Source organism: Acomys russatus, chromosome 11 (genome assembly GCF_903995435.1).
Source record: "Acomys russatus chromosome 11, mAcoRus1.1, whole genome shotgun sequence".
Taxonomy (NCBI): domain Eukaryota; kingdom Metazoa; phylum Chordata; class Mammalia; order Rodentia; family Muridae; genus Acomys; species Acomys russatus.
The window spans coordinates 59757290-59819377 of NC_067147.1; the positions used below are offsets into that span (position 1 = coordinate 59757290).

At 56.0% G+C, this 62088-nt stretch overlaps 1 protein-coding gene across 1 annotated transcript; it reads left to right on the forward strand.

The window, feature by feature from the left end:
• Positions 1 to 15916: 15916 nt before the first annotated feature.
• Grm4 (glutamate metabotropic receptor 4) lies at positions 15917 to 60611 on the forward strand. Its single transcript, XM_051153479.1, has 9 exons — positions 15917 to 16155; positions 31886 to 32021; positions 34313 to 34467; positions 36153 to 36293; positions 48255 to 48455; positions 48658 to 48794; positions 51255 to 52190; positions 55192 to 55438; positions 60080 to 60611. Exons 1-9 carry the CDS (start codon positions 16044 to 16046, stop codon positions 60127 to 60129), a joined length of 2115 nt encoding a protein of 704 aa, XP_051009436.1. The 5' UTR covers positions 15917 to 16043; the 3' UTR covers positions 60130 to 60611.
• The last annotated feature ends 1477 nt before the right edge of the window (positions 60612 to 62088 follow it).

Genomic DNA, 62088 nt, shown 5'->3' on the forward strand with positions numbered 1-62088 from the left:
CCACTACGGCAGGCCACCATGCCTGCAGGGTTCTGGGGATCCCATGTCAAGTTGCTTTTCCAGCATGTACTTTAACCACTGGGTCATCTTGCTAGCCCATGCTGTTGTTATTTTCTGAGATAGTCTTACACTGTAGCCCAGGCTAGCCCAGAACTCACTTTGTAGCCCAGACACTCCTCCTACCCCAGTGTCTGATATTATGGGCAGGAGCTCACATGCCTACTTCAGGTTTATACTTTTAAATTTTTATTTATTTATTTATTTATTTATTTATTTAGTACAGTGTTCTGCCTGCATGTACACCTGCAGGCCAGAAGAGGGCACCAGATCTCATTATAGATGGTTGTGAGCCACCATGTGGTTGCTGGGAATTGAACTCAGGACCTTTGAAAAGAACAGCCAATGCTCTTAACCTCTGAGCCATCTCTCCAGGCCTAAGTTTATGCTTTCATTTGGTTGCTTTTTTGTTTTTTGTTTTTTTGAGACTGACCTGTTATGTAGCCCAGACTGGCCTTGAACCCCTGCACAGAGGGGAGGTTTGAGAGGTCAAAGGTCAGCTGGAGGAGATGGGGGTAGGATGTGTGTGTGCCTGAGGCCTACAGGGTGATACTCTGGGGACTGGGTACTCTGAGGAGGGAAGACAAGGCAGGGGGTGGATTCTGGTTTGCATGGGCGTCTCCCTCAGCTGTGCCCCAGCAGCTTCCCACCATGAGGCTGGGGCCCAAGGTGGTGATTCGGGCATATCTTCCTCACTGGGACCCTGCTGAGCCCCAGACTCCATCTGGTATCTTTTTTTTTTTTTTTTTTTTTTTTGGTTTTTCGAGACAGGGTTTCTCTGTGTAGCCTTGGCCATCCTCGAACTCACACCGATCCGCCTGCTTCTGCCTCCTGAGTGCTGGGATTATAGGCGTGCGCCACCACGCCCGGCTTCCATCTGATATCTTTTTATTTTTATTTTTGGCTAAGCTGTAGAGATGAACACAGGGCTTTGTGCGTTAGAGGTCGTCCTCTGCCTGCTGTCACCATCCACCGGAGCTGCCAGCCTGCACATTATAGAGCTGTAGAAGGGGCCACTGCCTCCCTGGGGCGGGGACAGGAGGGGACAGGAGGGAACGGAGAGCCTGTTTAATTTAATTCCCTGTTTTATTGCTCGTCGGATAAATAACCTTCATTAAGACGGAAAACGCAGGGCGGGGGACAGGGACAGGGACAGGGAGAAGTTTGATTAATTTTGAGCTGGTTCCTCATTTGTTAATTTTCTTCCAGTTCAGCAGCATTATTTAAACAAATTGCAGGCATTGCTGTCCTTTCTTCCCCTGCAGGGCCGTGGCCTTTGGGGGAGGGGGTGTCCTGGCTCCCTCGTCACCCAGGGTTCTTGGGACATAAAAGGAGGCTCCCCCATCTTATTGGTTGGTGAGGGTCCCCTAGTCTCCGTGGAGTGTTTGGGCTTGGATGTAGGAGAGGCTGGCGAGGCAGGGCACAGGCACACAGTCTAGGGGCTGCCCCAGGGCCCACACTTCCTTCTCTCTCAACCTGCTGCCTCCCTTTTAAGGCCTCTCATCTACCCACCAGCTCGAAGCTGAGGCTTCTGCTCTGGGTTCCTCTGCTGTCACCTGCTGGGGTGCTCACAGGACGGAGCAGGCTGGCAAATGAGACTGGGGAAATTGGGAGATCTCTCTCTCTCTCTCTCTCTCCTCCCCACCCCAGGAATTGAACCCAGGGCCTTGCTCACGCTAGGTGAGTGCTCTTCCACTGAGCTACATCCCCAGTCCCCTTTCTACCCTGTCTTGAGACAAGCTCTCACTGATTTGCACAGACTGGCCTTGAACTCCATCTGTCGCTCACACCGCACTTGATCTTGCAGTCCTTCTGCCTCAGCCTCCTGAGCACTTGGGATGACAGGGCCTGTGGCACCTCAGATGGATTGCCCAGCTGCCTTGCTACCCCGCGTCCCTGTTTGTGCGTGCACGGAGCAGAGGCCTGAGTATGTGCGCAGATTGTGTTGGCACGACACAGGTGCACCTCTGCACAAGCCCCATGCACCGCGACGAGGGTAGCATGTGTGGGACTAAGTGCTGTGTGTGTGCACGACTGTATTCTTACATGTATGGGGGCGGTGTCTTGGGTGCCACTGTGCCCTCAGCATGCTCTTGTGTCAGACATTCAGGCCTGGTTCACAGGGCAGTAGACAGGCAGGTACTGGCCAGACTGGAGGCCGAGAGGAATGTGAGGCAGAGCCTGGAGGACATGCCTGTCAGTGCCAGGCACAGCAATGCCAACGTCAGATCTAGAGCGTCATATGTAAGGTGATTCAGCTCTGAGAGGCTGGGTCTGCAGTGGGCTGTCATGACACAAGCCACCTGCTTGGAAAAATCCTTGTCAGAGACACAGCTGTCGGGAGGAAGTCCATGGCCAAGGGTCTGTCTGGGGTGAGACGGCCTTTTCAGGACACGGATGGGTCTGACACCAGGATAGGAATTTCAGCAGGTGCTGGGAAGAGCAGAGGGGCCAGGTAGGGCCGTGGGCACCACTGATTTTGCTGTGCTGAGGATGAACACAGGGCCCTGCGCATGCAGAGCAGGCACTTACCACTGAGCTACAGGGCTCTTGTGTTTTTGAGGAGCTGGCTTTGTAGCTCAGGCTGGCCTCAAACATATGAGGCCCCTACCTCAGCCTGAGTGCTGGCATTCCAGTCCCTGCACTCAGGTCTTGGCCCTTTGATTACTCTGTGAAGGTGTTTGCTGCCTGCTGTCACTGGGAGGCCGTGTCCTGCCTGCTGTGGGTGCATGTGGAGCCTGTGGGCACCTCTTGCCCACTCCCACATGGTTTGGACAAGAGTCAGATGTGTTGGGGGCCTCACAGACATGGAGGAAGGCCAGACGGCAGGGACTGTGCATCTGCATTGGTGCCTGTGGGTCCAGATCGCAGCAGTAGCAGCAGCAGCAGCAGCAGTCTTGGAGTCTGAGTCCTGCCTTCAGATTATCAAGTTAAGGAGGGGAGGTAAGAGCGGTAAGAGCAGGGCGAGCCTCTAGGGCAGGCCTGGGATGGAGCTGTGTTGCTGTATGTGGGCAGTGGCCTCTGCATCCTGGTGGAGAACAACAGTGTCACAGAAAAGGATGCCCAGGGTCTCAATAAGTTAAGTTCCTTTGTGGCCCCAGCTCCAGAGTGGGGCTCTCCTGCACTCTAGTGTGTCCCAGTCTCTGGGGCATGGTGGGCACATAGAATGTGGTGGCAGAATTTAGTGGCACCTATGGAAGTTTCTGCAGCAAGGGGCTGGGGCTGTCCACTCTCGATGGCACCTGCTGTCCAGAAGTAGAAGAAGCCTCCCTGGCATTTCTGGGCCAAGGACCTTTGGAGGCTGCCTCTCTCCAGGTCCCAGGGGTTCAGAGCTGACAGAGATTCAAGCTTGTCCCTGCGGAGGTGGCAGATTTTGCTGGCATGTAGAGTAGAAGTGCAGTTGGCTCAGCCATTCACCACCTGGGTGACATTAAACATGATCCTGTACCCTAGAGGGAGGAGCACCTGTCCCCATGGAGGATTGGGGAGCATCTGTCCCCATGGAGGGTTGGGGAGCACCTGTCCCCCTGAGGGTTGGGGAGCACCTGTCCCCCTGAGGGTTGGGGAGCACCTGTCCCCCTGAGGGTTGGGGAGCACCTGTCCCCATGGAGGGTTAGAGAATACCTGTCCCCGGGGAGCACCTGTCCCCCTGAGGGTTGGGGAGCACCTGTCCCCATGGAGAGTTGGGGAGCACCTGTCCCCCTGAGGGTTGGGGAGCACCTGTCCCCATGGAGGGTTAGAGAACACCTGTCCCCGGGGAGCACCTGTCCCCATGGAGGGTTAGAGAACACCTGTCCCCGGGGAGCACCTGTCCCCCTGAGGGTTAGCAGCAGTAAGATTTGGTTATTAAAGGAACATGGACAAGGAAGGCTAAAGGCATGGATGCCCTGAGGGCACATGATGAGCAAAAGATTCCAGTTCTTTGGAGAGTGGAGGTCGAAGAACACCCAAGGATGTGGGTTTTGCTTTCTCAGGGATCAACCTCAGGCCGGCAGCCTTCGCAGCAGGCGCCTTTACCCACCAAACCATCTGTGGCCCCTGCATAAACTCTGCTCTCACAGAGTCTTGATGGGACCTGCTTAGGAGAGCCCTGCTCTTACCACTCTTACCTCTTACCTGTGGGGTGAGTGTGGGGTTCATGAGGAGACAGGGATCCATTTTATTAGAGGAGCTGGGGTGGTAGCGGCTGCATGATAGAATTGGTGAATGGCGGGTGTTCTGGATGTTTCCAGAAAAGTCTTGAAGATGCTTTGGCCTGAGCAGCAGAATGGACATAGCGGCTGCTCTGAGGCGGCTCCTGCCCTGGACCTGCAGAGTCTGACGCATCCACTCATTGGTGTCCCCAAGGGTGGTCGGCTGGGTGGGATCCTGGCCTTCAAGGTTCATCACAGGGTGAGAATAGAGGTAGGCAGCTTTGGGGCAGGATGCTCTGGGCCTTGGGGTGCATGGCTGAGGCAGGAGAAAGAGGCTGATGGGGGCACTTGGGCGCAGGGACCACACATCAGATGCCATGGGAGGGACAAGCATCACAAAGGATGCCAATTTGGGGAAGGCTGCTGGGGGCTCCAGCTGGGGCTGCCATGGCCTGGGAACCCTCTGGCTGCGCCTGTTGTGCTTGTCCCTGGTTCTGACCCCCCCCCCGCCCACTCCACTCCCCACAGCTCCTTCTCCAGACAAACTCCAGAGCCCTAGTGGAGCTTCCTCCTGGCTGCCTGGCCCGTCGGACTCTGGCCTGGCGGGGGATATAAATCACGGGGAGTGCTTGCGGTGTGACTTTTATCGTCTCGTGTGTTCAATGATGTTAATACACCCCATTATATCATATATTAATATGGCGCAGTCCATCACACACACATACACAGCGCATCGGCCTGATGGAAGGAGGACAGAGGCTCATTGCCTTGAAGGCCAGCCACGCCCCATCACTTGCATCCTGCAGCTAAGAGGACCTCAGGGCACCAGCGAAATGGCAACCCCTCTGGGCATTGAAGCAAGAGGCCCAGCTGGCCCTGCCCCCACTCCCGTAGCCCATGGACGGTCCCCAGGTTCAGGAAGGTTTTTGTGAGTCCCTGCATACTGTAGAGGTCCCTCCCTTCGTTCTGGTTGAGAGCCGGGCACATCATTAAATTCTCACTAAACAGGGCAGGTGCAACTGCATGGAGCGGACTGCTCAGAGGCACAGGGGAAGCAGCAGGAGCAACCCGCACCCTAACCCCAGCTGCCTCCCAGGCCTGGAGACAGTGTGCACGAGGGGCTAGAAGCTGCAAACAAATAGTGCCAGGTGGGCTCAGCTGAGGACGCTCGGGTGAAGCCAGCCGACCTGAGTTCAAATCCTGCCTTACAGTTTGCTGCTTGAACTCCAGACATATTTTTCTCATCCCAAAAACGAAGGTAACAAACAGTGGTCCTATTGTGTGAGGAAGAAACAAGACAGTCTCTGTGTGTGTGTGTGTGTGCGCGCGCGCGCAACGCACATGCCAAGACAGAGTTGACTCTTAGTGTATTTCAAACTCTCCGACCCCAACACATTCTCCAATGCTCACCTGTTGACCGGGCTGCCGGCCAGGTGTAGCCAACACCATCCTGTTGTCTCTTCCTCCTGCTCTTTCCACTCAACCCCCCTCCCAGCTGAGCCCCGGAGTCCTGAGGCCACCTGGGCTGGTCTGGTAAAGCCTGGTGACCCAAGTGAGGCCTTCCATGTCTCCAATCTGGGCAAGCTGGCTTTCCTCAGTCTGAGGATTAGAGCAGGAGAGCAGAGGGGCCCTGGGTTCTATCATCCACACCCCGGACAGGATACCGGCTTCCGATATCTAGGACCCCTTGCTCTCCCCAGCTTCCTTCCTACCCACTGTCTTGTATGCCCCTCACTGTGACCTCCACAAAGGCCTGCTTCTTGTCATGATGCCCACGTCTCAGACAAGGAGACTGAGGCTCCGTTACCTAGCAACCTGCATCTCACCTCTGGGAGCACAGAGCACAGGAGCTGCGGTCCTTGGGGAGCTGAGCTTGGCTCCGGCCCTCCCCACCCAGGCCTTAGCTGCCACCCACCTCCCCCAAGATTGACACTGACGAGGCGGCACAGTCAGCAAGCAAACCTGCTGCTGTGAGGGTAATTTATTGATCTGCATTTTGCTTATGAAGTAGGACAAGTGCTGATTTGAGGATCTTGCTTGCTCTCGGCCCAGGGCCCCGCTCCCTGCCTGAACACTCTTATCTGTCTCCAGGCCCAGCCTCCGACGCACCAGTGCGGCTCCTTTGTCAGCCTATGCCAGGAGAGCCGGGCGCCCTCCTCCCGCCACACCCCATTCTTCTCCAGCCCCCAGCCTCACGGTGGGGGTGTGTGCTGGGCTCCTATGAAAACATGTACTGCTTAAAAGGGCAGGCAGGCACTGAGCACGGTCTTCCAGGGATGTGTCTATCCAGGGCCGGTTGCCTGTGCTGCCTGCTTCCCTCCAGGAAAACAATCCATTGCAGGAAATTAATCCAAGTGCCGGTTTCCTGTCCTCGTGGGCTACCAGCTGGTTAGAGTGGAGGCAGGGGTGTGGGGCAGGGTGTCGGGCAGGGTGTCGGGCAGGGGTGTGGGGCAGGGTGTCGGGCAGGGTGTCGGGCAAGGGTGTCACAGTGGAATCAGAGGAAGAAAGTCTAGCAGGGCTTGGAGACTAGAGACACCCTGGGAGGTGGGGGAGTCAGCATTGCCCTTGTGTGGGTGCTACGACAGGCAGCCCACTTACCACCGACATGTTGGCTGGCCCTGGCTGGGCATCAGGCAGTGTGAGGCCTCTCTTGCAGACTGACTGTCATAACTGAGGGTGCACAAGGCAGGTCACATGCCCTGCTCTGGGACGGGTACCCTGCAGCGGAGATGACCAGTGCAAAGGCCCTGGGGCATAGTTTACCTACAGGGCTCAAGGTATAGTGGGAGGCTGACATGGCAGGAGCTGATGGGAGGCCAAGGTCGATGTGAGAAGAGATGGGGTCAGAGGTCATGCATGTGAAAAGACTCCAAATTAGTTATTCTGATAGACTTCCTTGCACTGAGCTGGGAGGGCACTTCAGGGGCACCTGGCATGGCTAACAGAGCAAGGTCAGGGGGCATTCGTTGGAATATGGGGCTTGAGGCCCCTGGGTCAAATTTTTTTTTCCTGACACAGGGTGTCTCTGTGTAGCCCTGGCTGTCTTGGAATTCACTGTGTAGACCAGGCTGGCCTCACAGAAATCCACCTGTCTCTGCCTCTCAAGTGCTAGGATCAAAGGTGTGCCAATGGTGCCAACGCCTGCCCAGCCGTTTCCTTAGCACGTGCTGTGCTGGTTTGCGTGTGAATAGTTCCCATAGGCACATCTATTTGAAGACTTGGTGAAATTGTTTGAGAAGGATTAGGAGGTGTGGCCAAACCGTAAACCAGGCGTGGTGGCGCACGCCTTTAATTCCAGCACTCAGGAGGCAGAGACAGGTGGATATCTCTGAGTTCAAGGCCAGCCTGGTCTACAGAATGAGTCCAGGACAGCCAGGGCTACATAGAGAAACCTGTAATGGGAGTTTTGGTTTCTTTGTAAACTCGGTTATGTTATATAAATATTTTTTTTTTTTAATCCCAAGTGTGGGATTTTAGATTGGGCTTTAGTTTGTCCACAGTGTTGATAACCGTCTCGTGCGAGCCGTGGTCTTAAAGTGTCAGCTGGTAACGGCCTGCCTTGTGCAGCACAGAGAGGGGCGTGGTCTGGGGCTCTGAGGAAGATAAACGGGAGAGAAAAGGCATGGCATACAGTGGCATGTAGCAGTTTGGAGAGACCAGAGGCAGACAGTGTGGAGGCTGGCAAGAAACATTTCAACACAGCAGCTCGGAGGAAACTGCTGCTGTGTTTGCTGTTGATGGAGATTGGTATTGCCCCAGGAGAACAGCCGAAGTAAAGGGGTCTACGCCCCCTCTCCCCACTAATGCTTTCTCATACCCAGGGTTAAGGGGTTGGTGGGAGGGAGGTAGAGACAGTAAATACCCCAAATAAAATAGAGTTTAAAAAAAGAGTGTCAACAAAACCCCGTCTTAAGAAGCCTAAAGAGTGAAACAAAAAACCCCCAAGGCATTCCCAGTTAGCTCTCTCTGCCTCATGGTTGCGGAGGAAGATGTGAGCTCTCAGCGGCTGCTCCATCGTCCTGCCTGCCTGGCCCCCTGCTGCCTGCTTGTGCCTCTGGAACTCTAAGCCCCCAGCGAACTCTTCTATAAGTTACCTTGGCTGTGGTGTCTCGTCATAGCCAAAGAAAAGTAACTAAGACAGTTGCTGAGAGAAGAGAGAGACCCCACCCATGGCTTGTGCTATGCTGTGAGGACTGGAAAGGGTCCTGGTGACAGGTGCTGTCCTGGCCTGTGGGACACCAGCAGCTGCAGAGGGACCCACACATGGCAGCCAGGCCTGTGTCCCCTCTTGGCAGCCTGGGGGTGGGCGCTGCTGTGATCCTAATTAAAAGCTCCGATCCAAATGGCTTGATGATAGAATTTCTAATTAAATCAATTTCATCTCGTCTGGGAGGCAGAGGTTTTGCATACGATAAGCATGAAATTAATAATTACGTTTAGAAATTAGCTGTTGCTCAAAGCAGGCCATTTGCACAGCCCTCTGGGGCCCAGGGCCAGCCTTGCCCTGTCCTTCGTGTTAGAGACAGATGGGCCACTTCAGCCCACAGAACGATGGGCAGGAGAGGCGAGACTGAGCTCGAGGGACGCAGCTTCTCCCTGCTGCTGTCCACTCTCTGTGCCTTGGGAGACTCAGACGGCCACTTGTCACTGGAGGTGATGGGCATCACCCTCAATTTCTGTTTAGTTTTATCAATTTTTATTTTTATTTTTGGTTTTTCAAGATAGGGCTTCTCTGTGTAGCCTTGGCTGTCCTGGACTCATTCTGTAGACCAGGCTGGCCTCGAACTCACAGCGATCCACCTGCCTCTGCCTCCCAAGTGCTGGGATTAAAGGTGTGCACTACCATGTCTAGCTCATTTTTAAAATTTTTATTTTCGGTTTATTGAGGCAAAGCGTCACCAGCTCTGTGGACCAGGCTGGCCTTAAACTCACAGAGATCGTCTGCCTCTGTCTCTGAAGAGCTAAGACTAAAGGCGTGTGCCACCAAGGTCAGCACTATTTTATTTACTTACTTTTCACTTATGTGTATGAGTGTGTTTGCCTGCATGTGTGTCTGTGTGCCACATGCACACAGTGCCATGCAGCAGAAGAGAGTGTCTGATCCTCTGGAACTGGGGTTAACAGATGGCTGTGAGCTGCCGCATGGGTGCTGGGAACTGAGTCTGGGTCCTCTGGAAGGGCAGCCAGTGCTCTTGACTGCTGAGCCATTTCTCCAGGCCCCGCCTCAGATTCTACATGTGTGTGCATGCTCTGTGTATGGGGATGTGTGTGTGTGTGTGTGTGTGTTTCGGCACACTGTGTACAGAGGCAACTGAGAATTCACATAGCAATTACTGGTGTGGATTCTAGAGCAAGCTTCCTTGGGTTCAAATCCTGCCTCAGCCAGTCAAGAGCTGTGTGACCTTGGATAAGTAACTTAACCTTTCTGTATTAGTTTTAGACAGATGAAGATTAACCAGGTCCTTTGTATGGTGTACGATTGAAAGTGTTAAGCCTACAAACCCGTCTAGGACAGTGAGGCACGTAGGCGGCATCTAATCAGTGTCGGCTCTGACAGTGCTCATGGGCTGTGTGTACCTGAAGAATCTAGTTCAATCCAGTTCATCCCCCGCTAGCCTGAGAAGTGTGGCAGGAGTGAATCTGACACGTCCAGGTTCTGAGTGGAGGTAAATGAGAGCCATTATCAGTGTCAGCGCTGCAGAGGCAGCACAAGCGAGGCGGTGCTCCAGTAACAACCAGCTACCCGGTTCAGTCAGTTTAAGTGAGGCAGTGTTATGGTTAAAAAACAAAACAAAGCAGTGCTCTGCCCTGTCATCTATGTCAGTCAGCACAAGTGAGGTGAAGCCGTAGTCACAACTGGTCTGCGAACCTCTGGCTCAGTCATTGCTAAGCCACACACGTCCTGTCTCGTGAACTCACATCACGCTGGGGCCTTGCTCGTGACAAGTAGCAGGGGTTGCACACATCGTGTGGTGTCTCCCAGCTGCAGTAACATGCTCCAGCCCAGAGGCAGCGCGCATCCCCTGCACCTGATGCCTCGAGCGAGGCATGTCACGTGACCTGGCCAAGCACAGGCTCAGGAGTTGTGAAGGTGGCGTGCGCCACACCCGGCGAGTGGCTTGTGAACAGCGCCTGGCAGCAGGCACACCAGCGTTTGTGGCTGAAGTGACCGTCCCTGTCTCCTGTGCTGGCATCAGCTTCACCGAGGTCTGCCTGTCTCCATGAACCCTTGGGAGGTAAAGCACACTGCAGGGGCCCACGAAGCTGTTACTGACTGAGTGAGCTAATGAAGAGGCCGCCAGGGTGTGCGAGAGGATGGAAGACAGTGCAGAGTGTGGGAGCTGGTGGCCATGGCAGCCACAGAGGCAAAGGAGCCTTGTGGACAAAATTTACTTTCTGTGGCACTGTAGCAGTTTGAAAGTTCTCATGTGAGCTCCTAGTTATAGTGGGGATACTCTGTGGGCCCCAGGAGAGGGGTGCCTGTGTGCTACAGATTCTGGTCCCAGGGGCAGAGGAGGGCCAGGATACTGTGGAGTTTGCTAAGAGCTGAGCAGGGACCAGGGGGTGGGTATTGGAGGGTGGGGAGCTGAGTGGGGGGCGGCACTGCAGTCTGGGCCTGACACCTAGAGCTCCTTGGCTAGAGGCCACACAGAGCAGCCTGCCAGACTAATGCAAGGCCAGGCAGGGTGTGTAACCAGGCCCAGAATGACCAGATGCCGGGCCTTTGTCTGTGGAGGTTCAAAAAAAAAAAAAAAAAAAAAAAAAAAAAACCTCCCCGTGGCCTGGTTAGCCAGAGCCAAGTGACCAAGATCCTCACAGGCCCTTCAAGGGCCACCCAGCAGGAATGGTGGTTTTCTGTCCCTGTTCTTCAGGCCCCACATTTGCTCTTGCACACAAGTCAGTCCCCTGTGGCCTTGGGTGAAGATTTCACCCTAACTGCTCTGACCGGTCCCAGAGGTGATGGGGACTTAGCGGGGCTCTGAGGAGGCAGATCCTGACTCAGTGGCCCTCTGGACACTGAAGGCCGCTTCCCTGGGCCTCAGATTCTGATCCTTTGGAGCCTTTTTCTTGGGCCTGAACTGTGGTGTGCTGAGCCCCGCTGTGTGCTTGTCAGGGTCGGCTTGCGTAGACTGTTGGGCTGAGAGTCTGATGGCATCCCGCTATAGGCTTAGGGACACACAAGCATCCCAGCGCAGGAGTGTGTGGTGTGCACATGCGCCATCTTAGGTCCTGTTAGGCAGGCCACCCTCCCTCACGAGGGTGCTTAGATGCTGTGCTCCTCACACTGTCTTCTCCTCTCCCCTTTGCCTGACTGACTGACTGACTTTCTTTCTTTTTTCTTTTCTTTTCTTTTTTTTTCTTTTCTTTTTCTGAGACAGGGTTTCTGTGTGTAGCCTTGGCTGTCCTGGACTCACTTTATAGACCAGGTTGGCCTTGAACTCACAGTGATCCTCCTGCCTCTGCCTCCCAAGTGCTGGGATTTCAGGATTTCCTCCCCACCTGGCTCCTTGAGCTCTAAGATGTCTGTCACTCCCCAGGCTATGCAGGAGACCCGGGCCGGATGCCCACTGACCTAGCAGCACTCTGCAGGCTGCGGTGCGGTGGCTACAGGGGAAGGTGTGAAGGAGTGTGTCATTCCCATGTGCTCAGGTGACTCAGCACGTGCTCTGGAACACATTTGCACCCACAGATGCACTGGGATTCCTGCTTGATGGTGGCTGAAGCCCAGAGCGGCTTTTAGTCTCGTGGGAAGGACCTGCTAGTATCCTAAGAGTGCAGGGGGGCCGAGGGGAGAGTGTTCACACTTCCTTCTCAGGCTTCTGAATAAGGCAGTGCTCTCCTGGGGCCAGAGGCAGACACGCTGTGTAGTGCTTTTTTTTTTTTTTTTTTTTTTTTAATTTTAACTCTACTTTATTTGGGGTGTTTAGGCCTCAACCTCCCTTCCCACCTCCCAACCCTATGTAGGAGAGAGAAAGTTAGTGGGTAGAGGGGACCCCTTTACTACTTCAGGCTGTTTAGGGTCAGTTGAGTTCTTTGGGGCTATACACATCTGTCAACAGCAGACGCAGCCAGCGGTCTCCTCCAAGCCGCTCTGCCCTGAAGTGTTTCTCTCCATCCGTCTGCTCCAAAACCACGACACTGTCCTGGTCTCTTCAAACTGCTGCAAGCTACAGGCCAACACCGCGTGACTCCCACCCCCACCCCACTGGCCCTGTGCCCTTATTTATATCCTCAGAGGCCTAGACTTACGACCTGACCCTCTCCGTGCTGCCTGAGGAAGGTCTTTACCAGTGAACACAAGCCACGCCCCTCATGAGACAGTGAACAGGTGTACAGAAGCTAAAACTCAAACTACAACCTCACACTTGGGATTAGAACAAACACACATTTACCTAACACACCTGAGTTTACAAAGAACCCAAAACTTGCATTACACATTATGTGTCTCTCTAGCGTCAATCCTTTCAAGGCCCAGCTACATAAGCAGCTCGTGGCCACGAGCCCTTCTGCCTTCTCCCTATCTCCCAGGGAGCCGGGGTGCTCACCAGTGCGCAGGGCTGGGTGGCCATCCATCCATCTTTTCATCTTCCTGGTGGTACTGCGTGACAGGTGACCCAAACAGGGGACACTCGGTGCTGTGGACAGCTGACGGGAGCCTGGAGGAGCCAGGAGGACTAGCTGGAAGAGGTGAAGTCAGACTGTGGCGCAGTGGTGGAGAGGGAAGGCTTGGGCGCGCGAGGCAGCCCATGGACCACAGTGTCTGTCAGAGCCATGCGTGTTGAGCCTGGTGGCTGTGGTGCTTGTTCCCACCCCAGAGTGTGCCATGGGCAGTGTCCCTTGCACCCAGACCAAGGCAAGGCTCACATCCAGTGGGTGTTCTGTATGAGGCCAGGCCGGGGGGAGGCTGAGGGAAGTGGCTGTGAGAAGTTTCTGAGGAGAATGCTAACCGGGTGTCCTCTCCAGCTGAGACAGAGTGAGCTAGGGATGAAGTCACGCAGCCCCATGAATCAGCATGTCTGTCCAAATCACCTAAGACGGGACCCTTTGCCCTGCAGTGCCCTCGCCCCTCCCCCACTGCAGGCTGGGGCCGTGGGAGGGAGGAGGGAGGCATCCTCAGACAGGGTAAGCTCTCAAGACGTCTGCCTGACAGTGGTGGGCCAGTGGTGGGAGGGAGCTGGGGTGAGTATTGGTTAAGAGGGCAGCTCTGGGAAGTTAAACGAAGGCAGAGTGAACTTGGGGGGCAGGGCAGGGGAGGGGTCACACTGCAGAGAGCCATAGGCCTGCCTTCAGGGGTTCCCCATATTACCAACAGCTTTTTTTTTTTTTAAGATTTATTTATTATGAATACAATGCTCTGCCTGCATGTACACCTGCAGGCCAGAAGAGGGCATCAGATCACATTACAGATGGTTGTAGCCACCATGTGGTGGCTGGGAATTGAACTCAGGACCTCTGGAAGAGCAGGTGGCGCCCTTAACCACTGAGCCATCTCTCCAGCCCCTGCCAGCAGCTCTTAATTGTCCATCTGTGAGAGGCTGAGGCCTGGGGCAGCAAAGGAACTGCGCTCACCTCTATGAGCTAGAGAGCAACAGGGCTGGATTTGAACCCCAGATCTCAGTCTGAAACCGTTCTTAGTGGGAACTTCAGAACCTGTGAGTGGTCTGCTGTCCCATATGCTGGCCTGGTCACAGGTTGGTGTCTGTCCCAGGGGTACGGAGACTGTTGGGGCAGTACAGTGCCTGGCTTTCCTACTGTACACCATGCAGGAGCCCAGCCCCATGAAGATCCCCCACCTTTGTGGGAATGGGGTGCATGCAGGTGGTACAGGCCACATGCCTGGACCAATGCTGTGAAGCTGCTGATTACTGGGGGCCTTACTGTGTGTGTGTGGGGGGCTCCCAGCCTGACAGCAGGAACTTGGAGATCTGTCACTCATGGTCTGTCACTCGTGACCTGTCACTTGTGACCTGTCTCTCATGATCTGTCACTCGTGGCCTGTCACTTACGACCTGTCACTCATGGCCTGTCACTCGTGACCTGTCACTCATGACCTGTCACCTGTGATCTGTCACTTGTCATCTGTCACTTATGGCCTGTCACTCATGGTCGGTCACTTGTGGCCTGGGAGGGAGGGAACAATAGGTATGCAGGAGCTACAGCCTAGCCGGGGCAGGCATGAGGAGAGAGTGGGGACCCAGCTTTTGGTGCTCACCTGGAAGAAGCATGGATGGATGGGTCCCATCCCGCCTGTCTGCACCTGGCTCTAGCCCCACATTCATGGTGTTTTGTTGGATTGGTGATGAGTGGCAGGGGTTTGGTTTTATTCTGTATAGCAATCTTTTTAGGAAAATGGATGCTTTAGACATGTAAAAGCAAAGAGACTAGTGAATCAAGGCCCCACATACCTGTCACTGCCTTTCCGTGAGAGATTGTTAGCTCTCTCTGATTACTTTATTCTTCCTGTCCCTTAAGGTTTCTGTGAGGCAGGCCCTAGATGTTACCTTGTCATCTCCTCTCTAGCACCCCCCAAGACAGGGTTCTCTTTGTAGCCCCGGCTCGCCTTGAACTCTCTGCCTCCCAAGTGCTAAGATCAAAGGTGTGCACCACTGCACCTGGCTTCCCCTCTGTCATTTCAACACAAATCTCTAAAACTTGGTTCTCACCTGGCCACTTCTCTGGGACCTGTGAACATGTCTGGAGATATACCACTGGTCACCATGGGTGGAGATGCTTCCTGTCCACAAGGCACAGGCCAGGTGTGCAGGACACCCATGGGGCACAGAGTAGCCCTGTGTAGGAGCTTTTCCTCTTAGTCTGTGTGGTGGTTGAAAGTCCCTAGGAGCAGGGGCTGTGCTGTGGTGTTGGAGAGGAGGGGACTGTGAGGAGGGTCACATGGCTCTTTTCTCATTCTTTGGGATGCCTTTAAGTGGCTACAGGATGCCACTTAATGGCCAGGAGGGTAGGGCAGGGACAGAGGCCTAGGGTGCCCTGAGGCTGTGAGGAGGTTTTGTACCTAAGAGTGTAGAGAAAGCCCTGTAGTGACAATTCTGGAATTTTGGTTTCTTTAAAAAACACAGAAATATTATAAGAACGTGTTTTCGTTTTAATCCCAGGTGTAGGACATGGGGCCGCTGCAGACTGTCCGCCACAGCTGACTGTGACTTGCCTCCTGCTCTAGCAGAAGTGTGGGTTTGCCAGCTGCAGATAGTTTCTGCAATTGTGTGATGTTTGGAATTCTGGCAGCTTTCAGAGGATATATAAATGCTAGCGCCCCCCCCCCCCCGCCCCTTCCCTGGCCCCAAGAAGCTGGGTTGGTGGTTGGTCCTTCAGGGGCGTTGGTTGTGGTTTGTCATGCTCAAAAAGGAAAGAAAGGGAAAAAAAATTTGCGTCTGGGAATTGTCAGAGACCTTTAGTCACAGACCCCCATGAACGTCTGGGAATTGTCAGAGACCTTTAGTCACAGACCCCCATGAAGCCAACTGGGAGTCCTCCTGGGGTCGCAGGCAAGCTGTGTCCATCTTGCTGGCCAGGCCTTGCCGCTACCATGGAGACAGGTAGAGCTGGAGGTAGGGGTGGCACCATCAGACCTGCCTCTCAGTGTCTGGGGCCCGTCCTGCCATTTCTCAGGGTCTTCCCTGGGTGAGGGGAGGCAGTGTCCATGGGAGCGATGGCTCTGGGTTTCGGGGTCCCGAAGTCATGAGTGGGGAACAGCCGCCCCATTTGTGCATCTGTCCCTCTTGTCTCTAGATCCCCCAGATCAGCTACGCGTCCACAGCTCCTGACTTGAGCGACAACAGCCGCTACGACTTCTTCTCCCGCGTGGTACCCTCCGACACATACCAGGCCCAGGCCATGGTGGATATCGTCCGGGCCCTCAAGTGGAACTACGTGTCCACACTGGCCTCAGAGGGCAGCTACGGTGAGAGTGGCGTGGAGGCCTTTATCCAGAAGTCACGAGAGAACGGTGAGTAGCACCTGGGCGCAGGCGGATGCCGTGTGCTCCTGTCACAGGTGAAGGCCACGAGGGATCCTGTTGCATGGGTGACCAGCAGTAGGCTCTTGAAGCAGGGAGTCTTCAGGACTGGGACACCCTTTGTGGTGGGTGGGCTGTGTGCCCATGCTGCCTTACCCACTGGGCAGATATGGCTGTTCTCACTTGTCCTGGTGACAGGTGTACAGGAGGCTCCAGTGGTAGGCTGCCGGCGCAGCAAGGGTTAACATCTGCATGGGGACTGCAGCGGTCAGTGGGGTCCTGAAGGGGTGGTAGTGATGTAAGCAGGGTTGGGAGGGGCCAGGTAGTCCCCTGGGATGTGGTTTCCTAGGGTCCCTCTGAACGTGGGCGTGCAGGGGAGGCCCTGGTGCCCTGCAGCCTCATCCTGTGGGCCCTAAGTAGCTCACCGCTGTTCTCGACCTTGGCCAGTATATATTTATACCCGCAGGGCCCAGATCTCTAATTGCTTTTCCTAAAACTGGAGAGCGGCTGGAGGTTGGTGGTGGCGATGCCCTCCAGGCATAATCCTGCTACAATTCTCTGATAAGTTCTTTAATTGTACTGGGAAAACTGCCTGGGTGCTACAGTCCAGCGCAGAGGTGGCCGGAAGTGGAGTCTCCAACTTTGTATCAAATAAAGGAGGGGGTGGGGCACCCACTGTCCTCCGCAGACCTCAGGGGAGGTGCTGCTCAGGGAAGATGAGTCTTAGAGGCATGGTGTTTACTCCCCCGCTGTGGGGGACCTGGAGGGGCCAGGTCATGTGCTGCACCTGCTGTCTAGGTGGGCCTTGCTTTACACAGAGAGCATCACCATTCATATGAGGGGGCAGAGCCTCAGGGTCCTCAGGGAACTCATACCCTGTCACACAGTGCAGAAAGGCAAGTATGGGGTCTGACCCCAAGGTCCAGGGCAAACAGCTTCAGCTAGTGTCCTGTCCTCACCTACTTTGTTTTGTGCCCACGGTGGCCCCTTGCTGGGGTTCATGGCCAGCCAGGGTGTGACAGGGACACCTGTAAGAATGCGTGAATGGCCTGCAGGGACAGAGAAGCTGTTGTGTGGCGCGCTCAGCTGAAGGCAGGCCTGGCAGTTGTTTGCGGAAGCTCCTAATTAGGTGTAGGGAATCGGGAAGAAGAGTCAACAAGAAATGCTTAGAAAGACCCCAAAGTCTAGGAAAGCAAGAAAACTGGTTCCTTGTGGGAGACGCTGGCTCCTCCGCCCTCTTGTCTGGCAGGGAGCTCCCACATGGCCACCTCTCCATACTGTCCTGTGTCTCTGAGGTCGAGCTGTCCACACGGCCTTCAAGTCTCCTAGTTACCCGAGACCACCTCGGCCCTGGGCCCCTCACCCAGCCCTGTTGCTAAATGGGACTTGATTTGGAAGGCATCCTTGGTAGGTGAAGAGAGAGAAAGATGCTGTGGAGGAAGGAGAGGGAGGGAGGGAGAAGGGAGAGGGAGGGAGGGAGGGAGGGAGGGAGGAGGGAGGGAGGGAGAGGGAGAACTGCTCCAGCAGGCCAAATTGAAATCAGAATTGAACATTGGGAGAAAGAGGCCACAGCACCTTATAGCCTAATCCTCAAGAAAGATTAAAGATGTTTTTGGCCGTATATCGTATTGATTTGTCCTCTGAAGTAGAAGCCACGGGTGGGACGGGTGGCTCTGTGGGGAGGGTGATGGAGACAGGAGGGAAGGTGCTGCTTTTGGTCAGCCGCTGGGAAGTGTACCATGGTGGTGAGTGTATCAGGCCTCTACCCTGGACACAGCTCTGGGTTCATCAGAGAGTGAGAGAGAGAGAGAGAGAGAGAGAGAGACAGACAGACAGACAGACAGACAGACAGACAGACAGACAGACACAGACAGACAGACAGACAGACAGAGAGGCAGAGACAGAGACAGAGACAGAGAGACAGACAGAGACCAGGGAGGGCAGGTGGCCTTCCCTAGGCCACACAGCCAGACTGGAGGACCTAGGACCGGAACTGTGTCCTGTAGTGGAGTCCTATCAGCCCATGACACCCTCAGAGCCATGAGCTCATGCTGAGTGAGTCCATGGTTGACGGAGCCCAGGCTGTGCCAGTCACCCCCACCCCCATGTGCACGCCAACCATTACACATTGTTTAAGTGTACTTAGACACTGGCTGAAGAGCACTTAGGCTCATCCCCCTCAAAGGAGGACTGAGAAGGATGGAAGGCTGCAGGGCCAGGCACCTGGATGAGGACCAGGAGCAGGCTCCCAGAAGTGCATAGGAACGGGCTCCCAGAGGGACAAGGGAGCAGGCACCCAGGGGGACATGGGAGTGGGCACCCGGAGGGGCACTGTAGGGCTTCATCTTTGGGTTTAGGAAGGCTATGCCAGGTTCTAGGGAGCAATCCCTGGCTGCCATGTTGAGAAGGTCAGTCACGGATGGGTAGGGGAGACCAGAGGGAGTACTGTGGCCTCAGCTTGGGGTGTCTACCTACTCAAGGCTTCAGCAGCATTTCGACCTCCCCCCCCACTGACTGCCTATTCTTTGGGGAGGTATCCTGAGGCCTAGCCTGCTATGCCCTTCTTGGAGAATTCAGGAGGAGAGGGGACCCTGCCACATGGCCTGTCCCCTGCAAACCCATGGGCTGCCCTGAGCCTCAGACCCAGCATGTCTTCCATTCTGTCTGGGGCCTGACACTGCCAGGGGACCACTACAAGTGGCCCTGCTGAGCGGTGAGGCCCAGCTGGTGTCTTCGCCAGGCTAGGGATTGGCAAGGTGTTGGCATTAATGTGATTGCTAGTGATGGCCAGGTCAATCCTGCGTGACGGAGATGAACCCCCATGCTTGCATGGCCCGCCTCAGGGACTTTGCCTGTCTGCTCTGATTTCTCCGATGCTCTGGCCTGTGGCAGGGTGTTGACACCTCTCAGGTTAGTGAGTTCCTGGGGCTAGAAGTTGTCAGGCCCTGGTGCGTGCGTGCGTGTGTGTGTCTGTGTGTGTGAGAGTGTGTGTGCTGCCACTTTCCCTGTTTCTCCGTGCTGGTCTCTGATGAGTGTACCTTGACAGCAAGCAAGAGGAAGCTGTCATTTGTTGGCCTGTCTGTCCTCTTCTGACTTGCTGGCTGTGCCCTTCACAGGAAGCCAAGCACACATCCCGAGGGACATACCTGAAGATGTCTTGGGGTGTAAAGAATCCCACTACAGCCCCTTTGGGGCTTTGGCCTTTGAAATCCAGAGGCCACGTGATACAGCAGGAGGCTGGGCACTAATCGATGGGTATGCTATCTTGAACTTGAGGCCTCAGCTCCCTCTTAGTCTAACAGGAGTGTGAATAGGGAAGGCATGCCCCGCCCTTCCCAGGAGCGCTGTGAGGTTGGATGGCTCGAAGTCAGGCTGAGTTCTAGACCTGGCTACAGGGAGCTGGTGTGACCCTGAGCTTGTAGCAGTCCCTGTTTGAGCCTTAGCTTTTTCACTGATGTGAGGGTGCTGGGGGCCAGGGGACCTCTGGGTGCCCACGGTTGAGTTCTTTCTGTTCCTTGGCTGTCCTCTTCTCTCACTGTTTGGAGGCCAGATCCCATGGTGATCCTTGGCCCCAAAGGCAAGGTCACAAGTACTCATGCAGTTAAGAGTTCCCTCAGCACCCCCTATTGTTTTCACAGGCCTTTGAACCCCCAAATCTGTAAGTTCATCTTCTCCACCCCAAGTATATTGTGGTATCTTCCGGGCACCTATGGAACCTGGAGTGTCCCTTCCACCTGTTTCTGGTTGAGCTGACAAGAGCTTCAGGCCAGTCTGATATAGGCCTTCCCTGTGTGTTGCCTGTCTATGCTGGCTGCTTCCTCCTGTGGCCCTGTTCTGGAGTTGTGGCTCAGCACAGCCATCGCCTGTGTCCCTGGGGAGGAGCCTGCAGCCAGAGTTTCTTTGCCAGGCTTCCCTGGGGCCCTGCTCTGGGCCTGGCGCTGTGCAGCATGCCAGCAGCTTGTCCTGCGCTGTGTACATCTGTGGGACCCTAGTCAAGCCCCTTCCCAGGTCTTGCAGTTCTTCGTGTGCAGAACGAGCAAGAGGCCGTGTGCCTTCCTCCTCGTTCATGTGTGCACACCCAAGTCTGCCTTGTTGTACTGCTGCCCCTTCCAAGACTTCCCCTTCAGAGCACATGAGCATGAGCAGACTACCTGTTCTAGACTTCTGAGACGCGAGCCCCATCTCCTCACACAGGGATCCCACACAGGAATCATTGACAATCTTAAGCCAGGTGTGGTGGCGCATGCCTTTAATCCTAGCACTTGGGAGGCAGAGGCAGGAGGATCGTTGTGAGTTCGAGGCCAGGCTGGTCTACAAAGTGAGTCCAGGTCAGTCAAGGCTGTACAGAGGAAAAAAAAAAAAACCAAACCAAAACAAAAAACACAAAACAACCCCCCCAAAAAAGATAATCTTAGTGGAAGCCCCTAGATGCCAGGCTTAGCCTTACTTAGTCTGTTACAAGCCCTGTGAAACCGTGTGTGTGTGTGTGTGTGTGTGTGTGTGTGTGTGTGTGTGTGTGTGTGTAGGGAGGGATGGGGAGAGGGACGGGGGCTTGGGCAGTATCCCTGGTGTCCCTTATGCTCTTGGACCTCCTGGGGCTCAGAGGTTGGAGCTCACACAGCACCTGCTCCCGGGGACATAGGTGACCAGGAGGGCAGTGGGAAGCCTTTCCTTCTCACCTCCAGCCCTTCCTTCTTGGCCTAATCCGTTCATCTGTGGAATGCATATTACTGAGTACTTATTGGGTACCAGTCATCAAGTTGGGGTGTTGAGGAGACCCACTGACTAAGAAGACCAGACCCCAGGGCTCAGGCAGTTCACATTAGCAAGGACAGGGCCACTCACAGCATGTTTCCAGGCCCAAGCTGGCACACAGTGCTATAAGAAGCTCTCCAGCGTGCGTCGGTGCCATGTGGAGGGTGGACTGTCACACATCAGAGTCAGGGCTGGCCACAGCTCTCTGAGTCAAGCGGGGCTTTGTGAGGAAAGCCAGAGGAACCTGCAAATGCAAAGGCCCTATAGTCATCCAGACGGGCATTTGGGGGACAGCCATGATGGGGAGCAGGATTAGTGAGGAGAAAGAAGAGGATGATCTCTTGGGGCTTCTTGGGCTGCCTGGAGGGGAGTGTGACAGGGACTATTGAGAGCTGGGAGCAGAGGAGATGTGAGGGTGTCAGGGGTAAGGGGCTCACACTGACTGTCGTGTAGGTGTGAGCAGAGGGGATGTGAGGGTGTCAGGGGTAAGGGGCTCACACTGACTGTCGTGTAGGTGTGAGCAGAAGGTAGGTGAGGGTGTCAGGGGTAAGGGGCTCACACTGACTGTCGTGTAGGTGTGAGCAGAGGGGATGTGGGGGTGTCAGGGGTAACAGGCTCACTGACTGTCGTGTAGGTGTGAGCAGAGGGGATGTGAGGGTGTCAGGGGTAAGGGGCTCACGGTGATTCTTGTGTAGGTAGGTGACTAGGAGCTTGAGAGACCTCAGTATGTGCGAAGGAACAACCATAAAGTTGAGCATGGTAGCATGAGCCTCTAACTCACACACTATACACACTTATACACACTTATACACACACCATACATTCACACACACTCACTTCCATACACATACTCTCATACACACACAACACACACACACACACTCAAACACATACATAGCACACACATACACTCACACACACACATTCACACACACACACAATTCATGCACGCACACACTCACATACATACACCAATATATTTGTCTAAGAGTTGAGTGTTTGGAGCAGGTGGTGAGAAGAAAAGCTTGGGTTGTATTCCACTCAGGAGCTCCAGAGCGCGCTGAGTTCCTGCACACGCTTCAGCACCACGGACAGCGGCACGCAGGCCAGGCCAGGCACTCCTGGGCAGCTGTGGGCAGCAGGGTTGGCTCCAGCCTGACGCCAACTGCCTGCTCCTAGCCAGCCTGCAGACACTGAGCTAGCCAAGCATCTATGAGACACAGGCCCTTCCCTCTGCTTTGTCACCAATTTCTTTCTTATCCAAACACATTTATTCCTGGACACTGCTGTGACCAGGCAGGTCAGGCGGCAGCTAGGACGCTGAGATGAAAGAGCTCATGTCCTTGTCTTCAGCAAGATATGAACTTGTCTGCTGGGGCTGTGGGCACAGGGTGGAGAGGCTGGGGCTGTGGGCACAGGGTGGAGAGGCTGGGGCTGTGGGCACAGGGTGGAGAGGCTGGGGCTGTGGGCACAGGGTGAGGAGGCTGGGGCTGTGGGCACAGGGTGAGGAGGCTGGGGCTGTGGGCACAGGGTGGAGAGGCTGGGGCTGTGGGCACAGGATGGGTAGGCTAGGGAAGGAAAGAGCTTCCTTTAGGAGACTCAGGCTTTGGCCTGGTCCAGAGCTTGTCCTGAACTCTAGTTGCCTTCAGGAGGTCATGTCCCTACCAGCAGCCAGCCCGATGGAGCAAGCACTTAGGCAAAGTGTGTGTCTAGGCCTGCCAGGTGACTTCCTGCATGAGTGGGCCACTGGTACTTTGGGGCTCTTTGTTTCTCTGAAGTGGAGGTAATTTTAGTTTTCACTGGTTGTTGGAAAAATGATAAAAATCAGGTAAAGTAGATTCAATGAGGTCCAGAGAGGTTTAGAAGGGTACAGGGCCACTGCTGGGCACACCCACCCAGGGGGCCACTTGACCTCCTGGGCACACCCACCCAGGGGGCCACTTGACCTCCTGGGCACACCCACGGTGGGGGGGCACTTGGCCTTCTAGACTTGGAGTCTCCTCTCCTTGACTGACATGTGCTGCATCTGTCTCTATTTTGCTAAACACAGAATGATCATGTGACTATTCTATGCAAATTCTATGCAAATTATTAAGGGACCAGAAGGAAGCTCAATGCCTTGGGACCCTTGGGAAGCCTGGGGTGTAGGAAGCAGTGGGGTAAGGTGACAGCAGGGGAGAGGAAAGAGGGCACGGGTGGGGTGCACGAGGGCTAGAGAAGGCTTCAGAGAACTTCCTGTCTGGCCTTTGTCACCAATTTAGGGATGTGGGAGAGGGGCAGGATGACTTACTAGTCACCTAGAAGGCGGGAAATGGAGGAAACAGAGGAGGAGGGAGAGGAGAAAGGGGAGGAGGGAGAGGAGGAGGAGGAGGAGGAGGAAGGGGAGGACTTCAGACAGAGACAGTGTAGGCAGAGCAGCCAGGGTCTAGCTCAAAGGCGGGCTCAGTTTTTTTTACCTGTGAAATAGTCATGGTACCCAGGATGTGAGCTGATTGGGAGGGGCCGCGAGGCAGCTGAGTGCTTGTGAAGGGCTAATGGGGTGAGAGGGAGGTGGAGGGAGGCGGAGGACAGACAGCGAGTGAGTAAGGAACACTGGAAGAGCTGGGGAAGGCCTGGAGGCAGGGAAAGGGTTTCTGGACCGCTGTCCAGCTACAGCCCAGTTGTCAGCCTGTGATCTGAGCTTGCTCTGTCTTCAGGGTCTACCCACACGTCAAGGGTGACTGTGAGGTAGTGGCAGGGCTCTTGGCCAGCCGTTCTCTTTGTGGGTGGGGATCAGTAAGTGGGAGCCTGGGTGTCCTGCCAATCTCCTAGATGAGACGTTGGAGTCTCCACCTGGGGAGGGGAGTGACCACGCGACCTGAAGAGTAGGAGCAGGCGGCTGGCCGGCTGAGGGTTGTGTCGCTTGTGAGAAGGGTGCACTGTAGTTGGGGCTTGAGTGGCCAGTCAGCTGGGTCCGCCTGGGGTGTCATCTGAGCTCCAGAGGCAGCCTGGTAAAGGCCTTGGGCACTGGGTGTGTCTCGTGGCTCATGCTGGTCAGCCTGGGGCAAACTGAAGTCCTTCTGTGGACTCTAGATCAGAAAGGAGCTCTGAAGGCTGGGAGGTCCTGTCCTGCTGCGCCTGATGCTTTCAAAGACTCGAGCAATGGTTATTATGACTTGGATCTCTCAACTAATAGTGTAGACCCAGAGAAAGTCCCACGTTAAACCAACTCACGCTGCCCAGCAGGGTAGGCGTTTAGGAGGGACCCCCACTCCTCTAGGACTGAGGCTTGAAGCCCTCTCCCTTTCTTCCCACCATGTCTCCCCTCCCCCAGGGCTAGTGGCTAGGTTTGGGACTCCAAGCCTTCTTCCAATAGCTGCAGGGTCTCGGACAGTTCTGATGGATCAGTTCCTGACCTGGTCCATCAGCTTTTATTAAGCAGGGCCCCAGGCAGTGGGCTCCCCTGACTCAGGCTGGCTTCCGCTTTGGGCTGGTGTCACCTTCACTGCCACCCACCAAGGCTAGCCGATAATGGTTTCCTTTGTGAGGCATGGGTCAACAACTTCATTTTCTGCCAGGAAGCTGACACAGAACGGGGTCAGGGTCTGCCCCAGGCCCCTGGTTCTATCGGTCAACAGTCACTGGCCTCTCCTGGCCTGGTTTGTGGAGAGGGTGGGCCTGCCTGGGAGGGCCCTGGAGGACTTCCTTACCAGTGGCTGGTGTGAGAGGCACAGCGGCCCGAGCCGCCTGCAGCGAGACATGCTTGGGCTGCCTGCGTAATTACATCTCAACATTTCATTTTGCTTGTCAGTTTCCACTTCCCGGGGATGTGGGCTTCTAAATATTTCATCCCTGGTCTGCAGCGGCCCTCCCCACTCTGGCCAAACCGCAGGCTCACTGCTGCCAGCCCCCAGCCCCCGCTGCTCTCTCCTGCCTGAATGTTTCTCCTGTGGGCAGTGGAGCTGACCAGGGGCCCCCTGAGTCTCCTTACCCAGGAATCTCCAACACTACTGGTTTCCCAGCAGCTGGAAAGTAAGACCTGTTGAACCAGTGTTAGCTTGGCTCCCATGTCTGCTGGGAAGGGAGGAAGCTACACCTCCCATGGAGGAAAGCCAACCTCAGGAAGACACAAGGGGCCAGTTTTGCTGTTTGCACATCAGCCTCACCTAATGCCCCTCACTTATGTTTGCATGCTCAGTTTTGTTTTTGTTTTTATTGTTTTGAGTTTTACCATGCAGGCCTGGTTGGCTTTGAATCAGTATCATCTATAGGCCCGGCTAGCAATGAATCAAGACACAGACACTTGTTACGTTTTAAGATAACCTTAGTTAACCTGGGGCAGGGCAGATATCAATTCTCTAAATTGCCTCCCATAGTGGGGCAGTCATGGGATCCCAAATACTTGCTCATGTTCTTATAAACCAAGCAATCAGGAGGCTGAGACAGGAGGAAATGGAGACCCACACTCACCTATATGCCCCACCTGAAGTGAAGAGAGGAAGGCTGCCATGGGTTAACTGTGATGGGCAGAATCCAGAGAGAGGATTCAGTATCCTGTCAAAGATACACAGCTAGGAAGTGACAGCTGGGACCTGAACCCCAGCTCCCAGGCGGCACAGCCCTCTTCCCTGAGGCACACAACTACACAGCACAAGGCAGGGGCGGCCAGTGTTGTCAGAGCACACAGGCAGGGCAGAGCCGCTGCCAAGATCTGGGAAGAGGTGGTGGGATCAGACTGGGAGGCTTCGTGGGCTAGACAGGGCCTGCTGTTGCCTGCTTCAGGACCTTAAGGACAGAGACTTGGGGTGGCAGCAACTTGGGGTGGCAGCGGTTGTGCGGCTTGGAGGGAGGGAGTGGCCCTGCATAACAAGTTGGAGTGAGGAGGGTGCTGAAGAGCCTATGCAGCTTGCCCCTTGTCTGCCTGGCTCTGGGGGCAGAAGCGGGCACGAGGGGTCGTGTTCTGTGTGTGGCACCCTTGGGTGTGGCTGGTGGGGACAGAGTCTTGTCCACAGGGGCCCCTCTTCTTCCAGTAGACTTGGAACTGCACTCTGCGGCTGTGTGTGTGTGTGGTCTTGGGGGAACCCTGGTCCTCTGTGCAGTGAATCTGGGGCAACAGGTGGATTTCTTCCGTCACTAGACAGCCATGCTGCTGAGGGAGGATATGGGTGGAGGGTTGGACAGGGTCCTCACTAATTTTTTGCCTCTATCCTGTCCTCTTAGCACCACCCACTGCTTCCAGCACTTTCCTCTTCTACACTTTTCTGACTTCCTTGTTCTGAAGGTGTTTGGCCTAAACGCATCTGTGTTGAGATGTTAGGGCAGGCACTCAGTGGATTTCCTCCCAGGAACCCAGCACCATGAACAGTGAAACTGCGAGCCCTGCTGCAGGCTAGCCAGGGCCAGCAGAGCTCGCTCCGAGGTCTGTGTGTCCTCCTCCACCCTAGGCACTTGCCTGGGTGACTTGGCTCTTGGTAGGAAGCAGTAGGTGGCCGAGATGGGATCAGGTCCACCAGTGGCCTCCTGACCTCTGGGGTCCCACTGCCAAACTGCTCTCCTTTCTGCCTCTCTGTGTGCCTAACCCCACAGGGACAGGGCTCAGGGCCAAGAGAGGGGACAGTGAAGATGAGGCCTTTGCTCTTTCAGTCCCTGGGGGCACTGTGCAGCAGCCCAGCTTTGCTCCCAGCTAAGTGCAGAAGCCCTCAGCAAAGGGAAGGCTGAGGCCTGTATGTGTGCAGCTGCCACGAGCCCTGGGTTCCTGCAGACCCTGGAGTGTGTGGGGTCACATAGCACCTGATGTGTGAGATGGGTGGTCCACGAGGGTCGCTCAGTGGGAGAAGCTTCCCCATGAGGAAAGGCACAGGCCTACGGGAGCATGCATAGAGGTGAGCATGCATGGAAGTGAGTACACATGGAAGTGAGCGTGTATGGAGGTGAGCGTGCATGGAGGTGAGCGTGCATGGAGGTGAGCATGGGAGACCTGGGGACCTGGGGGAGCTGTGGGGAGGCGGGCTGTGAGCCTAGTGATGGGCAGGGCATAGCCAGGGTTGGCAGGCTTATTGCCTGCCTGGGTAGAGACGCGTCTCTGTGTGGTATATATGTGTGTGACAAATTTGGTGTCTGGGTCTGTATGTGTGTTGTCTGTTGTATGAGAACAGGGCTCCGTGCTAGGGTACCCATTTAAGCTTATTATAGGCACAACCGTGTGGCCTGGAAGTGTGTGTCTCACGCGGTGTGCACAGCCGTGTGGTGTGGAGGCTGTGACAGTAACAGTGGCTGTGCTGCCCGCACTTGTGCCGTACAGTTCCTGCGTGAGCTCGCCTAGTTGAGGACTGGCCAAGCTGTGGCTGCTCAGGGTGTGCGGCCCTGCATAGGTCCCTGAGGTGATGGCTTTCCTGTCGGGTGGAGGGCTGTGGGTATGTCTCTGGGAGGTCCTAGAGTGCAGGACTGTTGGCAGCATGTTGAATGCATGCATGTAATGGTTGCTGGCGCTGCCATCACCTCGGACAGCTCCTGTGCTTCCGCGCTGTGGCCCGGCGACCACCCAGCACCATGTTTCAGGGATACCTTTCACTGAGTCCAAACTCTGGCTTCCAGAGCTGAGGACCCAAGAAACTCAGGGTCCTAATGCAGTCGCACGATAAGTCCTATCTCAGCTGCTGCCCAAGCAGCCCGACCATGCTAGGTTTTGCCTGCTCCTCAGGGTGGTGTCCTGGGGTGGAGGAACCCAATGGGGGAAGGGCTGGTGGGCAGTGGAGACTCCTTGACCAGTTGGTACAGGACTCTCTCAGCCAGGGGGGTGGCGGGAGCAACCTGCCCAAAGGCTTGTTGTAGGGCAGGGGTCGGGCAGATCCCAGGAGGCCTGTAGTGACATCACACGTGTTGGTGTGTGTACACATGTACAGTGTGGCTAAGGAGGGCGTGGACTATGCCTGGTGGAGAGGAAGTTCAGGGCAGGAACAGGCAGAGTGATGAAGGGCGCCAGGCCTGAGTGAGCCACTGCCTGACCAGACTTGGAGCTCTGTGTCGTGCTGGGCCCAGGGGGAGCCAAGCCCATCTCTCTCTACCCCTACCTCATCTTGGAGCAGCCTCAGGGGAAGATGAGATGGTACTGGGTCCAGCTGTGCTACCTATACCCCACTTAATCATTTAGGCGTCGCCTTGCTCCTGGGCAGACCCCTGTCAGCCTCCCACCCACTATGGGGCTAGTTCCCATCCCTTTTCCTGGAAGCAGGTTTGAGGCTGGGGATGCTGATGCCTGGCTTAGGAAAGGAGAAGAGAAAGTGGAGTCGTGTGTGTGCCATGTGTGTGTGTGTGTGTGTGTGTGTGTGAGCGCGCGCGCGCGCGTGTGTGCGTGCGAGTCGTGTGTGTGCCGTGTGTGTGTGTGTGTGTGTGTGTGTGCGTGCGTGTGCACGCACGCACGTGTGTGTGACTCTCCACTGCCTCCTGCCTGCCCTGCTTCCTGCAGGGAGTCTAGCATGGGTGGGAGGACTCCTCCTGTGCTTTCCCTCTGCAATCCGGCATATTCTGCAGCAATATAGGTTTTTCCACTTGACTTCCTAGGGTTTGTCTTTTCATTATTTTTCTCTCTGTTTTTACATTTAAAAGCATTTTTCAGAAAAGGAAAAAGAGAGGAGGAGCCCACAGGCTGCTACTTGGGCTGTGAAAAATTGAGGTGGAGCCTATGAGGTTGGGGAGGAGCCTGAGCAGGTGGGCAGAGCCTAAGCAGATGGGGAGGAGCCTGAGAAAGTGGGAAGGAGCCTGAGCAGATGTGGGAGGTGGGACCTCAGCCCTAGGCTTTCAGAGGACACCAGGCAGTGGTCAGCACAGCACTGTGAAGGAGGCTTACCCCTGCTGCTGTGTGTCCCTAAGTACGGCAAAGACCCGTCTGGCCTCACCCTCTGTTCTGCTGGAGTATCAGGGGCCCCATGGGACATAGGTTATCAGAGGTATTTCTGCCTGTGGTGTCTGCCTTTGGCCAGTACACTGGGCCCTGGCTTGTCTAAGACAGAGGCCTGCAGCTGGCGCATGGTAACAGGGTTCTGAATAGGAATCTGGCAGCCAGTTCCTGGTAGGAGGTTGAGTAGGGTGTGTGAAATGACCTGAGGGATTTCTAAAGGGGACCCAGGAGGGCTTTGGAGAGAGAGCCTTGGAACCTCAGATTCCTCCAACCTTCCTAGTCCTGTTTGCGTGGAGCCTGGGGGTTGGTTGTCTCTTGTCTGTCTGCCAGCTTCCATTGCTCTATACCGAAGTGTGGGCAAGTCCACCGAGAGCCTGAGGGTGTGGGGAGGGAGGACAGTGCTTCCAGGGAGTGTGAGAGTGTGCCACGGTGACGGGGGCAGGGGCTGGACACGGGAACCCACATTGGCAGTGGGGACTCTGCCTCTCATCCCCGGGGTCTGCTGTGGATTAGGATGGTTCCAGGAGAGGACCTTGGCCTGACGGAGGCTCTGGGCACTCAGTAGGAATGGCTCCTCGCTTTCTGTGAACTCTGCTAGGCTGCGTGCCAGCTCTGAGCCTCAGTTTCCACGCCTGCCCGGGTAGTATTTGCCCAGGGGTCGGGTATGTGGACTCATGGAGGCTAGGCCTAGTCAGTGCCAAGCACAGGGTGTGTAATCAGTCAGTGCTGGGCCTCAGGGGCTGCTGTAGGTCTCTCTGGCTGTGACAGGGAACCATGGCACTCCCAGGAGCCATGTCCAGGGAGAGAGACCCTGTGGGGCAGCTCTCTGTCCCCACTCCCCCAACTACCATGTTGACTGTGGGCAGTGAAGTCATAACACTGTGGGTACTTGCTGTCTTGTGATGCAGTGACACAGTGAACATTCACCCAAGTCCACACCTAGGCATGCCCACACCTCTGTGCTCAGACACCTCATCTCCACAGCCAGCTTCCCCGCTACACACACACACACACACACACACACACACACACACACACACACACACACACACACACGGTGGGCTAACAGGTGGCGCTATAGCCTGACAGTCTGGGTTTAAACCTCATTTAATCATTTTCTCCACCTCCAAGTGCCTCAGTTTCCCCATCTATCTACTGGGAAAGTGGTTAACTGCATGTGCCCTCTGTTAGGTCACAACCAGCTTGTTTGGGACATACCCTAAACATCACACCTCCCAGGCCACAGGCCCCAGTTCCTGCGACCGGACAGACACTACCCCTCACTGTGCCGCTGGCACCTAAGCCTCTTCTCAGCAAAGGAAGTGTGCAGTACACAGCAGGACTGCATGCGCTGCCCAGGCGCGTGACTTAACCTAACACTCTCTCCCTGCTGGAGAGCGATAAACTCCTCACTCCTTCCTTGAGCCAGGTGGCCCGTCCCCACTGCCTGGGCCAGCCTCTTCCTCTTGTCCATCTGCCTTCCCAGATGGGGAAGAAGACATGTCGCCATTGGCCCGTTTTCTCACTGGAGAGACCATATGGCAGGTTGGCAGAAGCGGAGTATCGCTACCGCCATCCTTAGAATACAGCCAGGCAGTGAGGGCAGCACTCCATTTCCCGGCTCGCTCTGTGGCCAACTCCTGCAAGGGGTGGAGGCCCTGACCAGAGACCCTGAGCCTGGTTCCTGTGTCCGTGAGTTCTCAGAGGCCTTGCTGTGTCTCCTGTTTGGGACTTGCTATGTGTCTAGGAGTGACCTAAAGATCTCCCCCAGTGTGTGTGTGTGTGTTTACACATGTGTGTCTTGGATGAAACACCACCCTCAGTGAGTGTCTTTGCCCATGGGATGTTTCACCATCTGACTAGCCACCTCCTGCTGTCTCTCTGCTCTGTGTCCCGTCATGAGGTGGCCCCTGGAGCTGCTACCACGTGGGCCTCCAGTGTCGTTCCTGTCCACCACAGGCTGTGAGTACCACACAGAGGTGGCTAGTACCCGGAGACATCGCATCCGTGTAGAGGGACCAGGTGGCAGTCCAGAGGACACACAATAGCAGGAATGGATTTAAGAGGCCTGGACCCAGGGAAGATGCTGCTTTCAGTGGCACCTATAGGAGGGCAGAGGTCCCACCACAGGGCTTGCTCCCTGGGGCTGAACCCGTGTGCTTGTTATTGGCGGTTTCCGTGCTTCATGGGGGGGGGCCAAGGTCTTGTTGGTTATGGTCCCACGCCTCCTGGCAGGGTAGGGCTGGCCCAGGCAGACTATCTGGGCCTCCAGTTTCCTCATCTGCCCTGTCCAGGGCTGGTCATGTCGCCTCCTGCCTGTGCTCATCTGAGAGGCCGCTGGCAAGAACAACTGGGCACCGTGGACTTCAAAATGCTCCTGGTGTCGCCACTGGCCGCAGAGCTAGGGCGCATTGTGGGACACTGTTCACCCTGGCTCACCCCAGCAGCCACACGTGCAGACCTCCCTCTGGACCTTTGGGGTGCTGGGTCTTTGGGACAGTAGCCCTGGGAGGTGTGTGGACATGGATATGGAGACACTAGTTACCAGGAGAACCATTCTCAGGTTTAATCCTTCACAGAACCTTCTGAGGTGATACTGATAAAAATAGCGAGTGCTCCCAGGTACTTGCTGTGCCCCAGACAGTGGTCCCCCCCCCCCCACTGACTCACAGATTCCACAAGAAGCCAGTGAACTAGGTCGCCTTGCTATCTCCACCTTATAAAATGCAATTTTTGAAACACAGAAAGGTTGAGTGACTGCTTTGAGGTTACAAGCAATAACCGGTAAAACCAAGATTTCCAACAGGCAGTCTGGCTCTTGCCTGCCTCAATTAGAGAAACTGAGGCACAGAGTGCTAAAGTGTCACAACCAGGGTGTTTGTGATCATGATTGAGGTTCTGGGGGGGGGGTCACAGCCTACTGGGGTGTGTTGGAGAAGTGGGGATCTCATCACTTAGTCTGCCGGGCGATGGACGGGCCTCTCCACAGGAGGAGTGGGGCAGGGGAGCGGTCACAGCCTTCTGGGGTGTGTTGGAGACTTGGGGAGCTCATTGCTCAGGCTGACGGGCGATGGACGGGCCTCTCCACAGGAGGAGTGTGTATTGCCCAGTCAGTGAAGATTCCCCGGGAACCCAAGTCTGGGGAGTTTGACAAGATCATCAAACGACTGCTGGAGACATCCAATGCCAGAGCCATCATCATCTTTGCCAATGAGGATGACATCAGGTAGGGTGGCCATGACAGAGTGTCCCAGGCGTGCTCCACTGGAGGCCTTCCCTCCAGGAAGATGAGGATGGACAAGGCATGCATCAGAGTGGTGGGGCTCCCAGGCTAGAGCCGGCTACTATCATGGGGCTCCCCTTACCCTGTTTCCTACATTCATTCAGCCAGCCAAGGACAGCAAGCAGGACACTTGAGGGCAAAGGCTGCTACCTCGTGGACTTGAGGCTGTGCCACACAGTTCTGATCCAGCTGAAGGGGTGGCCTCAGCCAAGCTTTTTTTTTTTTTTAAATCTCTCAGAGCCTCTTTGCTGTTTAACAAAACAAGGCAATTCCTTGATCAGTAGTGTTTGAGGACCAAACGTAGAATGGTGCTGAGAGCCACAGAGCAGGGCCTGACATGAGGTGGACGCTCAGTGAAAGCAGGGCACAGCTCAGCTCTTCGCTCTGTGAGCTCAGGGCATAGGGCTTGGCCATGCTGTCACTTTGGTAGGCCAGTTTCATCCTGGATCCCAGACTCTTGTGGCTCCTGCGTGCAAGGACTGTGGAGACCCTGCCCGCCCCTTTACGGGCCAGCCCTGCAGACCAGCCCCAGCTCCTTCCTTCCCTCTCCGTTCTTACTTTGACTCACCTTCCAGAAACCCAAGTGTCAGGTCCCTGAGGTTTCCCTTTTAGAAAGAACCCTACCTCTGAGCAGAAGTAGGGTGGTGGGACTGCTTTCACAGAGGAAAGCCAGCCCCAGGCTCAGTGACCCCTCACTGGCACACTCTAACCCAGTGCTGGCCCCACTTGTCCCTTTCAAGCCTTTCCCACACTGTAGCCTGGAGCCCTGTGTTAAAGCAACACAGAGGAGCGCGGGGCACTCAGGCAGGGGTTCCGAGCAGATAGCCTCACGTGGGTGCGCTCCAGGATGCTCAGAGCAGCATGGACCTCCCCTCAGGGTTCACAGGTCCCCACATGTTGGTGCCAGAGCTCTTTGTGCCCTCAAGGAGATGGCTGCTAGTGGCTAGGCCTCCCTGAGCCATCGCCTTTGACCCTCTGATTCCCCTCACGCCCCTAGAGCCAGGCCCATGTTCACTTTGGGGCCACTGCTTCTGAGGGTACCCCAGTTCAAATAATCCTCCCTTTGGGAGGGAGGGGGGAAGGTCTGGGTCCTTGTCCCTAGGGAGGGGCTTGGTGGGACTCTCTTCAGCCACTTGGGCAGCCTGGCAGGAGTGGGGCTGTTTCTGGAAATGCACTGTGTTTTCAGAAGCGGCCTGTGGTAAAAATAAATGCAGGTGACTGGCTGCCTGTGGGATCAGATCCCCGCTCCTCTTGGCTTCTCAGATGCAGGAAGCATTAATAGGACCGAGGCTGTGGTTCCGCCAGCCGCCCCAGCTACCATTAGTGGGGGCCCAGGGTGAGCTGTGGCCTGCTAAGGGGCCAGGAGTTGGCAAAGAGACGAGATCAGGGGCCCAGGGTGACCGCAGGCTGGCGTGGAGGCAGGTTCTGGGCCTTGTGGACAATAATTTCTCTCTAGAAGCTTAGTCCCTGCCCATCCCTAGGCTGTTGCCAGCCTAGGCCAAGCACCCAGGGGTTCCTGGACCTATACCCTGGTCCTCACCAGGGAAGGACAGGGACAGTTTTGGGGGACCCTGTCTCCCACATGCTAGTTTCCGACTCCTCTCAGCCCTCGTTCCAAGGGATCAGGGTCAAGGGACTCCTGGACCTCCTTCTTCTTTCCTCATAAGAGCTGGGCTTGAGGGCCATCTAGTTCAAGGCAGTGGAGAGCCATGTGGTCCCCTCAGCCCTGTGTTGGGCTTGGCCTGTGCCCTGCAAAGGTTCCCCCCCTGCCCCTGCGCACCTGGAAGAGAGGCGAGCATTGGAGGCCCCCTCTATTCCGGAACAGCTGAGGAAGGACTTGGTTTCTGGCACAGGAGGGGGGTGGATGGGCCCCTATGGACACCCATGTGATGATGGCCTTGGTGTGGGGTGGCCTGGTGCCCAGAGAGGGGCCTCTGAGAGGTCAGGGGTTGGCAGATATCACCTGGAGCCCAAATGACGCAGATACGCACTTAGGGAGACATGGTGGCCTTTGTGTGGGTCCACGAAAACAGGCCTGGACAAGAGCAGTCAGTATAGATGCGCAGACAAGCATAGGCCAAACGGTGGGGAAGCTGAAGGCTTGGAGCCCTGGAAGAGGCAACTCTAGGCTTGTGAGTCAGGGGCAAGGGCTGCAGGTATAGCCTGGGGATGGGTGTGGGCTGTGAGGGGGCAGGGGTACCATCATCTGTGGCTGGGCTGCTGTGTCCCCACAGGAGGGTGCTGGAGGCAGCCCGCAGGGCCAACCAGACCGGCCACTTCTTCTGGATGGGCTCTGACAGTTGGGGTTCCAAGAGTGCCCCTGTGCTGCGCCTCGAGGAGGTGGCTGAGGGCGCGGTCACCATTCTTCCCAAGAGGATGTCCGTGCGAGGTAGGCCCAACAGGTGGGGATGGTGCTCCCCCCCCAGTCATCCCTCATAGTTTTCTGGCCACTTCCACCCTCTTCTGTTCCCCGCCTTGGCTTGTCTCCTCATTCTCATAAGCTCCTGCATGCAAGGGCCTCTCACGTGACAGGCCTGGGTCCCCTGGTTTCTCAGCTGCTTTGGGTGGTGGGATGTGTGAGGCATGTGGCCTGAGAGGGGCTCTTACCTGTCCAGCCCCACCTCTCTCTTCTCTGGGACCTTTCCCTGCCTTAGAGAGAGCTACAGAGAGAAGTCTGCAGGGCCGCAAGTTTGGGTGAGGCCAGCTCAGGTCGGGCCTCCCTGCTCCGCCCCGCCTCCCTGCTCCGCCCTGCCTCCCTGCTCCGCCCTGCCTCACTTCCTTTCTGCCCTGCCTCCCTGCTCCGCCCTGCCTCCCTGCTCCGCCCTGCCTCACTTCCTTTCTGCCCTGCCCCACACCCCTTCCTTTAGGGCGTCTTGGCAGGAATAAACCTCTCTGGAGAGAGACTTGTGGAATGGGAGGTACGATGTCGATGTCCTGGTAACGGCCGGATGTGGCAGGACTGTCTCAGGAAGGGGAACCGGCTACTCAGGGCCTCTATCTACTCAGTAAGAGTTGATAGGCCGGGAAAGGACCTCAGGAGGCAGCTCCTCGACCCCCCCTTTTCATCACTTGCCGAAGGTCACACAGAGTGTCCTTGCTTCTCCTTGAGGCCCAGCCAGCATAGGCAGTGGAAAATTCCACACCACCTCAGCCACACTGAGCCACACCGAGCTCGGCACAACCCTCGCTGCTGGCAGATGTCAGCCCCTGCCTGCCAGGCTCTTCATTTGGCTTCCGAGCCGCTCTGCCATTGAGTCACCCGTCCTGTAGCAGGAGCAGAGCTGGGGTTTGAACCCAAGACGTAAGGACCCCTTTTTCCTCTGGAACACGGGGGAAGTTTTAAAGGGCATTGGTTCTCATCTGTTGTTGAGACAGGGTCTCACTCTGTAGCCCTGCTGCCCTGGAACTCACTGTGTAGACTAAGCTGGTCTTGAATTCACAGGCCTGCCTCTGCCTCCCTAATGCTGGGATTAAAGGTGTCTCTGGAGATGCTATTGGTTGTCATAGTACGTGGGTGATGCCCCTGGAGTCTAGTGGGTGGAGTCCAGGGATGCTACTCAACATCCCATAATAGTCCCCATGACAGAGAGTTACTTAGTCCCACCACAGGGCTGACTCCATCTCCCCCTGCTACTTAGGCCCTAGCTCCCTGTGAGGTGAGCTGCAGAGGGTCTCTGGGCAGGGGAGGGGGGCACTGTCCTATTAGCGCCAGCCCTGAGGCGGGAGGGAGCTGGGCAGCTTGCAGAGGAGGAGCAGATGGCGGTTGCCTAGATGGAGAGGGAAGGTGTAGGCCCTGGGCTGCCTGTCTTCTCTGGCCATTGTTCCTTTTCCATGTGCCCAGGTTGGGCCTGATCCAGGAGGCTGTGACCCTAAATTCTATGTGCTCCCCTGGGACCTAACGCAGCTCTGTTTTGTTTTGCATGGCATAAGATGACGCCCATGTTTTCTGTTTTGTTTTGTTTTAACTGCCTGGGCCCCCTGAGGCAGAGGACACCCTTTCCCTTCCTGGCCCCAGTTATTTCCGTGTTGGGGTGCGTGTGGGGAGGAGGCCCTGACACCCTCACTTCCTGCCAGGGTTCGACCGATACTTCTCCAGCCGCACTCTAGACAACAACAGGCGCAACATCTGGTTTGCCGAGTTCTGGGAGGACAACTTCCATTGTAAACTGAGCCGCCACGCCCTCAAGAAGGGAAGCCACATCAAGAAGTGCACCAGTGAGCACGCACCGGTCGTGGGCCAGTGGGGGTGTGGCCTAAGGAGGTGTGGCCTAGTGGGCGGCGCCTGCAGGAGGTGGGGCCAGTGGGGGTGTGGCCTAGGGAGGTGTGGCCTAAGGGGCGGCGCCTGCAGGAGGTGAGGCATGTGGGGTGTGGCCTAGGGAGGTGGCCTAAGGGGCGGTGCCTGCAGGAGGTGGGGCCTAGGGAAGTGGTACCTGCAGAAGGTGGGGACTAATGGGCGGTGCCTGAAGAAGGTGGGGCCTGTGGGGTGGGGCCTAGGGAGATGGGGACTAAAGGACATACCTGCAGGAGGTGGGGGCTGTGGGGTGTGGCCTAGGGAGGTGGGGGCTAAGGGGTGGGGCCTGCAAGAGATGGGGCCTGTGGGGGTGTGGCCTAGGGAGGTGGGGCCTGCCGAAGGTGGAGACTTAAGGCATGTGCCTATAGAAGGTAGAGGCTCCAGGGGGTTGGGCTTTAGGGAGGTGGAGCCTATAGGAGGTGTGGCCTAGGGGACATAGGCCCTTTGGAAGCAGAGCCTGAAGAAGTAGGGGTGGAGGCAGTGCCTGCGGGCAGTGGGGCCAGGTGCTAGGCCCCTGAACTCCAGCCAGTTCCGGCCATCAGCCCACGTTCTCCAGCCAACTCTGGAAGAGCCAACAGCCCCAGCTAGAGGTGCTTAAGGGCTGATGTTCGGAAACAGCCGAACATCAGATGGTTCAGAAACCATCCACATTGTGGATGTGCAGTGTGTTTGGCCTGGGGGTGGAGCTGGTAGGGCTGAGGGACAGGGTTATAGGCAGAGGAGGCTGTAGCCCACAGCGGCCCTGAGAGGTCCGAGTGGGAAGGCTGCACGGTGTTCCCGCTGGAGAGCAGAGCTGGGAGGAGGAACCAGCTCTGAGGTCTCACCAGAGGCACTGTCCAGCTCTGACTGCCTGGGGTCACCATACTGGACTGACCTGCATGCTGGTGTCCACTCCTGCCGGTACAGCACACACCTCTCACCCGCCAGGGCTTCCTCGGCCACCCAGCAGGCACTTGACTGCCTGGGCCCGCTCTTGTGGACGATGGAGAACAAGAGAGTCTGAATCCTCATGGAGTTTTTATTCTAATGGAGAGACAGATGATAAACAAGATAAATAAATCATGGGATGTGTCAGAGGGAGATGCGCTGTAGAAACAAAACCCATTTGAAACGGAGTAGGAAGAGCCGTGGGGGAGGGGCAGCAGCCCTTCGCGGCCACAGGGATGCCTTATGGGGAAACTGAGCCCCAGAGGAGTCACGTGGGGGAGGTCTGAGAAGGGGTCTTTGTTCACACAGGTGCTGGGGGTGGGGGCAGGATTTGAACAGAGGCCTGAGCTCCAGGCACCCCGCCCCCCAAAGTTACAGCCTGGTACTTGCTTCATATGCATTTGGACCCAGGCTCTGAGTGCTCTGGGTCAGCACAGCTCTGCAGCAGGAGCCCCTGGGGACCCAGGGACAGGTGGCTTTGGGTGCTGCCTCCATGTGGTACCTCACGGAGGGGTAGGGGTGCAGACTTCTGTCTTTTGTCCCCTCAAGTGGCAGTTTGGGCAGAGTGGGGCTGGAGACATGCCACAAGGAGAATTGAGGTTCCCTGGTGCAGGGCCGGAGGGAGCTGTGATGAGGTGGAGGGGTATGAAGGTTTGGGTGCGTGAGAAGTAGGCTGCCCTCTGGTGGCTGCAGCCACTGGGCAGGGTTCCTCCTGGGTCACAGCACAGCTCACAGCCAAGCTCTGGGTGTCTGGGCAGCAGAATGTGTGTGAAGCTATGTGTGTGCATGAGTGCTGGGCCTGAGCGGGGACGTGTGTGTGTGTGTGTGTGTGTGTCTTATGTGGAGGTTCACATGTCCTGTATGAGCCTGCTTCTCCAGGTTAGGTTCCTGATTGACAAGATCTCATTTCATCCTCCCAGCTCTAGAAACCTTTACCACTCAAGTGTAAAAGAGGAGGAGCTATGGAGAGTCAGAGGGGCCAAGCGGCACGTCAGAGGCTGCACAGCACATATCAGACAATAATCACAGTAGCAGACATGTGGGGCTGGCTCTGTGGGTAAAGCCATTACCTCCCAAGTGTGGGGGCTTGAGTTCCAGCCCCTACAACCCACAGCTGGAGAGCCTGCTCAGCGCTTAAGGAGGAGCACTGGCTGCTCTTGCAGAGGACACAGGTTCAGTTCCCAGTACCCACGGGGTGGCTCACAATTGTCTGTAACTGCAGCTCCAGGGCATCTGATAGCCTCTTTGGGCTTTCATAGGCACTGCGTGTAATACATGTGCACATACATACATGCAGGGAAATCACTCATACACTCAAACCCATATATAAATCAAAAGGGAAATCTAGGCATGGTTTGCATTTGTCACCCCAGGGATGGAGAGGTGCAAGGTGGGTCCTGGGGCTTGCTGGACAGCTGGCCCAGCTCACTTCACTGAGTTCCAGACCAATGAGAAACCCTGCTGCAAAGCAAAGGCACCTGTGGAAGGGCACAGAGGCTGTCTCTTGACCTTTGCACACATGTTGCATATGTACACCTCCCATAAACATGCACGCACACAGACACACATGTGAGCACACACGTGCACACACGCGTGGAGTACAGATGTGCTTATAAATGGAGGCTGAGCCCTCGTGGCAGGCTGATCGTGTGTCCTGCCCACTCCTGCTCTCCCTGTGTCCCCGCGGGGGTGAAACATTGTGTAGACACCGTGATCGTGGCTTGCCTGAGCTGGCTCCCATGGTGGGAAGAGGAGGACAGTTGGGATGTCCTGCTCCAGTGTGTAGGTGAGGACCAGGGTTTTCTGGAGTCCCCACCTGTCACAGCTCAGCTCAGCCTCTGGCTGCCAGAGGTCTTCTCAGAGTGTGGAGCCTTGCAGGGTGCCTGGGGCCAGCTCTGTGACACTCTGGCTTTTGGTTGTTCTTCTCAGAAATACGGCTGATGTGAGCTGGCCCAGGGGGTCCGCAGCAGGAAGTGAGGGTTCTAATAAAGGCACTTTCTGAATTCAGGTGGAAGCTCTCCAGACTGGCTGTGCATTAGGGCACCCGGGGAGTGCTCAGGGTCCCCATCACAGATCACCATGGGTAGGGTTGGCTTTTTAAAGCTCCCTTGGTGACCTTAATGGGGACTTGGGCATGGGACCTTGAATCTGAGGGGACTATGGGGACTCTCACAAATACTCACACCTGGCTCTACCAGGGAAGTCGGGCACCTTACCACAGAGCTGTAATCTCATTCACAGGGTCTCTGGTAGCTTGGGTTGGTGGTGGAGGGTGACCTTGATGTGGTGGAGGGTGACCTTGAACTCCCAACCCCCTGCTTCTACCTCTCAAGCACTAGGGTTATAGATAGGTGTGTGCCACCGAGCCTGGCTGTTGTTTGCTTGTGAGACAAAGTCTTCCTCTGTAACCCAGGCTGGCCTCAAGCTTGTGGTGATTCTCCCCCACCCCTGGCAGCCCCTCCCCCACTTCAGCCTTTCCACTTCTGGAGCCATGGTTCCCGCACACCAGAGTTTGCACCTGGGACTTTGTAGCTAAGAGAGGGAAGAGGGTGCACTCACTGGCTTAGGCATGAGCAGATGACCAGGCTAGCACGGAGGGACAGCACCTCATGGAAGACCCTGCCCTTCTCCGTGTAAGGACATAGCATGAGCGGAGACCTGAAGAGGTGTGTGTGTGACGGGCACTGATGGTGTGTGTGTGTGTGTATGTGTGTGTGTGAGAGACGGGCACTGATTGTGTGTGTGTGACAGGCACTGATGGTGTGTGTGTGTGTGTGTGTGTGTGACGGGCACTGATGGTGTGTGTGTGTGACGGGCACTGATGGTGTGTGTGTGTGTGTGTGTGATGGGCACTGATGGTGTGTGTGTGTGTGTGTGACGGGCACTGATGGTGTGTGTGTGTGTGTGTGACGGGCACTGATGGTGTGTGTGTGTGTGTGTGTGACGGGCACTGATGGTGTGTGTGTGTGTGTGTGACGGGCACTGATGGTGTGTGTGTGTGTGTGTGTGTGTGTGTGTGTGTGTGTGACGGGCACTGATGGTGTGTGTGTGTGTGTGTGTGATGGGCACTGATGGTGTGTGTGTGTGTATGACAGGCACTGATGGGGTGTGTGTGTGTGTATGTGTGTGTGTGTTTGTGTGACAGGCACTGATGGTGTGTGTGTATGACGGGCACTGATGGTGTGTGTGTGTGTGTGTGTGTGTGTGATGGGCACTGATTGTGTATGACAGGCACTGATGGGGTGTGTATGTGTGTGTGTGTGTATGACAGGCACTGATGGGGTGTGTGTGTGTGTGTGTGTGATGGGCACTGATTGTGTGATGACGGGCACTGATGGTGTGTGTGTGTGTGTGTGCGCGCGCGTGTGTGTAGAGTGTTTGGGGTTTGAATAGTCTGATTCTCTTGGTACTGCACTGTCTGCTGTAGGAGAGGTAAAGAGGACTCCGCCATCCTGAGGGTGGGTGTTTAGGCTGACTGTCTCAGGGCTAGCACCCATTTTGTAGAGGAGAAAACTGAGTCCACTGTCAAGAATCACAGTGCTAGAGCTGGCAGGATGCAGCCTTGGCGCCGAGGCAGGTGCCCTGTCTAGTCCCACATCTCCCTCTTCTGTTTTCCTCCTCTAACTCCTGGGCCTCTTTTGTCTTCAGCCATCCCAGGCAGCCAGACACCTGGTGGGAACTGTGTCCCCACCTCCCCGCGGCACAGGAGCCTGGCTTCGAGCAGTCTTCCTGTTGCCACTGCTCTGCTTTCAAGGCCCTGCCTGCCCTGCTCTGTGAGATGTCACAGGGAGCAAGGACCACTCTTGCTGTGTCCAGTCAATGCCCTTCCTACCCCACCCCTGCGGCAGGGGTGATGACAGCTGCCGGAGGCGGGGAGACCAGCTTCATCCTGGGGCAGCTTTGTTTGGGATAAAGAAGAGGGAGGCAGCAAAGAGGCCACGCAGGGGGTCGGGGGAGCTCAGCGCTGGGTCACTGCTCAGCGCTGGAGGACAGGGAGAAGCAGCCCTCATTCCTTGGCAGTCTGTCAAAGTGGGGGGCATGTTTGGGGGGTGTCAGAGGTCTCAGCATCACTCAAGGCTATGCATAGAGGGCTGGCATGCAGTGACAGGGACAGGCCTATGTGGGGATGCAGGTAAGGAAAGCATCCACGTGGACTGGTATTTTCCAGACGTAGCTATGGGAGCTTGTAGGCCGGTTGTGCATCATGCTGCTACCATTTGCCGGTGTGACCTTGAGCAGGTCCTTATTTGTAACTGGCATCCTGCCACCCTGCTCAGCCTCCAGAGCCCTGGGATGAGAAGAACCCCCCACCTCCCTCCCCCAGCCTCCCTGGGACGATGGGAGCTGATTTGCTGTTGGGCCATGGCTGCCCACACTGAGTGGGACGGGTCACGGAGAGGGGCAGCTCTGTGGCTGTCAGACCCAGGAGGGCAATGCCTACCACCTGCCTCCTCTATGCCCAGCCCCTCCCCAGGAGCGCGCTGAGCAGGCTTGGGAATTAAAGTCATAAACAAAGCAGATGTGGCATCCGTCTTTTTGACAGCGCTGCCAGCCAGGTGATGGCTGAGCGGAGGAAGGCTCGGTTTATGAGGAGATAGAAAAATTTACTGTTGGCTGCTCCCAGAGGCTGGAAGTCCGGAGAGGGAGGGCAGCATGGGACGGCTGGGGCTGGGTAGGGAGGGCTAGTTCCCCACTGTGCTGGCTGCACACTTAAAACAGCCACAGCTCCCCCAAGAGCTGGTTTAAACTGCTTTCATTCATGTGTCATCAAGGTTTGTCATAGGCCTGTGCGTCTCATCTTTACGATAACCCCTTTTGCAGGTGAGAAACCCGACACTGAGTGCGGTTAAGGACTGAAGGTTTCTGGGTAACTGGCAGGTCTGGGATTTGGACCCAGGCTTTAACAATGTCCTGAGCCAGGCTTCCTCAGCCTTTTTGTTTGTTTGTTTGTTTGTTTTGTTTTTCTTTTTGTTTTTCAGACAGGTTTTCCCTGTGTAGCCTTGGCTGTCCTAGACTCACTTTATAGGCCAAGCTGGCCTCGAACTCACAGTGATCTGCCTGCCTCTGCCTCCCGAGTGCTGGCATTAAAGGCGTGCACCACCATGCCTGGCTCCTCCTCAGAGAGACCAAGGAAGCCTTCCTTCTGGGAAAAGGGAGGAAGGACAGTATTTTGGGAGCACCTACTGTGTGCCAGCCTTGCACCCATTAGGAACTCCTAGTTGTTCAAACTTGTCAGTTGTTTGGTAGCCAGAGGAAGCTGAGTCTCTACTCCAAGCCCTTCTCTTGGGTGCTCAGCTGGGAAATCACTGCCTGAGTATGAGGCTGGGGGATAGCTTAGTCAGTAAAGCGTCTGCCTCACAAGAATGGAGGGCGGAGCTTGATCTAGAACCCATTTAAACATGGCATCCGTGCACAAGTGCGCGCATGTGTGTGTGTGTGCGCGCGCGTGTGTGCATGCATGCATGTGCCTGTGCCTGCAATCCCAGTTCTAGGGAAGTGGAGACAGCCTGTGCTGAAGCAGACCTGCCTCAGAGTTTTCTGGCAGTCTAGCCAGGGTAGTGGTGTAGCCTGACAGCTCCAGTGAGGAGAGAGCCCGGACTGGGAGGACGTTGGAGGGAAGTTCTGGGAGCCTAGAAGGTCTCCTGAGACTGACCGTGAGTGAAGCTCAAGATAACACCTCTAGGGGAGTGAGAGCGCAGGGAGGAGAGTGGGAGAGCTCATGCCAGGTAGAGGGCGCTGTGCACACCGCTCCTGAGGTGGGTTCAAGCCTGGCCAGTGCTAGGAAGCCATGAGACTCCCATGGGGCTGAGGCAGAGCAAGGGGGAGGGGCGGCCTGGATCTCATGGCAATTAGAGAAGCCTTGCCAAGTGTATGAGAGTGGCAGGGTCCTCCTGACGCTCTAACTGTCCCTTCCGTGTGCTGCCTGGGAAGGAGACTGTGGATGGATGGCAGAGATGTTGGTGGCCCAGGTGGAAGGTGGCAGGGTCTGGGCGGGGCATGACAGTGCTGAGCAGGGGTCAGGTTAGTCACAGAGCTTGCTGAAGGACCTCTTGCCAGGGAAAGAGGAGAAGAAGCCAAGGATGGAGCCTGAGCACCCCTCACCTGGGAGGGGCCGGGTGGAGGGGGAGTGGGCTGAGGACAAGCAGGAGTGTGGTCTAGGAGCCCAGGGAGGGCTGTGCACAGGCAGCTGTGAACATCAGGAGTGAGCATGGCTGGAGATGCACAGAGATTTGGGGAAAGGGAGAGGGGAGAGCATGGCGCTGCCAGGAAGTGAAGGAGCCTCTGGGAGGAAGTGGCCTCATGGTAGTATGGCTTGAGGGTGCAACACCCAAGTCACTCAGCCAGCTTTAGCAGGCACCCCTGCAATGTCCTGGAGGTCCCCAGGGAGACACACCCCACAAGTTCCGTTTCTGCTGCCATCCCTTCGTGTTCCCCTCCCTCACTCTTGCCAACCCCAGATCTTCCTCACACTCCCCTGGAGTGCTTTGCTTACGAACACCCCTGCACCTGCCTGGAGTACACCTGTAATTTCAGCACTTGGGAGGCAAAGACACACATACACACATGCACAGACATGTGAATTTCTGCACGTCTGGTGCTGTCGAGGGACCTGGTTCAATCCTGAAGGTGTCTCTAGGAGTGGCACCCGGGCTGGTGGCAGGGTGGCACGTGCAGGAGAGTGGAGGGGAGCTGTGGACCAATTATTTCAACCTTGAAAACTCATTCTGATTACAATTTACAACCTGGCGACAAAGGCTGCAGTCTCTGCAGTAACTACCGCTCAGGGCTTTGTGAGAGAAAACCCTCCCTGTGTTCCCAGCTGCCTGTCACCCGTGGCTGAGCCAAATGCATCTCTGCCTCCCGGTGCCCCGGGACACAATTAGGACATCTTCAAACTGTTGCTGCTGTCACTGCACCATGTGTCTGGAATTTATTGCCTCCTGCGGCTCTTCGCGCACGTGTGCCTCACCTCCTCCCGAGCTGTGAGGCCCCTGCCGGGCCTGGCTTCCATTCACCTGTGACAGGGGACACTGACCCCCCCCCCCATTTCCCCTGCCACCTCCCCGCTTAGATGTGCAGACAGGGAGTCCCTAATGCTGCCTGAAGCCTGGGGAACCTTGGAGAAAAAGGTTAGTTAGGGTTCAGATAACCACCGCATTGAAGAATACTTTGTCCTTATTGCTTTCTGTGGGTTACAGGCCTGGATTCCAAGGCTGGAGATGAAAGGGACGGGGAAGAGAGAAGGAGAAATAAAAAAGATACAGATACAGCAGGTTCACTCGCAGCCTGGCTCACTCCTGGTAGGCCACCTAGGTGATATCTACTATGTGACATCTGTAGCTCGGCTAGCATGTTAAGGAGTCAGTGGCTGGACTTGTGATTTGCTCGTGGGAGAGTCGAGATGGTGGGGCGTGAATCTGCACCCAGATCCCTTCCATAGACACTCGAGTGGAGACAGGCTTCCCTGCTGAGGCAGCTCCTGGAGGGTCTCTGTGTCCTTAGCATCCCTTCTCCAGTGACTGATGACCCCAGTAGGAGCACAGAGTGGCATGGGAGCCAGAGCCCGGGAGCCAGGGCCAGGAGAGGAGAGGCCAGGGCCAGGAGAGGCCAGGGCCAGGAGAGGCCAGGGCCAGGAGAGGCCAGGGCCAGGAGAGGCCAGGGCCAGGAGAGACCAGGGTCAGGAGAGACCAGGGGCAAGAGAGTCTTCGGTCACGAAAGGCCAGGACCAGGAGAGGCCAGGGCCTGGAGAGACCAGGGGCAGCCTCTGCTGTAGCAGCCTTCTCCTCCATTGTGTATCTTGGCTGAGAGTTTACTTCTTGTCAGATATGCCAGGTGGTGTGGGGACTCTGAGGGAATGGTGTCCAGGGCTTGGGTGGGAGCTCCAGAAGGGGGCTGTGGCTGGGATATCTAGGAGAGCCTTTTTGGGAACCGAGCCCAGCCCCTTTGCTGCTTCCTCTTTCCTTCTTGGCTCTTAGCACCCCATGGCTGAGGCTCTGACAGGAAGACGGGACGGACAAACTGGAGGATCTGCATTCTGCTGCTCCAGCTGTTCGCGTCTTGACCTAGAACTGACAGTGCTGGTAGGAAATGAGACAGTGAGGCTCAGAGGCAGCACAGGCCACGTGTGGCAGGAGAGGGGTGCAGACTAGTCTGGAGGTTGGGTACTTGCTCTGCCTGCCATCCAACAGCCCACCCCTGTCTGTGTGGCTGGAGTACATGTCTCTTGGCCTCAATTTTATTTGTGACAGGAGGGTAGAGGCAGGTAACCAACCGCGCCTCATCCCAGGATACTGCTACTGGCATCTCCAGTGTCCACTCTCAACCAACAAATGCCTGTTCTGTATGAGCCAAGGATAGTCCTGGCCAGCAGGGCTGAGGCCAGGCCAACCACTAGTGACAGCTGCCGTAGCTCATCAGCCCTGCCTCCTAGTTCCAGAGGAGCGGCTTTCTTGGTGTGAGAGATTGGATAGTGGGGCCCAGACTAGAGGTGGGCACTGGCTTCTCCCTATCTCAGGTCAGCTTCTGAGGTGCCCTGGGCAGAGGGATGGACATTCTGACCTCCAGAGTTCCTAAGGAGGGGGAGGGGAGCTGAGGGATAGCCCAGTCCACTTGGTCTCTGTACGTGTTCTCTCTGTCACATCATGGCTGTGTCCTTGGTGAGGGCTCTGGGAGTGTGGCCGAGGCACAGCCAGTGCCCTTGTTCTGCTCTGTGCTAGGCACTGTGTAGGACACATGGCTTGCAAGCACCTCCTCCTCTCAATACCTCCGGGGCCCCGGACCCTCTTCCTAGCTTTCTTGCCTGCTTCCTTCCGATGCTCAGCACTGGGCCTGGGCCTGGGCTTAGAACACCTGCGTCTGGCTCCTGCTGGGACCCCACTTACTGCTCAGCATTTCTATGCCTTAGTTTCTCTGTCACGGCAAAGGGACTAATGACTCATGTCGTCGCGGTAAGGACTCGCTGAGGACATCCTGAGTTCAGTCCTGAGACCCACGCAGTGGAAACTCAGACTGGATTCCTCCCAGTTGTCCTCTGACCTCCACACGTGGGCTGTGGCACGTGAGCTCACACAAGTGATAAGTAAACGTAATTTCAAAAAGCATTAGGGGGCTCAGTGGTTAAGAACACTCATTGCTTCTCCAAAGAACCCAGGTCAGTTCCAGACACCCACCTCAGGGGACCTGATTCCTCTTCCTCACGTCCACTGGCACACACGTGGGGTAATACATACATGCAGACAAAACACACATACACATAAATAGAATCCAATGAGCTGATCCGCAAAGCCCAGCTCACACAGGGTCCTGGCCAGGAGCTGCCACCTCTAGGGAGACTTCCTGAGTGTTGCAATCCAGGGGTTGCTGCTGTCACTTCCTGAGTGTTGCGGTCCAGGGGTTGCTGCTGTCACTTCAAAAGCCCCCATTCTCACTACTCACACCTAGATGACACTGGTTGGCCTCCCACCCGTGCCTCGTCGCCCCCCGGCCTCACAGCCTGCTGAAGCAGGCTCAGTAGATCCCTGCCAGTTGAGGACACCCAGACCTTTGGAACCCCAGGAGCTAGCACAGGGCTGCTGATCTGGGGCTGGGCTGCTATCCGGGCGAGTGTCCCCTTCTCATAAGGTCCCAATGACCAACTGAAGTTTGAGTCCGCCACAGTTCACCTGGGAAAGTGAGTTTTAACAACTTTGTCTCAGAGAGTCTCAGCCACACTCCCATGGACACGAGGCATGCTTAAAAGCCTAGCCCTAAGGTGACAGCGAGAATGTGTACAGGGGCCAGGTGGACTGAGCTACAGGCAGGACTGAAGGTGACGCAGGAAGATCTGCTCTCATGGCTGCTTAGATGGAGCCCCCTTCCACTCATGTCCCGCAGCTTGTATAGTCTGGAACCTCCCTGTTACCCAAGGCCACGTATAATTAGGGAGGACTGCATCCAAGTGGCTGGGAGGGTCCAGGGATGCTGGCCTCCCTCCCTTCTGTGAAGGGACCCAGCTGTTGCACACAGGATGTTTCGCTGGGAGGGTTGTGCCCTATAACAGAGAGGTCTGTGGAAGAGCTGAGGCACATCTGATGTCCAGTGACTAGAAGCCACCGAGGGCATCAAAGCCAAGATTTAGCCTCTTTGGGCAAATTTTTTTTGAGACAGGGTTTCTCTGTGTTGCCTTGGCTGTCCTGGACTTGCTTTGTAGACCAGGCTGGTTTCGAACTCAGTGATCCACCTGCCTCTGCCTCCCGAGTGCTGGGCTTAAAAGGCTTGTGCCACCACTGCCCAGCTTTGGGCTTCCTTTTATCTATTTCTTAGGAAGGGGTGTCATGTTCTGGGGTGGCATAGTGTGTTTTAAGTTATTTTTATAAAACAGTGTTTGTTTCTCTTAGCTTATTTCTTAACCCAGCTATCACAGAGCTTACACAACATTTAGACAGTAAATTCTCAGAACAAAGCTTGCAACCAGACATTGGGGCGGGGGTACAGAAATCAGTATTTAAACTACACAATAACCTTAGGCCTATATTGGTGAGCTGCTTTTGGGACCCCATGACCCTTGGGAGATACACAATTCTTGTCCTGGCTATTCCCAAGCCTGTGGGGGCAACTACTTCCTTGGTGATCTCAGGTCAGCTGATGGGGGTGGGGTGGGGTGTGTGTGGGGCTAGCAGATTCCACAGCCCTAGGGTATTAACAGGTCACTGCCTACTGAAGGTGACAGGACCAAGGGGCTTGTCCTAGCTTTTCTGGAGCCTTGTGGGGGCATAGTATAGGGCTGTGGACTCCCTTTTACTCTCTGGGGTCATCTTCTTGGGCTCTACTGGGTCACCCTCTTTGTAGACACATCAGGGTGGTGAAGCAGCCACAGGGGTTTCACTCACCTGGTGTGCTTGGGAGGGTTGGCTCAGGCTCCCACTGCCCTGCTGAGCTCAGAGGGCCTCACGGGTGTGTGGCATGGTGTTTCCTCACAGACCGGGAGCGCATCGGGCAGGACTCGGCATATGAGCAGGAGGGGAAGGTGCAATTCGTGATTGACGCCGTGTATGCCATGGGCCACGCACTGCATGCCATGCATCGTGACCTGTGTCCCGGCCGCGTAGGACTCTGCCCTCGCATGGACCCCGTGGATGGCACACAGCTGCTTAAGTACATCAGAAACGTCAACTTCTCAGGTGGGACATGCAGCAGGACACCACTTGGCTCCGGGGCAGCCTGGGCCGCGCAGCTGCAGGGTGTAAAGGTCTTGGGCTTTGGGCTGGGAATGGTGGTCTGTTCAGATGTTCTGTGCAGGGATCTCCCCAGGACGCCTCTGCCTTGAGCTCATAAACATCCCTGTGCCTGGGAAAAGGCTCAGCAAAGCCCTCCCGTGTGCAGGCATTGCAGGGAACCCCGTAACCTTTAATGAGAACGGAGACGCGCCTGGGCGATATGACATCTACCAGTACCAACTGCGCAACGGCTCGGCTGAGTACAAGGTCATCGGCTCCTGGACTGACCACCTGCACCTCAGAGTAAGCGTGAGGACTGGGAGGGAACATGGGGGACACAGTGCAGAGGCCTGGCTGGCCTGGAGGCTGTGTGAGAGGGAGTCTCTGGCCACTCAGGCCTCGCTAGGAGCTATTCATTTTCCCAGGTACTCCCTGGCAGCCCTTCTCAGCTTGCCCAAGAGATGCTATGGCTTTCCTTCTTGCTTAGTCACCCCAGCAGTGAAACAGTTTGTTGTTGTTGAGAGAAAGCACCTGGAGTGAGTTGTCTGTGGCTTGGTCTTCCCTGTGGCAAAGCACAACACGGTTGCAGACTCTTCAGACAGAAGCCCCAGCAGCCCCGCCCAGGCCCCAGAGCCTCCTCAGTAGAGCAGACATCTCAGGACACTATCTTTTGGGAGGAAGTCTCCTGAGTCACACAGCTTGGAGGGACAAACCCGTACCTGTGGCAAGGTTCTCTGGATGCTGCGTAGAGAGGAGGCAGATGAGGGTGCGCTCTGCAGAGGGCACAGGCAGCCAGCACCATTCCCAGGGGCAGATCAGCGGGCACACATGCGTGCCCCTCCACACTGCTGCAGTTCTGTGTGTCTTGCTGACCCCTGAAGGCGGTGTGTGTGTGTGTGTGTGTGTGTGTGTGTGTGTGTGTGTGTGTGTTTCTAAAGGTCCCCTCTTCTCTCAGCCTGTCTGTCCCCAAGCTCCAGTTTGACCCTGCCCAGGGTACTCTCCTGGGTGCCCTGCTCTGTCAGGAAGGGACTAAGTCACAGTGGTGAGGTGAGGTGAGGGCTGGGCCTTCCCGTTTGCTCCCTGGGTGACTAGATTTAGGTTGCCCTATGAGCCACAGCAGACAGGCAGGCTGGAGCTGACCGGGAGGACTCAGCTAGAGGGATGTGCAGGTTGGGGAGCTCTCCTAGTGAGGTGCCGAGTATTCCCTGCGGTCGTCACAGGAGGTAACAAATGGCAACGTGGCCTCGAACCAGTGGCCTTGGAACACATGGAGGACAGAGGTTCAACAGGTCAAGTGTTTCCTCAAGGGTGCCCAGCCCCCTCACCATGGCTCCAGCCCTGGGACTAGACTATCTTTATGGGGCACCAGGGTTTTCCAGAATAGCCACCAGCTTCCTCGTCATCCCTTCAGGACGGCTGCACAGCCACAGCCCAGAACCCGCAGAACCCACGGCAACCTCCCCCATTAGGCTCCTCTACACCTCACCCTTCCCCACTCCCCTTTGCTCAGATCTGGAACTTTCTGAACAGCTTCAACCAGCCAAGTATGTTTCTGCAGGAGAGGGTACTCAGTAAACACACACACACACACACACACACACACACACAGATATACAGATACACACAGAGACAGAGACAGACAGACACACACATAGATAAAGACAGATAAAAACAGACACACAGACACACATAAAGACAGACACATGCATACAGACACACAAAGACACATACACACATGCACAGAGACAGACACAAACAGATACAGATTCACACACAAAGAGAGACACACAGACACACACACACACACAGGCACCGTATAAAGACAGACGCATAGACACACATACACAAAGACAGACCAACAGACACACAGACAGACATAGACAAAGACGCACACACACACAGTAAGACAGACAGAGATAGACAGACACACACACACACACACACACACACACACACACACACACACACACACACACACACACACACACAGTCCCATTAGGCCAGGCTTGCTGCTCTGAGAACAAACTGTCTCACTGCCCTTAGCGCACACCCTTTGACCAGGGCTCCCCTGGTCCAGCACCTGGTAGCTCTTCCAGGCTACTGGGTTACTTCCCACAGTGCTGTCAGGAAGTTGGTAGGGTGTGACAACACTCCCTGTGGCTCGCTTTGCCTACAGCAATGGCATCTGCAGAGCCTTGGACCGTGCTAACCCCCAGGCGCTCCTTGTGTGTCTTCTGATTAAATCTCTGTTCCTCGCTTTCAGCTAAGCAGGACTCCGGAGTTGCTGGGTGGAAGCTGGGGATTGAGCCGTGAGGCAGTGTGTGAGAACCACATAGGAGGGGCAGGGGCTAGGCGGGCCGAAAGGGGCATTTCTGAATCGCTCCTGGCAGCACGGTTTCCAGGCCTGGGGACGTTTGGCAGTCGGGACTCCTGGGTCTTGGCATTGGTGCTTAGTGTGACTGTAGGTGCCACCTCTGTGCTCCCCAGACTCAGTTTCTCCAGATGAGCATTGAGTTTGGAATTCTCCCAGGTTATGGGTGTCCGGGTCACAAGGTAAGTTTTCTGATACCAACTCTCAGCCAGCTCTGGCGAGGTCCAGGTAGCCGGGCTTTTGGCCAGCGCTGGGCTGATTCAGGTGTGGAGCCAGAGAGAGATCTCAGGGCGGAGGGGTTGTGTGTGTGTCGGGGGCGGGGGGGGAGGCGGGGCGGTAAGGTCTGTGCTGCCAGCATGTCCTGAGGCCAGCTGTGGTGCTGTCATTGCCAGATAGAGCGGATGCAGTGGCCAGGGAGTGGCCAGCAGCTGCCGCGCTCCATCTGCAGCCTGCCCTGCCAGCCGGGTGAGCGGAAGAAGACAGTGAAGGGCATGGCTTGCTGCTGGCACTGTGAGCCCTGCACAGGGTACCAGTACCAGGTGGACCGCTACACCTGCAAAACCTGCCCCTACGACATGCGGCCCACGGAGAACCGCACAAGCTGCCAGCCTATTCCCATCGTCAAGTTGGAGTGGGACTCGCCCTGGGCTGTGCTGCCCCTCTTCCTGGCTGTGGTGGGCATTGCCGCCACGTTGTTCGTGGTGGTCACCTTTGTGCGCTACAACGATACTCCTATTGTGAAGGCCTCCGGGCGGGAGCTGAGCTACGTGCTGCTGGCGGGAATCTTTCTGTGCTACGTCACCACTTTCCTCATGATCGCGGAGCCAGACCTGGGGACCTGTTCACTCCGCCGCATCTTCCTGGGGCTCGGCATGAGCGTCAGCTATGCAGCCCTCCTCACCAAGACCAACCGTATTTACCGCATCTTCGAACAGGGCAAGCGGTCAGTCAGTGCCCCGCGCTTTATCAGCCCCGCCTCGCAGCTGGCCATCACCTTCAGCCTCATCTCCCTGCAGCTGCTCGGCATCTGTGTGTGGTTTGTGGTGGACCCCTCCCACTCAGTGGTGGACTTCCAGGACCAGCGGACACTTGACCCCCGCTTTGCCAGGGGTGTGCTCAAGTGTGACATCTCCGACCTGTCGCTCATCTGCCTGCTGGGTTACAGCATGCTGCTGATGGTCACGTGTACCGTGTACGCCATCAAGACTCGCGGTGTGCCTGAGACCTTCAACGAGGCCAAGCCCATTGGCTTCACCATGTACACCACCTGCATTGTCTGGCTGGCCTTTATCCCCATCTTCTTTGGCACCTCACAGTCGGCCGACAAGGTGGGTGGTGGGCGTCAGGATGCATGGCGGAGTGTGGAGTGAGAGCTCAGTTGCCATTTTCTGTCCCCGTTCTGGGTCTCTCTTACTTTGTATCCCCCTCCCCAACTAAAAAAAATATCTCTGCTGAGGGTGAGTACAGGCAGAGGTCCTATACCTCGATGAGGTACCCTTGGGGTGTGTGGCTCCACACCCCCAGAAGCTGGAAGCTTGAGAAATCGCTTTTGCCCTCACCAGGGAGTCACTCCTGGGAGAATCTCCTGTGTTTCTTGCAGGGGCATCTGGGCCTGCAGGTGCTAGGGCACAACATGGCAGCTAAGGTCCTTCTATTCTGGATCTCTGCCCTCCAAGGGGTTCCTCTCAGCACCTGGAAAGAGGTGCTAGGGTGTATCCCCATCAGAGACAGTCTCTTCAGAATCCAGAGACAGGTAGGGTCCATCCTGAGCTGGGCAACAGTTGCCCTCCCCAACGTGTGTGGGCGGGCCACCCAGCACTAGCCCTCTCCCAGCCTCCAAGTGGAGCCAGAACGGAGAGACTGGGGTTTGAGTCCTTGTCACTTGGGACATTAGGGGAGAGAGAGAGAGAGAGAGAGAGAGAGAGAGAGAGAGAGAGAGAGAGAGAGAGAGAGAGAGAAGACACAGACAGACAGACGGACAGACAGAGGAGAAAGAAGAAAGAGAGGGAGGGAGAGGAGGAGGAGAGTATGTGCGCGTGCATGTGACAATGCATGTGTAAGGAGTGAGCAGATGTAGGCATCGCCTTTTGCAAGTGTGCATGCTAGACAGTAGATGAACTATGTGGACGCGAGGGGCAGAGTGTGCTGAGGGAGTCACTGCTGCCTATATGGATGAGTGTGTGCACATGGTTACAGGTGTTGGTGAGTGCATACAGGCGCCTTGCAGTTGTCTGGATGGATCTCTGTATGTGTGCGTGCACCCAGCTGCAGGGAGGGGGATGCAAGCCAGGTGTGCGTGTGAGTTCAGGTGCATGGCTCCCATGTGTGTTGTGTGAGGCAGTCTGGGCTGTTCCTGTGAGCCAGTGGTAGCTCTCTTGCCTTGGCCAGGATTCTCAGGGCTTAACAGCTGTGAGCTATCTAAAGTGGTCATTCTGTCTTATGTAAGGTCATTGCTCAGTCAGCCTTGGGCAGGATGCGGCTGTGGAGTCAGCCAGGACAGAGGAGGTTCCTGGGTTTGCACCGATTCTAAGTACCACAGTCTCCACTGGGACACCCTGTGTGAAAGTCAAAGTGGGTAGAACTCCTCAGCTTCTCACTGCTCTCTGCGCTTTGTCCCCTGTCATCACTGGAGAGCAGAGGCTGTGCTGGGTGTCAGAGAGGAACTCCACAAAGAGGCTGCCTGGCCTGGTGGTGAGGTCACATTGCACGCTGGCCCTCACGCTGCAGCCTTCGACCCTCCCTGGACCTGCCTCCCTCCCGCACTCCTTACCTTGTCTCACCTTGTGCCACCTGGGTTCTAGAGGACTGTGGCTTCTCTAGAAGCCATCACCAGCCGCCCACTCCTGGGAGCCACAGGACATGGTGCTGGATCCAGGGACCAGATGCAGGGGTGAAGGGCAGCCCTGGGTCCTGGGGTAAGGAGAGAGAAGCCAGGTGGGCGGCCACCCTTCTGCCGGGAGACGGCTAGGGACACCAGGGAGCCATCGAGCAGATCGCCAGCAGCTTCGACTCTAGTGTGAGCTGCTCTTGACCATTTTATGTCCTCAGAGGCTCCTGGGCTGAAAAAGGAAGCAACCTGGAAGCAGTAACTGTGTCCACCTAGGCTCTGTTTATGGACTGGGGTGAAGGCAGACACAGGGCACCTATTATATAGAGTGCAAAATGCTGTGCATTCTGCCTGTGTTAATGAGTAGTGGGAGCTATAGGCCCGAAGAAGGGAGCAGGCTTGCCCGGCATCTCACTATGGGCCATGGTAGACAGCCCGTACTCTCTTAGGACCCCTGTGGCTCCAGAAAGCAGTGGCACAGCCTTGTACTGCACACCGCTGGGCTAGTGGAGAGAAGTGCACCCTGCCTTTGGGAGTGGGGGCGCTCTTCCTAGAAGGATGGAACATTAGCACCATGCTAGTGCAAGACCCAAGCTTGGGGGCCTCTCCTGTCTCCTCCATGTCAGCACCTGGAGCCCTAGCTGAGCTGAGAGGGGCAGCTGGGGCCTGGATCACCTGTCAGCAGGGAGGGCGTGGGAGGGAGCCTGGGCAGGGTGCTGGGAATTGCCGGGCTCTGCTTAGAGGGCATCCGCCATTGATGAATGGATTATCCGACACCCAGATTAATGGGTTCTCATTTTGCTAAACATCTGTCACCGTTAGTGCTGCTGAGCTAGCATGAAATGAGCTTTGACAGTGTTGCTGCCACAGCCGTCTTCCGCTGGGTGTCGTGGGTCCCCAGTCAGGGCCTGTTCCACATAGGTGGCACGCTGAACGAGGGGCTGCTGGGAGCCATCCCAAGGCACCGATGGGTGCTCATGTCACCTGCAGCAGCCCTGTGCAAGGACTGCCCCTATGAGGTCAGCTATGGTCCCCAAGAACCATGCTGGAGACATTTCTCCAGGTGGGATGCAGCGGGTCTTTCTGTGAGTTCCCACACACACACAGTGCTTTGCGTACACTTGACTGTTAACTCTGCCCTAGCCACAGCCCTGTGAGGTACACACTGTACTTCTCAGGCCTGTCTTGTATGAAAACTGAGGCACAAGTTCCCATGCTAGGATGTGAGTTCCAGGAATTCTGAAGTGCCATCTGCATACGATGATTTCCTCCTGCCGGAAGCCATAAGGTGCAGAGTGGGTCTCTTCCAGCTGTGCCTGGTCCTAGACGGGTACTGGCCAGGTCAGGGACCTCTTGGAAGAAAGGTAGATGTGCAGAGCCGGGTGGATGGAGCTGGGGCGGGGCAGGGCAGGGCCAGGTGGGTGGAGTCTCGGGAGAGTGGGGCGGAGCTGAGGGGTGTATGGGCGGAGCCAGCTCTGATCCCCACCTGCGGCCACCTACAGCTGTACATCCAGACAACCACGCTGACGGTCTCGGTGAGTCTGAGTGCTTCGGTGTCCCTGGGAATGCTCTACATGCCCAAAGTCTACATCATCCTCTTCCACCCGGAGCAGAACGTGCCCAAGCGCAAGCGCAGCCTCAAAGCCGTAGTCACCGCTGCAACCATGTCCAACAAGTTCACACAGAAGGGCAACTTCAGGCCAAATGGGGAAGCCAAGTCAGAGCTGTGTGAGAACTTGGAGGCCCCAGGTGAGTGTATGGCCTCTTTCCTCTGTTCCCCCCCAAGCCCCGGCCTCTTTCCCCGCTGTCTCCCAGGCCCCGCCCAATCCCTTTCTCGCACAGGCCTCCTTACCACCTGCCTTCTGGTAACCCCTAGGAGACAGTAGGTTGCAGGTCAGCACAGCTTACCTGTCAGGTCCTCCCTGGTGGCTTGAGAGAACTTCAGAGACTCCCTGGCCGTGACCACTTCATTCTCTGCCAGCTGACCTGGCTCCTGTGGATGCTGTGACCCCCACTATATCCCTGTTCTGGCCTGCACCTCTCCACCCCTTGGGGGAAGAGGCTAACCGCAGAGACCCAGTGCCTGGAGTAATCCAGGAGGGATCTTTGGCTTTGTGGCCATCCTGGGACAGGCGGGTGAGGATATAGTGGGGTGGGACTTTGGCTGCTGTCCCATGGAGCAGCATCCTCCAGCCCCCCCCCCCCCTGGGGCTTGTCAGAGGCCTCAGCAGAGAAGGTCATGAGCTCTGGAGTCTTGAAATGCAGAGCCAGTTGGTGGCAGCAGGGACAAGCTCCACCTGGCCTTGATCCCCAGTTGAGACACAGGAGAAGTGAGGGCCCCTGCTGAGATTATATGGCAGGACTGGTCTCAACATGGTGTCTTTTAGCCAGGTGGTGGTGGCGCACGCCTGTAATCCCAGCACTCGGGAGGCAGAGGCAGGGGGAATCGCTGTAAGTTCAAGGCCGGCCTGGTCTACAAAGTTAGTCCAGGACAGCTAAGGCTACACAGAGAAACCTTGTCTCAAAAAACAAAACAAACAAGCAAACAAACAAACAAAAAAAACCATGGTGTCTTTCCCTGTGGGATGGCCTCCCTGCCCTGAGGCCTCCATCCTCCACGTGGCAGATTCACATCTGACTTCTGACCTTGTGTCAACAGCTTCCCCTGGAATTTACTTTCCTATTCTTGCTCCTCCGGAGAAATCACGCAGCCCCTGGCCTCTGGCCCTGCCCTTCCTTGAGGTAGAGGCAGAGGGTCCTCGCGGGGCGCCCCCTCTGGCCTCCACTCACTGGAATGGCAGGGACCCTCAATGCAGCTGTGTCAATCTCTCTGGCCTGAGCACAGGGACACTTGCCTGGTCCCATTCCATCCCTGTCCATCCAAGGCCCTGAACACTGGTGCCGAAGCACCTCTGCACACAGCTCCAACACACAGACAGGTACTCACACGCGTTCACACACATGCACACACACGTCTCTCGAGAGTAGGGTGTACCAATGCTTTAGCTCAGGAGATGGCACTATCACACTCCTCAGCCATGGTGGGGTTCTGATGGCCCTGCTGACATTGTACCCCTGTCCTGCTCCCAATCACAAGGTCAGAAGAGAAAGTGTGGCAGGTGGGGAAGGGCCCAGCCTCCCCTGCAGCCAGGGCCAGAGGTGGCAGCTCTCTTATCCCCTGTCTCTCTGTGACAGGGCTGCACAGTCATCAATTCTAGGGACAGCCCAGCAAGGGGGGGGTGTGAGAGGGAGGAGTGGGGATGTGTCACTCCTGTGGAACAGGAACATTTTTCACCCTGTCAAGTTCAGGCCACATATCTTTAAACAAACAACAGAATAAATAATTTAGAATCCTGATTGCAGGCAGATTGGTGCAGAATCACAGGGCGACAAGGGGTGACTGTTAGCCTTGTGCCTCAAGCTGTCTGGCAAATTGCTATATGGTTGGCTGGTGACTGAGAACCCTTGGGCAGGGCTCGGCCACACCTTCATGCCTTCACTCACAAAGAGGACACTTCTGCAGTGTCAAGGACCACCCTGGCCTCACTGCCCTAGACCACCTTGCTGCCCAGCTTCTTAGTGCTGTGGGCAGGGTCTCCATTTCCCCTGGCCCGAGTGCCAGCTGCTGTTTTTTTTTTGTTTTTTGTTTTTTTTCTGAGACAAAGTCTCTGTGTTAGCCTTGGCTGTCCTGGAGTCACTTTGTAGACCTTGAACTCTCAGCGATCTGCCTGCCTCTGCCTCCCGAGTGCTGGGATTACAGGTGTGCGCCACCACGTTCAGCTTAGCTGCTGTGTTTGATGTCACCTGGTTTTCACTACTGTTCTGCTTGAGGAGGGTTAATTTGTTAGATTGCATGGCAGTTGCTTGAGGAGGCCCAGGTGGTGCCCCAGGTCCCCTCCCAAGCTGCCTTACGGCCTCCTGCTGGGGGTTGGCTCCTCCCACCATCTCCAGGCCATGAGCCATTGCGGGGGGGGGGGGGGGGGGCGGACGTAGGGGGTGGCAGGTGGGGGGTGTCTTGAAGCTTGGAAACAGTTTTCATCAGTTTGCACAGGGATGGCGGAGTTTGGGGACTGGCAGCTTGGACTGCTTTCCACTGTGGCTCTGCTGGACCAGTGGGGCTTAGATGGTGGAGGTGGTGTTGAAAGTTATGGCAGTGCTTTGGGTAAAGAAGCTGAGGGCAAAGGGCTGCCTTGTTTGCTCTCTGACTATGGAAACGGAGGCCCTGTAGCAAAAGGGGGGAGCCGCCTGAGGTCCCCCAGGGAGGAGGATGACTTTACATGCTTCTCATCTGGCACACCTGCCACCCGTGTCCCAGCCTCTTCAGAGGTTTTCCAGTCCATCCCAGGCCCAGGATGCCTCCCAGTTCAGGCCCAGTGTCCTGCCATCCTCTTGGCTGTTCAGCTCCCTAGAGAGAACCAGGGATGCCGTGCGTGCGTACTGCTGTTCTTATCTTTCCCTGACTGTCAGGGCATGCTCCCTTCCGTTGCACCTAGCTTCTGCTTGACGCTGTTGCAGGCAGGAAGCCCACTACCACATAAGGTCTCTTGCTCCACCCTCGCCCTGGCCCCTCCCCCCTCTAGTTGAACTGAACTCTATAGTCTCTGTGCTGACTGAGTTCACAGAACAAAACCAAGAGGCTCAAATCAGACAGATGCTTGCTGGTCTCCAATGTCAAGGAAGATGATAGGCGGGCAGGGGTGAGGTGTGGGCCCAGGTTCTTTCCATCTTGTTGTTCCTTTGGTTCCCCGAGGATTGAGGCTGGCTATCTCCAGTGTCTCTGCTCTACTCATGGAAGAGAAAAGGGAGGGCAGACGTGCAAGGGAAACAACTCAGACTATGGTGGAGGTTGCACACCAGCTGTCCTACTTTGCTTTTTTACTGCTGTGATAAACACCATGACCAAGAGCAGCCTGGGGAGAGTGGAGGAAGTGTTTATCTCATTCTAAAGGTTACAGGCCATCATTGAGCTAAAGCAAGGATATGAGACAGGAGCTTGAAGCAGAAACCACAGAGGAAGGCTCCTCCCTGCCCCGCCCCTGGCTCATGCTTAGTTAGCTCAGACCCACCTGCGTGAAGACAGTGTTGCCTACAGACATGGGCCCACCCCTGTCACTCACTGAGACAATTCCTTGCAGATGTGGCCACAGGCCAATGTGATTCCCCCAATTGAGACCCCCTCAAATGACTCTAGGCTGTGCCGAGCTGATAGCTGACCCTAACTAGGACGCCATCCCTCCCTTGGATTTAATTAGCAAGATTTACCGTGGAGCCTGCTCAGCTGCAGGAGAGGCCGAGAAACACTGTCCTTAATTTTGCAGCCATGTGCCAGTGTAACAGGGAGATGGCTTGTGGACCTTCACGCTGCCCTGCCCGTCCCCTCTCTTCTGGGTCACATGTCCCTCATCCATTGGGTATTTCTCTTTTTCAGAGATGAAAGAGTCCCAAAGGGACCAAGGCAACTCCCAAGATGAGGGCAGCACACTTCCCCACCCAGCCCCTCTCCATCTCCACCCCAGGCACATGTTACTGCCACTGAGGGAGACCCCCCCACCCTGCCAAGGCAGGACAAATCCATGGGCACAGCCAGCCTCCTCATGCCTCAGCTCACTGACAGGGACAGCCCTCCTTGGTCTCACTGGGCTCCCAGAAGGTCTGTACTCCGGTGGGTAGGGGAGACATTGCCTATAAGACCTGATGACATCACCCAGCTGGCCTCTGGGCAAGGTCCTTGAGGGCTGTGCCCAGGAAATGGGAAGACCCCAGAGGTGCCACATCAGCCTCAGCTGGGCTTGGAGACATGAATGAGGGCCAGAGTGAACAGGGCAGAGAAAGCCTGGTCTGGAGCCTCCAGACCAAGGGGGATGGGCCACCAGGAGTGGACAGGGTTGGGGACTTGTGTCTTCCTTGGGCAGAGGGCTGTGTGAGCCAGCCAAGGCCTCTCTATGCCATTGTTTCCCCTCCGTCCCACTTTACTCCTCCAGGCCACCATTCCAACATACTGAGTTCTTCCTCTTCCAAATATCTGGGCTGAACCTCTGAAAGATTTCCCTCGGAGAATGTTTTAAGATTCTCTGATTATATCATGCACCCAAAGAACTATTTTAAGGCATGGTAAAGTTAGGTGACAAGAGTTCTATAGTGGGGAGGTACTTCGGGAAGCACTCAAATATGGGGGTCACATCTGAGTAACACTGTGAGGGGGAGGGGGCTCCAGGTAAAGGCTAACAGGAACAAAGATGCATTGCTGGAAATTCTGTGTGGGGCTTGGGGCCTGGGCGCTGCAGGAGAGGCAGCTTGGGAGCCTGGTGGAGTTTGTGTGGGGCAGGACCTCGGGGAAGGAGGCCTTGGAAGAGGCAGTGCTGACTCCTGGCTCTTCTGGTCTCTCTGCAGCACTGGCCACCAAACAGACCTACGTCACCTACACCAACCATGCAATCTAGCTGGGCTGCGGAGCCAAGACGACTGAAGAGTCACAACCTCTGAGGATGGTGCGTCAGGCCAGGGCCATTCCTGAGGGCTCTGCTGAGGTCCTGCCTGCCCCGTGGGCATCCACGAATGTGGCTTGGTGCTGAGGACTGTAGAACCCCTGGCCATCACTGCTGGGCAAGCTGTGGTGGGCAACTGGAGGAGGCTGAGTGGTTGCGCCACCCAGGCCTTCCTCTGGACCGATGTGTCCAGCCCCAAAGCACAGGGGCTCAGTCTTGAGAGTCCAGCCCTGGCCTTGTCTCCTTCCTCCTGCCTCCATCTGTCCTGTTGGTGACCCCGGCTGGTCCCTACCTGTCTTTGCGTTTCTCTTCTGTCTCTGCATGTATTGTCTGTTTGGGCTTCTCTGCTTCTGTATTTTTCTTTCTGTTTCTGCCCTGCCCCACACCTTCTGCGTCCCTGGTTGCCTCACCCCAACCAAGTCATTCTCTCAAGCACTTCTGTCCCACTCGACTTCATTTCGTTTCAGCCTTTGCTCCCTTGACTCCTCCCACCAACTCTGTTATGTTGCAAAAGAGAAAAAAAAAGGGGGGGGGGGACGGGATGGAAGCACAAAAAAGCCCAAATGAAAACCAATCTTGAGTGTGTTGCAAAGTGCTGCGTCCTCCTGGTGGCCTCTGTGTGTCCCTGTGGCCTGCAGCCTGCTCGCCCACCCTGCCCGTCTGCCGTGTGTCCTGCCCGCCTGCCCGCCTTGCCCTTCCTGCCAGCGACACGGAGTTCAGTGCCTGGGTGTTTGGTGATGGTCTCTGACGTGTAGCATGATTGTTTTTATACCGAGAACATTTCTAATAAAGATAAACACATGGTTTTGCACCTGGCCTGTGTGTCCACTGAGGGCCCCATGCTCAGCCACAACTGCCAGCCAGAAGTCAGCAGGGGACAGGACTGTGGACGGCAGAGGAATGGGCGGAGGGGGAAGAGACATGGGGCCCTGTGGCTGTCTCAGATCTGAATTGCTGGTGTCTGAGTAAAGTGAGCAAGACACTGAAGAATATTCCAGGGCCTGTGGGGGATGGAGAGGTGGCTTGGTTAAATGTGTCTTGCAGGAAACCCAAGTCTGGTTCCCAGCATCCACATTGGGCATAGCTCCATGTTCCAGGGGGTTTTCTCCTCTCTTCTGGAATTCTTAGATCTCTTCAGCCGCCTGTGCACACATCTACACACATGCGCGCACACACATGCACACACACTGGCAAAGAAAATGAATCTTTAAAGAAAGGAATCCACACTGAAGGGATTGCTGTCGTCCTAACGTTCCTCCTGGCACCTCTCCCTCCAGCCAAGGGTGTCCCTTAAAAGATTTGGTCCAGGGTCCCCACACCCAGCCCTGCTTTCCTATCTCCAGCTGCTAAGGTCTCTGGGACCCGCGTTGGCCCGTGGTGCGGCAGGAATCTGACTCCTTGCGGGTCTTTGCATCTGTCTGCTCTGTGTGTCCGACTCCTCTGTACATGTATGTTTGTTGTGTGTGGGCGTCTGTCCGCATCACGCCATCTGTCCCTAGACTAGTGGCAAGTGTATTGAGCAGTTGTGCAAGCATGTATTGTTGGCAGCTGGCTCCCTTGACAGGTTGGGAGGCACTCAGGGTGCTTAGCAGAGGCTGGCCTCCTGACACGGTGAGGCCACAGCTATAGTGGGACCTGACACTGGTGACTGGCACTGCGCCTCCTCCAACTCTCTTCACCCAACAGCTTGACGACAGGGGCGTGGGGCACCATAGCCAAAATGGACAGAGGGGCCCAGGGCCAGAAAGCATCAGGGACCAAGTGTGAGATGTGCAGGTGACATCACTGTGTGGTATTATCAGGTATTGGCGATCCCCCAGCCCCCCTGAGGCAGCCATCACTTCTGGAGGCCCGCTCTGCTCAGTCTCTGCCATCTCCAGGTCTTCATGTGATACCCAGCTCGTGCTGTAAAAG

Excerpts from the sequence above, each read along its gene's own strand:
- Grm4 (XM_051153479.1), top strand. The coding sequence starts at position 16,044 with ATGGTGGATATCGTCCGGGCCCTCAAGTGGAACTACGTGTCCACACTG. Across the intron at positions 48,795-51,254 it reads CTGACCACCTGCACCTCAGA|ATAGAGCGGATGCAGTGGCC; the intron begins GTAAGCGTGAGG and ends TGTCATTGCCAG. Across the intron at positions 55,439-60,079 it reads TGAGAACTTGGAGGCCCCAG|CACTGGCCACCAAACAGACC; the intron begins GTGAGTGTATGG and ends GTCTCTCTGCAG.